General features: G+C 42.5%; 3 protein-coding genes across 5 annotated transcripts; 2 read left to right on the forward strand and 1 right to left on the reverse strand.

Annotated features, from left to right (window-relative positions):
• Window positions 1-18,614: 18,614 nt before the first annotated feature.
• Window positions 18,615-23,603, forward strand: rpl14 (ribosomal protein L14). Its single transcript, XM_080442886.1, has 6 exons — window positions 18,615-18,666; window positions 19,799-19,900; window positions 20,316-20,410; window positions 22,012-22,111; window positions 23,132-23,185; window positions 23,496-23,603. Exons 1-6 carry the CDS (start codon window positions 18,664-18,666, stop codon window positions 23,556-23,558), a joined length of 417 nt encoding a protein of 138 aa, XP_080299012.1. The 5' UTR covers window positions 18,615-18,663; the 3' UTR covers window positions 23,559-23,603.
• Window positions 23,604-25,656: 2,053 nt separating this feature from the next.
• Window positions 25,657-47,968, forward strand: LOC308095933 (SNF-related serine/threonine-protein kinase-like). 2 transcript variants are annotated; one of them, XR_013934092.1, is made up of 9 exons: window positions 25,657-25,917; window positions 30,265-30,585; window positions 32,688-32,906; window positions 33,750-33,996; window positions 39,933-40,074; window positions 41,592-41,804; window positions 42,708-42,842; window positions 44,766-47,191; window positions 47,265-47,968. XR_013934092.1 is itself a non-coding variant. In XM_080443105.1 (8 exons), exons 2-8 carry the CDS (start codon window positions 30,463-30,465, stop codon window positions 46,069-46,071), a joined length of 2,385 nt encoding a protein of 794 aa, XP_080299231.1. In that variant the 5' UTR covers window positions 25,657-25,917; window positions 30,265-30,462; the 3' UTR covers window positions 46,072-47,968. The 2 variants fall into 2 exon arrangements, 1 of the variants encoding a protein (XP_080299231.1); XM_080443105.1 differs by having other exon boundaries at window positions 44,766-47,968.
• Window positions 47,969-57,060: 9,092 nt separating this feature from the next.
• LOC308095266 (1-acylglycerol-3-phosphate O-acyltransferase ABHD5-like) lies at window positions 57,061-61,849 on the reverse strand. 2 transcript variants are annotated; one of them, XM_080442251.1, is made up of 8 exons: window positions 61,763-61,849; window positions 61,351-61,518; window positions 60,287-60,369; window positions 59,737-60,148; window positions 58,510-58,661; window positions 58,197-58,308; window positions 57,791-57,971; window positions 57,061-57,494 (listed from the first exon to the last, which is right to left on the reverse strand). In XM_080442251.1, exons 2-8 carry the CDS (start codon window positions 61,392-61,394, stop codon window positions 57,255-57,257), a joined length of 1,224 nt encoding a protein of 407 aa, XP_080298377.1. In that variant the 5' UTR covers window positions 61,395-61,518; window positions 61,763-61,849; the 3' UTR covers window positions 57,061-57,254. The 2 variants fall into 2 exon arrangements, with proteins under 2 accessions (XP_080298377.1, XP_080298376.1); XM_080442250.1 differs by lacking the exon at window positions 61,763-61,849 and having other exon boundaries at window positions 61,351-61,545.
• Window positions 61,850-72,089: the final 10,240 nt, after the last annotated feature.

Consider the following 72,089-nt stretch of genomic DNA (forward strand, 5'->3'; position numbering starts at 1 on the left):
TTCATGCCAAATATCGCCACAAGGTGGTGCTTCCATTTGTTTAGTTGGGTTATGTTAGAGTGCACACAGTACCCTCTGACCTTTCTGTATTATGGCAGAAAACGGCAAAGATGTGAGACCTTCCGCTCACAAGACGTTTCAAATTAATGTCTTTTTGTAAATTATGAGCAGTGACAAAGAAACCTTCCTTATTCTTGACAGTGCCAGACTCCATGCAACACCAAAGGGCTCCACTCAGCGTCAGGCTCCATGCAACCCCAAACAGGTACTATTATAAATGCTTGCACTCTGCCTTTATGTTGCTTTTAATTATTAATGTCATTATTGTTGTAGCATAGTACTTTGAGGACCTCACAAATGGGATTTAGCTTCTTGTACAGTACATGCATAAGTAGTGACAAATAAACCTTGATTTTTGACAGCTCCAGACTCCATGCAACTACAAACAGCTGCTGTCTCCAATCTCCATCCAGCTCCACACAGCTCAAGCCTCCATGCAACTCCAAACGGGTACTGTTATAATACACGTTTTCTCTTTGCCCTTATGTTATGCTGATGTGGATACTGCTGAAGGCTTATTTAGGCGATTACGATCCAACTCCACACAGCGCCATGCTCCATCCAACTCCACACAGCGCCAGTCTCATCCAACTCTACACGGCTCCTCTCTCCATCCAATTCCAAACAGCTACCGTCATTTAGATAAACCAGGCCATCATCATCCAGCACAGAAGGTTTTAACCCTAATGCCTATATCTTTAATCAAACAGAGATGGGCATAAAGAAGAAAGAAAACAGAGACAATGAAGAGAAAGAGATGACAAAACCAGAGAAGTCTTGGTTGATCCACAATGAAAACTTTGTTCTTTTTTAAACGGTTTTAGACCGCAAACCAGACACTTCAGAAGGAGGAGCCTTGCATTCAAACTCTACTTCAGACATTAGAGCTGCAGCTTCAAAAAGTTCTGCTCGCCTTCTGTAAACCTGAACATGTTTCCAGGATGATGGAAGAAGTAGGTCTGCAGGAGTCTGTAGTGCATTCTGTAAACAAACCAGAGAGTAAGAGAAGAAAATGTCCAAACTGGTTTTGAGAGGGTAGATTGAATCAATAGAACAACATGGATGTTCTCATTCACTGAATACCTATTCTGGGAAATGTTTGCTTTTGATTGCATTCATGATGTAATACATTGAATGCATTCAAAATGCAGTCAATGGGATTTTACTGTGTAGTTTGTGAAGCTGACTGAAATTATGGAAGATTTCAAACATTGTTAAAGGATGTAGATCTCCAAACTCTCCTATAGTATACTGCTAATCTTGATAGCTTGACTCTGCTCAAGCGGCTGGGAGCAGTTGAAGAGCAAGGTGACATTCTTCTTCAGCCGTCAAAGTGGAATCGCAAGACGGCAGGGTGTTATTGACCCCGAGTGTGCACACAGTGCATGGCTCATCAATGTGTCCGTAAACAGACAAATGTGTCCGTGGCAGGACTTGGCATTATCCGTAGCACATTTTAGATTTTGTTTTTTACTTATAACATTAGTCTATAATGTTATTTTGATCTTAAGACCCAATTACTGAATGTCAGTCTCCAGGTTTTCTTCAGAATATGTATGACACTGATTTACTATGGCACATTAGGACTGTATTGCACCTTTCATGACATCAAATGAAGCCCAAATTGCTTTACATAAAAAAAATGATCAAGAACAAATTAAAAGGAGGCAAGATCGAAATTAAAACAATACAAGAAAATAGCTAGAACAAAACATCACTTAAGGATTCCAGAACCACACTTCACCTAAATAGGTGACTGTCACCTATTTAGTTACACACTTCAATAAGGAACCACACAGACTACCTATTGAAGATGTAGTAAATCTACATTTACAGGGAACCACTAAAAGCAAGAGTAAAGTGGGTCTTGAGCTAGCTTTTAAAGCTATCTATGGTCGTTGTCAGTCTTATATGTAATGGGAGCTTGTTCCAGGCCGTTGGCCCATAAAAGCAGAAAGGTAGGAAGGTACTAAACAATTAAGTGCCTTAAATCCTAAAGGTTACCAGTAGCCAGTGTAAAGATGCTAAAACTGGAGTAATATGTTCTCATCTTGGTTTTTGTAAAAACTCTGGCTGCCGCATTCTGAACAAGTTGTCTGTCGGTGCTTTTCTTAGGAAGGCCAGAAAAAGGCGCATTACAGTATTCGAGCTGTGAGAAGACGAAAGCGCGGATTAGAGTTTTTGCATCGTCCACTGACAGACGGGCGACGTTTGAGATGAAAGAAGGCAACTTTAGTAACAATGTGCATACAATTTAACTCAGAATCGAGAATAACACCTAGGTCTTTCACTGTAGCATATTGTTTTGTATAGCTAGGTTACTGGATATAAACTCTGCTCACTGGAGCCAATTATGAGCACTTCTGTCTTATCTTCGTTGAGCTTGAACACAAGGATGTGAGAAAAGGGGCAGAGGGAGGGTACTCTGCTGGAACTCAGGTCACATTACCTGTAGGAAAGGGTTAAAGTTGAAGCATGTTGAAGTAACATGACGGGTGAAAGAAAAGTACACTTCTGTTCTTGTGCAAGAATGCAAGAAGATTACTTACTCCCTATGGGTTCCTGAACCATTCTTCTGTGGCTATGGGCGGACGGTTAATCTGGATGTGGATCGGTTTAAGGCATTTACCAACAGTTCTGTCCATATGAGGTCAGACTAGTCAGTCTTTACCAGGGATTTTGTTTGTTTCAAATGTAGATACCAATAGACCAATACATCCAGTTTATAAAGCCAGAATGTTTGATATATCAACACTTACTTTGAAAGGTGTAAAATAATTTGCAGCTTTGTTGGGAATCATATATATTTTTTAAACGAAACAATGCATCATGGTTAGCAAAGACATTTATTTATATCAAGCAGATGTTACAACTATACCATAACCATAAACAAAGAAAACATTGGACTTGTTTGTTGTCCAACTTGTTTGTTGAACTCTGACAAACTTTGAAAGACAAGACACGTGACACAACAACAACAACAATGTCTCATGGTTGGCAAAGAAAAACGAACTCATGAAACCAATAGTTGTTTGAAATTTATTATTTAGTTCCTAATTAAATCAAATTATTGGAATTAATCCATTTTCACCCTCTTGGGCGTAGAACCTGAAGACAAGGAAAATATCCACTTTAATACATTTATATGAACTAAATACATTCTTATTAATCATAGATTGGCATAGCCTGGTATTACTGATCAGATATATATATTATTCAATGAATACAAGAACACAAGATAATGACTTACTTAATCTTTTTTTTTTTTTTTCAAATCCACCCTCCACCAAATATGGCGCGGGCAAGGGCCACATCCACCAGTTGGTGACAGTTGGTGGTGGTGGGTCATCAGCCACATCGGGGGTGGTGGTGGATGGTGTTGGCAGCGGCCACGTTGGGGGTTGGTAGTGGTGGGTGGTGGTGGGTTGGGTGGGTCATCAGCCACATCGGGGGTGGTGTTGGCAGCGGCCACTTCGGGGGTTGGTAGTGGTGGGTGATGGTTGGTGGTGGTTCAGCCCTATATACACTTACTTTCGGGGGATCCATCCCCAGCTGCCAATCCTCCCACGGCTCCCATACAGTACAGGTAGATCCTGCGGGCGGGGGGGGGGGGGGTGTTTGGAAGGTGATCCTGAAGGAATGTTCAAAAAAGTTAAAATTTATGGTGTAGGTTTAAGTAAACAGAAATGTATTTTCAGGGTGGTTCAGGTTGTGATAATGCATGTAAGTGTCCAAACATACCGTGACCAAGGTCTCTCTTTCCTCTCCATTCTGATCTGTGTGATGCCAATTTACATAAACGTTAATAATGATGCGCAATACATTTACATGCCGTGTGTCTTTAAGAGTACAATATTTTCCTCTGAGATGTAGTGGAGTAAAAGTATAGACAATTGGAAATACTCCAGTAAAGTAAAAGTACCTCACTCAGTGGTGTAAAGTAACTAAGTACATTTACTCGAGTACTGTACTTATAAGTACAATTTTGAGGTAGGAAGGAAGCCAATATGTCCCACCAGCACCACTCCGGGTGGTGGGAGTGGTCCGGGAGCTGGTGGGGGCAGTGGCCCTGGTCCGGGTGCGGTGCAATCTACAAGCTCACAATGCGTCGTGAGCTTGTAGATCTGCTATTTTCAAATGGCCGAAATGCATATAGGGTTGAAGTGGTTAATGTATGTTTTGTAATAATACAAATCTTCCAAGTAACTAGTAACTAAAGTTTTCAAATAATTGTATTTGAGTAACAGTACCACATTTTCCTCTGAGATGTAGTGGAGTAGAAGTTTGTATTCGATTAATAAATTAACAGAGGAATTTACTGTATATATGAAGCAACAGATTGGAACTGAGCTCATATCATTATTTGTTCCAACACTTTTGGCATACAACTGTATGAACAGATCAAAGAATATTTCAGTCTACTGTAGTTTCTGCAAAGACAAACAGACTTTTACATTTTTTGTAGTAATTTTTATTACTAAATTAGTTAATAAAAAAAAAAACTTCTCCTTCCTCTTCTGGTGTCTGGAGGGTAAGGAGGCTTTGGGGGGGGCTGGAGGCTGTGCCCTCCCCACAAGCAAGGCCTGGATAAGATGTTTTTGCCAAATATTTTCTCCTTCCTTATCCTTCTCTTCTGGGATCTGGACTGGAGGCTTTGGGTTGGTAGTGGTGGGGGATGGTGGGTGGGTGGTGGTGGGTTGGGTGGGTCATCAGCCACATCGGGGGTGGTGGTGGGTGGTGTTGGCAGCGGCCACGTCGGGGGTTGGTAGTGGTGGGGGATGGTGGGTGGTGGCGGTGGGTTGATGTGGCCCACCGGCGGGCCGGTTGAGGTTGTGAAAAAAAATCATTCAATGTTAGTGTAGTGTCCAACTTACCCATAACAGAGGGGGGCCTGGAGGCTTTGCCCACCCGTTTACCTGCCTGGATAAGATAGATGGGTTAATCATAGATGATTATATAAGAACATGGCCTGGTGTTCCTGATCAGATATAAAATTGCAGATATATATTATTCAATGAATACAAGAACACAAGATAATGACTTACTTTTTTTTAAAGATTTTTTGCCAAGTAATTTTTATTTATCAATTAATAAATAAATAAACTTCTCCTTCCTCTTCTGGGGTCTGGAGGCTAAGGAGGCTTTGGGGGGGGGCTGGAGGCTGTGCCCTCCCCACAAGCAAGGCCTGGATAAGATGTTTTTGCCAAATATTTTCTCCTTCCTTATCCTTCTCTTCTGGGATCTGGACTGGAGGCTTTGGAGGCTTTGGGTTGGTAGTGGTGGGGGATGGTGGGTGGGTTGGGTGGGTCATCAGCCACATCGGGGGTGGTGGTGGGTGGTGTTGGCAGCGGCCACGTCGGGGGTTGGTAGTGGTGGGGGGTGGTGGGGGTGGGTTGATGTGGCCCACCGGCGGGCCGGTTGAGGTTGTGAAAAAAAATCATTCAATGTTAGTGTAGTGTCCAACTTACCCATAAGAGTCCCATATTCAGGGGGGTGGGGGCCATTCCAAAGCGGTCTGAGAGATAATTTAGACTTTTAGATTTGTATTTGTATAATACATGTATAAAAGCCCATTTTCTTCTGTCTTCATTCTCCCTAACAGAGGGGGGCCTGGAGGCTTTGCCCACCCGTTTACCTGCCTGGATAAGATAGATGGGTTAATCATAGATGAGTATATAAGAACATGGCCTGGTGTTCCTGATCAGATATAAAATTGCAGATATATATTATTCAATGAATACAAGAACACAAGATAATGACTTACTTTTTTACATCCTTTTTACATCATTATTGGGAGGTATCCTATCTGTCCCCATAGGACCGGTGGAGCTGGTCCGGGTTTACATTACTATTGGAAGGAAGCCAATACGTCCCACCAGCACCACTCCGGGTGGGGAGCGGGTGGGGGCGGTGGTCCGGGTGGTGGGGGTGGCCCTGGTGCACGTACGGCTGGTGGGGGTGGTCCTGGTGCACGTACGGCTGGTGACGTCATTCACTAGCCATCTCCTGTGAAGTTTTGACAGTTGAATATATTATTTGACATTGTGTCTCTATTAAAACAAAAGCCTATATATGGCGGGGCTTTAATTCTTAGAGACGCTATATATATTATTTGCCATATCGCCGCCTTCTGATTCAACTGTGAACCCATGCAGACCCCAGACTGTCTGGATATTACTGTTTTGTGTTTTCTCCCCGTCTCTCTAGCTCTAAAAGTGCGGAATTCCAATTTTACTTGAGTAAAAGTACAAAAGTATTGGCATCAAAACGAAATATGAACACACTTAAAACAAAGGAATATATATACCTTGTGCCCTTACTCAGCAGAGGGCTTGAACCTCAGTCAAGCAAACGTTTTATTTTTTCTGCTGCCTGCCAACAAACTTTGTCCCTCTGAGGTGACAGGTGAAATCAATGACTAATCAAAATCCCTTTCAAAATAAAAGACATACCACTGACACACAAATCCAATAGCAAAATAAAAGCACCTCAGATGAAACATAAAATCAGCATCAATGCAATACAACCTACAGGTGAATGCACACAAAATACAAAAATAAATTGGTGTTCTGGGGTCATTTACAAGGATTATTAAACAGTGCAAAAGCTATAACGACCTGATAAACGGGTGTACCACACCTTTCTCTATTCATTGCTTCCCAAACACTTTAGCGTTTGCGAGCTTGTGGAGCTGCTATTTTCACCACTACTTAAACGTTTTTTTAAATGTATCTATGGAAAAAACATTTTCAGAATGGTATAGCAAACGTTTACAAAATAATTGTTTATTCTAAAATATATATTTGCTCTTCACAAGAACAAATAAGTGCCAAGTATTAACAACGAACGAGACAATGACAAGTTCTGTTATAGCATGGTGTATTGAGGTTGAGGTTGTGAAAAAAAATCATTCAATGTTAGTGTAGTGTCCAACTTACCCATATGAGTGCCATGTTCAAGGGCGTCGGGGCCATGCCAAACTTTTAGATTTTTATTTGTATTTGTATAATACATGTATAAAAGCCCATTTTCTTCTGTCTTCATTCTCCATAACAGAGGGGGGCCTGGAGGCTTTGCCCACCCGTTTACCTGCCTGGATAAGATAGATGGGTTAATCATAGATGATTATATAAGAACATGGCCTGGTGTTCCTGATCAGATATAAAATTGCAGATATATATTATTCAATGAATACAAGAACACAAGATAATGACTTACTTTTTTTACATTATTATTGGAAGGAAGCCAATACATCCCACCAGCACCACTCCGGGTGCTGGTGGGAGTGGTCCGGGAGCTGGTGGGGGCGGTCCAGGTAGTGGTGATGGGGGTGGCCCTGGTCCGGGTGGTGGGGGTGGCCCTGGTGCAGGTACCGCTGGTGGGGGTGGTGCAGGTACGGCTGGTGGGGGGGGGGGGGGGTCCGGGTTCTTATCTTCTTCCTCCTTATCTTCCTACTCCATCACACCATCATCACACTCACAGATAAGGGGGGCATGGAGGCTTTGCCCACCCGTTTACCTGCCTGGATAAGATGGATAGATGGGTTAATCATAGATGATTTCTTTTTTTAATCACTTGGGGAGGGTCATCGATTTTTTTTAGTCAAAGGGAGGGTCATGGCATTTTAGATCAGGGCACATAGATTTTCTCCAGGGGTGGGTACCCTTCTTTAAAAATCGACCTGTCCCTTATAAATACACAACATGGCAACCCGCCTCTCTCTCTCCCGCTCTTTAACTTAAACATCAATAGTTTGAAAAAAAGCTGAAAATAGCAGATTTTCAAGCACAAACAATGCGTCAACCCAAAATTGTTTATAAATATCAAATATCAACAATAATATTTACTTCTGGGGTTGCCGTTGCCCAACCGTCTTCCTGACATCTTCGTCTTCCTGACAGTCACTGTTCACTGTTTCTGAAAGTTAGAACACAAAAATAACACAAATATGATTTTTTTTTTTTTTTTTTTAGTTTGTTTTATTCAGTATAAGTATTGGTATAATAGTTTTAAACTTTTAATTAAGCTATTAATTCAATTACAATTATATTAACTTACAGTTATTGACTTGACGAAATGCGACAACAAACTTTTACAGCACTCCAGACGGAATGACATCCAGGCTATGGGATGCAGAGTACGCAGTTCCTGTCTTATCCACACGTTTCATAGGGCGTTGGGATCACTTCCTGTCGATTTGATCCAATCAAATCCAATGACATCCAATGAAATCGACAGGAAGTGATGCCCACACGGCCCTAGGAAACTTGTGGATAGGCTAGACGTTTGATTGGTTGGCGCCGGCATTCACTAGCTATCTCCTGTGTAGTTTTAACAGTTGAATATATAATTTGACTATTAAAACAAAATATGACTGCGGGGCTTTAATTTTCAGAAGCCTATATATGGCGGGGCTTTAATTCTTAGAGCCGCTATATATATTATTCGTCATATCGCCGCCTTCTGATTCAACTGTGAACCCATGCAGACCCCAGACTGTCTGGATATTACTGTGTTTCGTGTTTTCTCCCTGTCTCTCTAGCTCTAAAAGTGCGGAATTCCAATTTTACTTGAGTAAAAGTACAAAAGTATTGGCATCAAACGAAATATGAACACACTTAAAACAAAGGAATATATACCTTGTGCCCTTTACTCAGCAGACGGCTTGAACCTCTGTCAAGCAAACGTTTTATTTTTTCTGCTGCCTGCCAACAAACTTTGTCCCTCTGAGGTGACAGGTGAAATCAATGACTAATCAAAATCCCTTTCAAAATAAAAGACATACCACTGACACACAAATCCAATAGCAAAATAAAAGCACCTCAGATGAAACATAAAATCAGCATCAATGCAATACAACCTACAGATGAATGCACACAAAATACAAAAATAAATTGGTGTGAACTTCTGGGGTCATTTACAAGGATTATTAAACAGTGCAAAGGCTATAACAACCTGATAAACGGGTGTACCACACCTTTCTCTATTCATTGCTTCCCAAACACTTTAGCTCAAGACGTTTGCGAGCTTGTGGAGCTGCTATTTTCACCACTACTTAAACGTTTTTTAAATGTATCTATGGAGTTTATTTTATTTTATTTAAGAAATACTTTTGAAAAATGTTGGAATTGTTTTTAATTGATAAAGTTGTGACTTTGTTTAAACTTTTTTTAAATCTTGTCTAGTTGATCCTTGGTCATTTTTGACAATCCATTTCTGCCTGTGACATTTTTGTATTGTACGTATTTGATATCATTTGTATAACAAAATAATGGGTAGAAGTCATCCAACTTGTGTTTGGTGGTTTTCTGGTAAGATAATTAACATTTGATCTCATTCAGGTGTGTGGATATTTGCAGTGTAACCATTGGGTATGTTTATGGTAGTTATTTATATATTTTTTTCTCTTTTCTACTCTGCACTGTAACTATACATTTTTACTTTTATGCATCCTAATTTTATTTAATAATTGTATTGTGTTTCCTTTGCTTGGTGTTTTGTGTAAAGCACATTGAATTGCCTTGTTGTTGAAATGTGCTCTACAAATAAAATTGCCTTTATGCATAACAATGACTCAAGCAAAAGCATGGTAATTTTCTCAGCAAGTGCATGCCCTTATACTCCCTGTGACCAAGGGGACCAATCACATCTGTACATCACAATTCGAGGCTAAGTGCAATGCAATACAACACAATACAATAATTGGCCACATGTGAACATTTACATTGCAATATACAGCCTACACAAATCTTGGTCACTATATGAAATAAGGGCAGATGAGGCGATACACAACATAAGTGGAGTTACTGATGAATTGTTTACATTTATAAGTTTCCATGATCTTGAGATCTTTGAATTATTTTTCTTGTGACACACAGTGCAATCGTTACAGGTGGTTTGCAGACATTAGGTGCCTATGGGTCTATTCAACCATTGGCCCTCTCTCTTAACTGGTAGATAACTCTGGGCAATAGATGCAAAAGCCATACGTCAGCACACATGGACAAAGTCAAATTGGAAGTACGACACACAGAAATGGGCAGACAAAATTGGAATTGTAACAATAAAAATAAATAACCTTTTAACAAAAAAACTTTAGAAACCGCTGCATCATAGGTGACAACACAACAACATGGTGAGGGACTTGGTGATGTGGAGTGAGGTGAACTGCCTCCGGCTCAACATGTAGTGTCCAAACTTTAAGTAGCCTACTTACATTTCCTAGAAGACTCAACCCCAGGCCAAAATTCAGGCGTGTTGGTCTTTCTCCTTGGTAAGTGATGACAATTTACAAAAAAGGTTAATAACTAGAAAAATATGTTACTGAAGAAACTGCATGGGTTCGCTTTAAAGGACAACTTGTTTTTTTTACAAGTGTTCTTTTATTAGTTTGTAATGATAATTAAAAGATGAGTGTTCAAATGTATTAATTTATTGCTTTCTATCGTTACTGCGATTTTTAATTAGGGGGCGGGGGCATTCAGGTAATTGGTAAATATGTAATCTTTTTACACAATGAGCCGGCTATTTTTGTCTATGCGAGACCGAAGGCATGGAGGCAATTTTTTTTCATTGGCCTGTTATAGCGCCACCAGGAGGCCGATGTTTGCAAAACAAATTTCTTTTATATTACTCCTGATTTTGCCCTCGTATTTCCGGCGTGATCACAACCCTGCTGCTGCTACAGGAGGAGGAGGAAGACACTGGTGCAGGAAGACACTGGTTTATTGGATCTTGTTTAGTCGATACACTTATTTGTTTCAGCTCATGCTCATTTGATTTAGCTATTTTGTCTCATCTGTTTAAGGAAATAGGTAGCTGATATATTGCACTTTTACCTTAGCGCTAGGTATACTCTTGGTTGCTTGTTTTTGCAGAAAATGCACTAAAGACTTCTGGTGATTAGTAGTTTTCGTTCCCTACCTATGTTGAATACACTTATTGTAAGTCGCTTTGGATAAAAGCGTCTGCTAAATGACTGTAATGTAATGTAATGTGCAGCTGGTGATCCTGGGATACTAGTGGGATAGGCCTGGAAGATGTGCAGCCTCTGAGCCATGCTGATGCCCTGGAACGTGTCCTGCAGATCATTCCCATGCAGAGCACCACCAACCTCACTGACAGCCTCAGTGCTGCCATGCTCAAGGTCTGTCATTGGGAGATTATATTCTACCGCTAATTACATTACATTACATTACAGTCATTTAGCAGATGCTTTTATCTAAAGCGACTTACAATAAGTGCATTCAACATAGGTAGGGAACGAAACTACTAATCACCAGAAGTCTTAAGTGCATTTTGTGCTAAAACAAGCAACCAAGAGTATACCTAGCGCTAAGGTAAAAGTGCAATATATCAGCTACCTACTTTCTCAAACAGATGAGACAAATGGCTAAATCAAATGAGCAAGAGATAAAACAAATAAGTGTATCGACTAAACAAGATCCAATAAAACAATACAACAATAAAACAAGAGTTTGAACAACTAGTTAACAAGTAGGCAAGGCGAAGAGGAAGGGTAGTGTTTCCTGAAGAGGTGGGTTTTCAGCCTGCGGCGAAAGATGGGCAGTGACTCTGACTCAGTGACCGTGTAGATCGTCCAGAAGGACCCTTGAGTGACGAGGCAATCAGTCGCCCGAGGTGGCAGACCGAAGTGGTCGGGCAGGGGTGTGAGCATCGACCATAGCCGGAGGTAAGAAGGAGCTGTTCCTTTCACTGCCCTATAGGCTAGCACCAGGGTTTTAAACTGGATGCGAGCCGCTACGGGGAGCCAGTGTAGAGAACGGAGAAGGATAGTTGTAACTTGTGTGGGAGAACTTGGGGCGGTTGAACACCAGACGAGACGCAGCTTTCTGAACAAGCTCCAGAGGTCTGATGGCAGATGCCGGAGCACCAGCAAGGATAATTAGTTTTATTGTTTACGCTTCGTATTAACAGTTCATCATTAGACTATTGATTATTACAAAGGGCTCCTAGATGTATGTACTGTTCAGTCAGCCTTTTGTTACAGATGGAGATTGTAAGATATTTTTTTATCAAGCCCTGCCCCTGTTGCATGCTTTTGTGATGTTTTTGGATAATGACTATTTATTTTCCATATCCTTCCTCCTGCAGCTCAGTCCCTATAACTATGAGAGGATTGAAGTTGTGCTCAAGATCATACAGAAAGCTGATAAGAATGTCACCGTTAGTCAGATATGGATTTTTTTCAGAGATTAGTGCAGTTAACGTAATCATTTGATGTCTGCAAAAAAAATAAAAGCACCTTAAATGTACATCCATCAGCTGAGCTATAAGATCTAATCTGAGCATTTAATTTTGTGTCTTATGTTTCCTTCAAGGTGAGTCTTGACAAGCTGTACTTGTCTGCTGAGAACCACATGTTTGATAAGACAATGAAGCATCTGCTGTTGGATCAGAGCAAGAAGGGCCAGAGGCATGTTTTACACCACAAGGAGACTTTCAAAGTGGCCAAGACAATGATGAAGTATACACTGCATACAGAACCTAGAGTGGGCTGCTGCCGCGGCCCATAGGATAGCTCAGGAACTGCCCCCAGGTCTGATCTGTCTGTTCATAACAGACACTTGACATAGCATTAGCTTAGTCTGTTTATACACATGCATCATATTTTCTCACTTGTATTTTATTGATTTATAGGCCTTGAGAAGAATGTCACTTCGGTTCTGCTTATCTCTTGGTAATAAATGGCTAAAGGACCCAAACATTGAGTGGGACCCCAACATGCATGTTCACTGAAAAGCAATTTTCCAAAATGTTTGAAAATATTTACCGTTGTAGACCACACTGACACTTTATTGCAGGTCATGGCCTGAAGATAGAGCTATTTAGTTTGTTTCAATGCCTGGGTAGAATGTGTTGCATGTTCAATTAATAAAAAAGACTGTTTGGATACAACACTGTTGATGTGTCCAAGTTTGTGCATCAGTAGATGTTTTTGTTTACTGTAAAACTATGGGAGTGGGAGTACCAGTGACAACCAGGAACAGACGAAGGAGTCAACCCACAGTGCCTTGAGCCTCCTAGTGTCGCCAACACCTGCTGCTAACATCTCACCAGCCACCCTAACCCCCAATTAGCATTGTCTCTAACTTCCCTTCTAAGAGACCGTGGAGTAGCATGCCACTTGGACACAGGCCGGGGTCTGATCAGCCTCGGTCGGGTCGCCTGGAGGAGGGTGTCCTGTTGCAAGACCCGAAACACCCAGTGACTCCAGGAAAGAACACTGATGATGTGTCCAAGTTTGTGCATCAGATGTTTTTGTTTACTGGATATGTGTGTCAATTGTCTATAAAAATGCGTTTGAACGGTCAACTGAGATAACTTAAAGGTTTAATATTACAAGGGATAATTGAGCCGATCAATGTTGAGAAATAAAGCCCTTCAGGCTGATTATTCCAGGGAATAATAACCCTGTCTGTGTTTGTTTCTCAATAATAACTGGCCGTCAATTATCCCTTACATTTTATCCTTCACTTGACAAGGAAAGTGTTTATACATACATACCCTCAATTCAGTGTTCTCAGTGCCATAAGATGGATTGAAAACTTAGATCCAGTCCACCAGTTTGAGTAAATTCAGCTGATAAAATTAAAACCTATAAAGCTTTTTCTCATTTTAATTTAAATAGACAAATATTTATTCTGATCATAACGTTCTTCAGGCTGTCAATGCCAACATTAGTCAATAGGCGCTGAAAAAACTTTTAGTTTAACTGACAAATTGTCAATTCTAGACAGCTTTATTCCTAAATAAAGCAGGGGGGGATATGATCAAGATGGCTTGTATATTAATAAACATGACAGATTGTACTTTTAGAACAAAGTGCAATTGATAACACAACTGAAGAATATCACATCTGAAGAACAGATGAAAATCTGCCCATTTTTCATTTAACCAACTATCAGCTTATCGTGCCATTTAACAAGATGAACTGACCAGGTATCCACTTTGAAATTGAAAGAAACCGTGTATGATGAAATGGCGTTGTGGGTGTAAGGTATAATAAACAGCCTTTCAGTAACTAATGGTCATGATTTTTATCGTGATAGAAATATGATTATAACTCAAATTAACTTGTGGCTATGTATGTGAATATTAGTATGTGAATAAGTGTTTGAAATAGATAAGCTGCCTAAAATGTATGGTGCATTCATTTGGCATCTGGGTGTGTGATTATGTATTTAGCAAGATCTTGCACTCCCCCCTGTAGGCATATTAATAATATGATTATTTATTTAATATTATTTTCTATAAATTGTATCAATTGATATGGCTTCTCTTCATAATGGAAGAGTTTGTTGTCTGTTATACAAACTGGGTAATAGAAACGTAAGAGATGTAATGCCGTTTTTTTACATTCATTGCAATTCATTCTTTATTTATACAAAATAATTTAATTAATTAATTGAAAGTAAGAAAAATAGAAGATCTACAAGATCATGCTTCGCTACGTGACCTGCAAAAAAGTATTATATATTTATTTATATATTTTAGATTAGGTTTATATATATATATATATATATATATATATATATATATATATATATATATATATATATATCTTTATCTAATCAAGCAACAATGCACTATCTCTATCTTTTTATATTTATTACAATTAATTAATTATTTATAAAAACATAATTTAATTCATTCATTCATCACTTGAAAGTAAGAACTGGGGAAGAGACACGGGGAGAAAGATTGACAGTTGACAGTTTTCTCGTTTATTTGTTTTGCCAGAAAAAGGGTGAAACTTGGTAAGCAGGTTTGGCTCTATCTATGGTGTGACCTTTTGTGGCACTGATTGGTGGGGGTGGACTCTCTACTGTGGCTGGATGTGTTGTTGTGTCTATGTATTGGCATAAATCTTCCTCTGGCTGTCCACTATAGCCTGCCCAAACTTTGGGCAGGCTATAGTGGACAGCCAGAGGAAGAGAGCTGTTGGGGCCCTTCATGGAAGGGTGTAGTCTGTAAAAGTAGTTGCCTACTGTACTAGGTTGCTGATCTTTTAGCCTTTTGTCTGTGTTCTTTTCTTGCTAGTCTTATTTAGATGTTCCTATTCTTTGACAGTTGTCTAATTCTTGGAGCCTTGAGCCATCGGCCTAGCGATAATTCATGTAGACACGGAAGGCAGGAGGTTTATGCTACGTTCACTCTCCCCGGACCCCTCCCCCCCATTCATTTGTTAACAAGCTAATTCATACGTACCCCCACAATCAGTATGTTCAACCTCACGTCATTCTCATTCACTACAACCTAACTCACACACACTGAGGCTAAATACTTGACACCTGACAAACTTTCGAAGTTGCATGTTTCCATCAAAGTATTTTTTTTTCTGGATAGTAGGTCATCACTGCATCAGCAACATAACTGTCCCAGGTCTTAAGACAAGAGGCGCCAACCAATAGCTGTCCTGCTGGTCTCCCAAGTCGAGACATACCGTAGCATCTTGTTCTATTAGAGTGGTTCAAGTTCTGAGACACACAGATGGTAGAAGATACCAGACTCTCCGTACGTCTGTTATTTAATTGTTCCCCTAAGCGGGTTTTGAATTCTTGTCTTCTTCTCTTACTGTTACTTGTGTCTCGTTCTCTCGTCCTTCTATTCTGAGCTTTTGGACAATCTGAGGATTAAAAGACCTCCCAATATTAGGGCGGACACTTAATCTCTCCAAGTTATTTACCCAATATGAACCCAAGAATCAGACAAAATGCACCAAGCCAAACACCCTCTTGTTGGGTTCAGGCATGAATATCAAGTTTAACCAAAACTTTGAACATAGCGTAGGCTCCGAACGCCTCAGTAATTTTCTGGTGGCGTCGAGCTTCAACCTGCCTATTTAGAGATCACATTGAAATGTATTCACCCCCATGTTTTGTCTTTTGTTTTCAGAGGGGATGACATAATGACAATCCTAACCTGTGTCAATAAATACATTTACGGAATGGAGGCCAGAATGGGAAAATACTTTCGCTGCATGTGCACTCAGACAAAGCAGCTCTTCCTCCGACCCACCCCTATGACAGGCCTAACAGCAGTGGGATAGCTTGTATCTCAATGGGACTCACCTGTATAATTAAAGATCAAAACATAACCAACTACAGTACATTTGTAACATTGGTGTTTTGAGTTTTTTTGTTGTTGTTGTTTTTTTGTCTTATGTTAATCATATTGTAACGTGGTAAAAATGTAATAGAACCACATTTTGTCATGTCAATTTAGATATAATGCAAGGAAGATTTCATCTATTCTACACACAATGCTGGGCTAGATCCAAATACAAATATTGTAGCTGTTTCCAGTATAATTATTCTCGAAGAGCTATAGTGCCTGTCAGAAGAATGTATTATTATTTTAAGCACAGAGCGAGAGGTAGCTACTTTCCTCTAATACCAAACATAAGAAACGTTTCTACCATCCCAGATTTCAAACATCTCAGTCTGTTTTTTATCGGATATACAGTAGGCCTATGAGGCTCATTACTTGAATTACTTGAATTAAGCTCACAATGTGCTGCGAGGCGTTATGAGCTTGTAGATCGGCTATTTTCGTAGAGTTGGTGGAGAGGGAAAAGAGCAGACCAAGTAACAGAGCCAAGGTCAAGTTGACTAAATATTGAGGGTTAACTGTCTGAAAATACACATTAACAACATATTAATTAATAGAAAAGATCATTTATGTCAAACAAGTCTATGAAGGCATCTATGGAATCTATGGAAAAGTTTAATCTGCAACACAGTTTTATACAAGTAGTGGGGGGTCCCTGCTTCATCTCTCTTTGCTAAGGGGTCCTTGGCCTGAAAAACGTTGAAGACCCCTGCCCTGCATAAAGTAAACCAAAATTCAGTTCCACATTTTGAACACAGGATGGCAGTAGTTAACATTCTCTCACACAAAGACAGAAGAATAACCACCTCTATTAAATACGACAACTTCAAGTACTATTTCTGTTCAATGAACCATGTATCTGCCACCTCGGGGCGACTGATTGCCTCGTCACTCAAGGGTCCTTCTGGTCGATCGACACGGTCACGACTTTTTTCTGTTCTGGCCCCACAGTGGTGGAATGAACTTCCCACTGATGTCAGGACAGCAGAGTCACTGCCCATCTTTCGCCGCAGGCTGAAAACCCACCTCTTCAGAAAACACTACCCTTCCTCTTTGCCTGGCCTACTTGTTGTTAACTAGTTGTACGAACTCTTGTTTTATTTTTGTATTGTTTTATTGGATCTTGTTTAGTCGATACACTTATTTGTTTTAGCTCGTGCTCATTTGATTTTGCTATTTTGTCTCATCTGTTTAAGGAAATAGGTAGCTGATATATTGCACTTTTACCTTAGCGCTAGGTATACTCTTGGTTGCTTGTTTTTGCAGGAAATGCTCTTAAGACTTCTGGTGATTAGTAGTTTCGTTCCCTATGTTGAATGCACTTATTGTAAGTCGCTTTGGATAAAAGCGTCTGCTAAATGACTGTAATGTAAATGTAATGTATAAACCATTTGTATGTTTAATATTGTTCATGCCACTTAATTCAACAGGCCTAACATTGTAATTTGAACCTCATGTTCAACAGTTGGGAATTAATAACTAATTAAATAAATAAATAATTCCACAAATTACATATTATTTTATTGATTGAATATTATTAGTCAGAAATGTAAATAGCACATACAGTAAGACATTAAAGCTAAAAGGGTAACAGAACGTAACAAAAGTTACCCTTTTAGCTATGTCGATTAATACGATATGTCGATATTAATCGACATATCGTACAAAAACACAATAATAAATGTCATCAACAAATACAAACCCTATTATGTACAAAACAAAAGAGATGGGAAAATTGCAAATAACACTTACTGGAATCATAGCAACCGGCGTTGCCATGTCCGCTTATTATAAGCGACTTTGGGCTTGTTTTTCTGTAAAGTCGCATATAAATATTGGTTTGCGGGTTGCGGTTTTGCTGGGCTTGTTTCCAAAGTGTAGTTGATTTGGGGGCTTGTCTCTATGGGGCACTATTTTCACCGGTGCCCCATTTTTATTTATTTTTACTATTTTTAAAAACCTTTTCAAATATTTCAACACGTTGTGAACTTGTAGATTGGCTACTTGAACTATTTGAAAATGTTTTTAAAAATAGTAAAACATGCCAAAGAAGTTTAGGTATAATGGGCAAGGCACTGGCAAAAATAGGGCCCAAAGTGTAGTTGCGTATTTGGGCTTGTTAAATGTTTAAAACTTTAACCCAGGCAGTGGTTCTCAAACATTTTCATGATGTCAAGCCAAGGACCCCCACATTAATATGTATTTGTCCACGTAACGTCGTACGGTCGCACCCCCATCTAAAAGTATTTTGTGACCCCTGGCTTTGATTGATTTGATCTGATATTTTCAAATATCCGACGCTCATGTGTTACTGTTTTGGACTTGTTTTCATAAACCTAGTTGCTTATTTCTCTCATCAAAATCTGGCAACGCTGATGACAACCAAATGCGCCTGCGCGTTGGCCGGGCGGAAAGCGTAAGTGCGTCGGGCGGAAATGGTAACATCCTTTCTGCTCGCGGACAGCCATCATGGTGAGTTCGCCACGAAGTGTTAGCTTTTACAAAACCACTTTATTTCTGTTATTCCCCGCTATTGGCGTCTGCAAACGATAAGGACACGCACTTTTGTTACTTATACATTTGCTACATGCATTTGTGAGGTTCTTGAAGGTTATACAATAACATAAATACATAATAAAGTGAACACATAGCTGGGAAATGTCGGATGTCGCTTGCGCTACAACGTGGTCCCACCAGGGCCGACAGACGCGTCACAGTCTTATGTTTCTATTTGACTGATATTAAAAAATGTCAACGTTACTTGGTGATTAAAACACTTAAGACTCTTTTTTTTTTAAACCTGGAGCTAGATCCGTCCCCGTAATTCGTCTAAATGGCTAACGTTATTCGTTAGCATAGGCTATGCTAGGTTCTAACCCTGTTTATATACATGGTAGATGTTTAGCCTTGGCTCAAGACGGTCATAATGATGTATGACAGACAGTCTTGTATCAAGGCTAGGTAGAAGTTGAGATAATTACAATGCTGTTATTTCAAATTGCACCTTTGCATACGAGGTAATGTCTTACCTTGGATTTTTCTTTTATGTAAAGCGCTTTATAACCGTTTCAATGCATTGTCGTAAGCCAGTACTTTTTCGTGCCAAATGGATACATATATGGACGCGGACCCCCATCTGAAAATGTATTGTGCCAGGGACCCCCAGTAAAGAAGAGTTATGTTTTTAAAATAAAATAGTGTCCACACATTTTCCATATTTTTGAAAAACTTTTAAACTGTAGATTACAAGCTCGCAGCTACTACAGATCTTGAAGATCTGCTATTTTGTGATAGCTAAGTATAAATGGATAAAGTGGTTATAATGATTGTGATGTTACATGAACTACTTTGGCTGGGGACCCCCTGGAATCCCCAAGGACCCCTGGGGGTCCCTGGACCCAACTTTGATAACCATTGCTATAAGCGGCATAGTTTAAATGCATGCATTTGCTGTATCAGGTAATTTACACTGGAAAACCTTTTGAAAATATATATTTAACATTTAGCTGCAGGGCCCGTCTTGCCGAGCTCCACAAATGATAAATGCAAGTTGGAAAACTGTTCTTCTTGATGAAACCTAAGACTCTGTATTTTTATCCCTCAGGTGTTCAAGCGTTTCGTCGAGGTCGGCCGTGTCTGCTACATCTCCTTCGGGTCACATGCCGGCAAGCTGGTGGCCATCGTAGATGTCATTGACCAAAACAGGGTGAGACCTTTGTCCACTGAAAGCCACTTTAACCCATTTAGACAGGGAACTCTTACACTTAACTATACCTTTCAATCTGGGAACCCCTTTTGTAGTTGTTGCTAAGCACAGTATATAGCTACCTTTTTTTTTTGTACATGCAAGTTTTTCTGAAAACTTGGGTCAGGATTTAGAAGGCGTTTTTAGAATCGGCCTCATGTCTAAATGGGTTGAAGGATACTTTTTATGTAACGGAATGATAACTTTGGCAAGTAAACTGTAAAATCGTCAATTTAACTCTGCATGTACAAATGAACCCAAATACATCTGACGGTCCTTTTCCTGATGGTCCATTTGGCTACATTTGTGCACTCTTTGTGTAATAGATAAACACGTTTTTACTGCAAACATTTATATAAAACTCTCCTCTTTATAGGCTCTGGTAGATGGCCCCTGCACAGGTGTGAGAAGGCAAGCCATGCCTTTCAAGCGCATGCAGCTCACTGACTACGTGATCAAAGTACCACACAGGTAAGTGACAGCACTGGTGACATGATGTCCAGTAATCTGAGCATAACATTGTATCAATAGTCATGAGCATTATGTTGGCTATTTATGCTTGCTGAAGCACCAGTGTGAGGTATATAAGAAATTAGGGGGCGTGGGGTGGAATGTAATTGCGTTAAATTGGTATCGTTGTCATTCTAGACGTCTTAAGGGTATGGTAACACATGCGCGAATGCGTGGTAGTGGCCAACTTCTGCCGGGGTGAAATCTGTGTTGAAGTGCACCAAATGATGCAAATATGCTTCGCCACCAGAAGCTTCGTCCCTTCGCTCTAGCTCTGGTTTGCTATTGCTCATCTCACTAGTCTTAACAAGTATCTCACACTATAAGAGCATTTCAGATTTGGAGCTGGACATTTTTAGGGTATCTGAGATAGCTCGAAGACCCTCAAATGGACCCTCTGGTCCGTCCATTTTCCTGTTTTTTTTTTGTGTCTTGGGTAGGAAATGTAGTATGCGCTTAGTGTAAATATTTACGCATTGTTAGACATTGGAGGGAGACTCAAACAAACTCAAAATCCTACAAGTATACACAATCAAAGATTTCAAGAGATTGGAAGCTCCTTGCTTGCAAAAAGTGAAACTCTTGTTTGAGCTACAAAAGAACATAACTCAATATTGGTGCATAAAGAACAGGCGATCATTATAAAACACATAAATGGCTACTTACAGCATGCAGGTACGCAACAAATTTCTCAGGTAGCATAAAGGCAGAATCGTTAGGTGGACCCTAGAAATAAAACGGGAAGTGACATGAGCTCACCTGGGGCAGACAAATATAATCAAAACACTTGATAAAAACATACACAGCCAGATAGAAAAATACGTAAAATTATAATTAGATCTATCAGAAGCTTGGGTAGTGGACAGTTGTACAACATGCTCTCTCTCCTCATAAATTGCTATGTTACTGTACTGTCCCAAAGCAAAACTAGGCCAAAAATGATCTTGGTGACAAAAAAGGTTACCAATATAAGATTTTGCTTTGGCCATAGAAAAAAATTAACATGGATGTCTTACTGGCATGGTCAGCAGACGATCCATCCCTTCGCTTGCTTAGACTGGAAGTGAGCTGGATCGTAATATTTAATTTGCACATGTGTGACCATAACTTAATAAAAATACTAAAGACCTAAGACATCAGCTGCATGAATGCAATTGACTATGGCAGGATAGAAAACGGCATTAGCCTGTTATCTGCATATCACTCTGTTCGCTTTCTCTACCATCAGTTCTGTATGTGCAGTAAAAGTCTGCACAGCTATAGCTAGCAGAGAGATGACAGTGCATCCACCTTCCTACAAACTGACAATATAAAGCTATTGGGTTTGATCATTTATCTTGGACCAAATATACTGCCTGATGGGTTGAGCATTGGCATCGAACTTCAATCTTATGGAAAGGAAATTATTGAAGCAATTACTGGAATAACCACCACAGTTTGATTGTAAAACTTGATTCTGATATCATGAAATCATTTTACTACAGGTAATCTGTGAGTGACTGTAAAATGCATTATTTATTCCTGCTGTTATTACCAGTGGCTTATGTCTTGTTTCCACACAGTGCCCGTCAGAAGTTTGTGAGGAAAGCCTGGGAGAAGGCAGGAGTCAATGAGAAGTGGGCCGAAAGCAGCTGGGCAAAGAAAATCGAGGCCAGACAGAAGGTAATGCCAAGAGAAGACCGCACAACTTGCGCTCACATCACACATTGTTTTTTTTTTATTCTGTTCGCTCATTGACATGAGGTGTGCACACTACAGTCACATAGACAAGGTTGACAAGATTTTTCACCTGGAGATTCCCGACAGAACAATACATCTTTGTTAATTCCTGAGAGGCAATTGGATTTGACTTGGATATAATAAAAACAGAAACGCGTGCACAGAGATGTACAGTAACAAATAAACCAAAGCAACTAAAACGACAACATAAAATTGTAAGAGCCATGTGTGGGACTGGAAGTGTGATTTTGACTGCCAAATTGGACAGACAAGGACGAGCAGGTTGCCATTAAACTTGTGTGCATGCAGTATCTGGAAAGGTGATACACTTCAAACGGTTATATTTATAACATGTTTTAAATTGGAACTCCCCATTGGAAAGCATACCATTTCTGTTTAATCACAATAACCAACCAATTGTGCATGTTTCATGTTAATCGTTGGCAACCGTTTAATAAAAACAAACTTGAGCTGGGATTTTGTATTCACATCATGCAAACCCTGTTACCGTGATGTATAATCTCAGGCACATAAAGCTGTTATGGGGAGGTGGACCCGAGAAATAAAACGGGTTGTGACATGGTCACCGAGTCAGACAAATAGAACATAATTAAAACACAAAAAAATCAAATTATTAACTATATCAGAAGCTTGGGAAGTGGACAGTTGTACAACATGCTCTCTCTCCTCATAAATTGCTATGTTACTGAACTGTCCAAAAGCAAAACTAGGCCAAAATGATCTTGGTGACACAAAATGTTACCGATATAAGATTTCACTTTGGCCATAGAAAAAAAAAGAAGCTCCAGAAAACCAACAGGCAATGCTGGGTATTGTAGGGTATTGATATGGATTGCTTGTAGCTGAAATGTGTTATTTTGGGTATTTTTCTCAGTAAAAAAGGCTTTTCAGTGTATTTCTTTGCTGCTGATCTGTAACTTTGACTTGTCCTTGTCTTTGCAGAGGTCCAAAATGAGCGACTTCGACCGCTTCAAAGTAATGAAGGCCAAGAGGATGGTAAGTTTAAGAGAAACACCAAGGCACTGCAACCCTTTTCTAGCAGCTGCTTACAGCCTTTGTATTTGTAACCTTTTTTAATTCTTGACCCATATTTATACATTCTTCATCAGAAATTGCACCTTTTGCACTTCATTTTTTAAATATGAACCAGTGTGTACTAGCAAAAAAGCTTTGTCTTCTGTTGTAGCATTTCTTGTATTTTGAGATCCACCATTCTGAAGATAAAAGGCAAAATTCTACTTGTTAGATAATAAAGTTTCTTATTTAATTTTGATCTAAACCATGTCTTTCTGTGTTCACTCTGCAGAGGAACAAGATCATCAGGACTGAAGTGAAGAAACTGCAGAAGGAGGCTGCTGCAAAAAAGTGATCTCTTGTTTTGGTCTTGTTTCGAAATAAACAATGTTGACTTGTTCATTGTTATCCTGTCTCTTTTGTAAATATAACTTTACCTGATTAGTTAAAAGTAGGGTAAGTGATAATTCTTGATTACAATAAGTGTTAAATGGCTCTATAATACTGATGGTAATCATTGCTATAGAGTGTTTGCTCAGTAACGGGTCTCCTTGTCTCCAACGCTTTGATAAACAATGTATTTTCAGTATCGGTGTGTGTCGGTATTCCAATTTTATCCAATCAGGAGGGAGACTGGATACAAGACAAACTAGTCAAATTGGGAGAGGTGAGAGGTGAGACAGGAATGCACAGACAAAATTTAAAATGGAATATTATAAAATGGAAGCTGATAAATGGGTACACAATCATGATTTGCTGAAATTGGCAACCGATCTGAAAATGTATTTTCTGTTTATTAGAGAGACAGAGACCCCAACACTCAGTGATTACTACCAGACTATAGAGCTTTACATTTTTAATAAAACCTTTTTTGTTTAATGTAAAAAAATATATCACATGGCCTACTTAATTTACAAAAATGAATGACCTAAATGTTAATGAACATGTATGTGGTGCTTAAAAGGATTAAGCATGATATAGACTTGAATGACAGTGTTGTGACGAAAGGGCAGCAAATGTCTGAACATGTGTTCCGTTTTAGCTGCTTTCAGATGCCTTGTAGTGAACTTAGCAACATTCAGGCATGGTGTGAGGTCTCTTACAATAATAGAAATATTGTTGTTGGGTCAACTTTACTTACTTGGGGTACTGTGTTCTATGGAACTATGTGTTCATTTTTCAGCTGGTATTTTATGGGAGAAAATCGTTAATGTAATTGTATCCCTGTAAAACACTTTTGGAATAGAAATGGAGTGAGCTCTGATGGCCTCCCATTAAGCATTTTATGTCAAGTAATGTGAGATGACTGCTCTTGAGTTTTCAGTGTTGGGCAACTTGACCTGAAAATGGATAGATTCCACACAGGGCTTTTGGTTGCTTTGCTTTGTTTTGCAATTTACAGCCTTCTTTTGGCATGTTAAGATAGATAAATGAGTCGGATGATTTATTTTACATCCACTAGATGGCAGCAGAAGGTAATTGTATAATCTGACTTTGTAGGCCAAAACCAAGTATGAAAGTAACACTAGTGTTTTAAACTAAGTGAATACAGGCCTACACTGACTATATCCTAGAATAATAATTATTTAAATAATAAACTGTGGACTGGCATAATTAGACCTTGAGCACAGCATCTCAAGACATTAGAAAATAAAAAGTGGCTAAACATTCACATTTTATAGACAATTTTAAGCAGTGTTTAATCCCAATACAATATTTTTCTTCATTTTACTGATTGAGATCCCAGATTGAGCTGTGTTAAATTCTCGTTTCCTCTAGGGCAGTGCTTTTTCAGCTCTGGACCTATAGTTAATTGTATTTACCTGTTAGACCTGGAACAGCAGGGGGGTGCAATTAGGAAACTGCCAGTTGATAGCCTAGAATAAAATAAAAAACAGCAACAGAGGATTAAAGGGTTGAGAATCAACCACGTATGTGCCCGGTGGGGGAGTTTATCTTGGCCAAGCAGCTTCTGCTTCCACTCCAGATATAGCAGGTATAAGTGCTTACAAAACGTTACATAACAGCCGGCAGGGGCCAGCTTTCATTCCAATGTGATTTCACTAATTAGTCCTCCTGCGAGTTACCTGAACACTCGCGCCACAGCAGTCCACACTGAATGCGTAAACTATACATTATTCATTGGGTATTTAATCTAATAGCAGTCTGAAGAGGAGTCCGTTTAATTAGAAAATCTTTGGACATTTTTGATTTGCTTAATTATATGTTATATTCCTTTAACGCCCTCCGTGCTTTTTAATATCAAACTACGTGAGAGACGAATGGCCTTCATGTATGCAGAGTCCCTGCGATAAGAACTTGAATAGGCCCAATTTGTGTGTTATTATTATTATAGGCCATCCATGATGGTAAACATGCTTTCTTGAGTACGTAGTTGTGACGTCAGGGATGAATGGGAGCGATGCAACTATGCGCAGTGAAGGGACCAGGCAGACAGCGAAGAGGGAGAGTTGGCAATTTGACAGATTTACAAACGGACGCAGTGTGTGTGGGATAATAATCGCATGTCAGTTTGCTGTTATTCACCACAACCTATGCATCAACTGTAACATATTTCAATCAGACACAACCCACACAACAGAGTCTATAGTGGACCTGCGCGCCTCTGGATAGTGAAGCGGTCTTCAATAACATTATGCGATAGGACGTTTTGACGCTGCTCTCACCGCTGATTCATAAAGCGCTTCACTATGGTAAGTAGGCTATGATACTATCACACCTTATATTCACTGCAGGCATTTTGTAATACGCTTTAAGTTAGCTGCTTCCTCTCGGTGTGTTTTTTTTTAGCTACTGGACGAATCTCCATGAACGATCCGCATCCTCCAAGGCGCATTTTATTATGCTGCCCATGTTTTATTTTTAGTGTTGGCGTAGATAGTTCTATGCCGGCAGGTTATTCTGGATGTACAGAAGGCAGGCTGTGCGACAGTGGGCTGTCCGTCCTCCCTATACATACACCATATTCAATTCAAATGTATTTTGCTATATAAAAAAAAAGGCCAGTTACACTATACTCAGTCATGGAGTGTGTTTTTGTGCCATATGTCAAATATCAGGTGGATTTGAAGTGCCCCAATGAAAAGTAAAACAAAATGAGGTTGCAAATTAGTTAATTAATTGATTATGTGTGCTGTATGCATTGAGATCAATGCATACTGTATGAGCAGGCCTTGAGTGTATGTGTGTGTGTGTGTGTGTGTGTGTGTGTGTGTGTGTGTGTGTGTGTGTGTGTGTGTGTGTGTGTGTGTGTGTGTGTCTGTGTCTGTGTCAGATGTTGGACATGACATGAGACCAGTTGACTGGGGGGTCAGCAGGATGTCAAATTGGGTGTTCCTAATTCGATTTGACTGAAGTTTGATAATATTAGGGAGAGGTTTATGGTTATGGTATATGTAACAAATGTAATAAGTCAATGCAATGTCCCTATAAGTTTGCAAAACCAAGGTGTGTGCGTGTGTGTGTGTGTGTGTGTGTGTGTGTGTGTGTGTGTGTGTGTGTGTGTGTGTGTGTGTGTGCGTGCGTGTGTGTGTGTGTGTGTGCGCGCGCGTGCGTGCGTGCGTGTGTGTGAGAGAGAGAACAAGAGTGTGTATGCATGTGTATGTACATACTGTATCTATTCTATCATGTTGTAAACCTAATAGAACACCGGCTCCAAGTACAGTTATACAACCGACCTAAGTGCATTCATGGTATGTTTGGAATGTAACCACTTCACAAGACTCTCAAGGCTGGCTGGCTTTCGTACTTAGATTTTCAAACTGTAGTTTTTGTTTGTGCACTGGGATCACACTGAGCTTGAAAAAGCATGAAATAGACCAGGAACACACACACACACACACACACACACACACACACACACACACACACACACACACACACACACACACACACACACAGACTCACTGTTGTAATCAGTCGCCCATGGTTCAGATCTAAAGGTGATTGGATTTGGCATCATGCTGAGATGTATCTGGTCATTTATTCAGTGATATTTTAATGTTATTACCCTGCTCCCAGTTCCACAGACCTGACCTCACCTGACCTGACCACACAATCTCAGCTTACTTGGCCTGGACGGCTGATGAGTATACAATACAATAGCTGTGTATGTGTACCATAAAGCCAGATTTGTTGCGCACAGGTCACTCCCCGAAAATAGCAGATCGACAATTCAGTATACAACATCAAACCAAGTATAACTCACTTAACTGCACACATGTAAAAGAGAAGCCCAGAAGCCTCTAATATATTCTTTGGTCAGGGCTCTCACTCCCCTTTGGATGAGCCGTAGATATTTGGTTTGCCATTAAGGGAGACCCGGGGTTGAATCCAGGTGGTTACACATGAATATGTGCCCCTGTGTTTCTCGTCTTTGTGAGGAACAAAATGTACTTACAAATACTGATACAGTACATGAGGAAGATCTTGGAAAGTAATTGAGGACATTTTGCCAGGCCTCTGGGTCAGGGTTAGAAATAAGGTTAATGTTAGAGTTGGCATAAGGTAACCAACTTCAATCCCTATACAACCCCTTCGCCCAACCCCAACTTTTGTAGTGCCCTCAAGCAGGTAGATGCCCTATGGCACACTGGCCATCTGGTTAAGGCGTCAAACCATCCCAGGAAATAAATACTCACGCCAATAGTCTGGCTGCATTTTGCCATAAACACAGTGAACAAGGATGGTGTCACAGTCGCAGAGGTAGTGGCAAAAAACAACAACAGAAGTTAGGTAAGTTAAGTTATTATAAATAAGTGTTGCAGTTCAATTCACATATTTTATTCCAGTGACGTTAGTGTGTAGTAATTTTACAGCATAACTTCGGCAGACACAGAGTCTGTTAAGAAAAATAAATAAATCAAAAACTGCATTCAGTCTGTAACAGAATCCTGAGACACTGCTCAAGCTGTTACTTGCACTATGTACATAGACAAGTGAAACTGATGCATGTATGCATGCCTTCTGCCTTCTTTCAAATTCTCCATTGCTGCTAAAGATACAATACTTGCCATAACCATTACTATAACCCTACTTAGTTGACGGGATCCCGCAAGGGTCTATACTTGATACCCTCATTTTTTCCCTTTACATCAAATCTCTTTGCCGAAAATAGCCTACCTACAAGCACCGAGCTTGTAGATCAAACATTCAGCTGCCGAATGTTTGCCCCAGAATAGAGATGCTAGGGTTCAAGTGGTTTAGAGATTTCCCTTTGAGGGTTAAGCCTAGTCATGTAGCTATGAGCTTTGAGGTTAGGCCGAGGGGTTAAGGGAATGAGTTAGTGGAATTCAATGGACGGCCCTCTTAAGTTTAGTAATAAAAACCTGTGTTTACTGTGTGTACCGAAAAGTGTGTGTTTCTTCTATGATATCTTTAGTTATTTGACACATCAGAAATCTGCAAGGTGTCAGTACTTGGAGCTGAGGGTGTTATCTGTGCGTGTGTGCGTGTGTGTGTGTGTGTGTGTGTGTGTGTGTGTGTGTGTGTGTGTGTGTGTGTGTGTGTGTGTGTGTGTGTGTGTGTGTGTGTGTGTGTGTGTGTGTGTGTGTGTGTGTGTGCGCGCGCGCGTGTGTGCGTGTGTGTGTGCGGGGGGGGGGAATGGGTGAGAGAGGTTTAATATGAAAGACAGAGACATGGAAATGTCATTCTCCTATTATAAGCAATATGAGTCATTCGTTTCTCACAGTCTTAGTCCTTTGGCAGTGGAACACACACACACACACACACACACACACACACACACACACACACACACACACACACACACACACACACACACACACACACACACACACACACACACACACACACACACACACACACACACACACACACACACACACAGGCACGCACACACAAGCCCACAGCGGGTTTCATGCTTTGATACTTTCTGCATACATTTTATATAACTGCTCGTACGACACATCTTCGGGACATCTTTGCATTGGTTTGCCACGCAGTCACGTTGATGGGCGTGTTCCCTCCCTGACTACTGTGTTTGTCTGCCTGTGTATCTATGGTTCCTGACTGTGAATCCAACTGAACAGAACACACCCAGCCAGAGGGTCACCTGTCAGGAATGTGCTCGGCGTGTCATCTTGTGTCTGTGTTGTTCCATGCTCTTGGCGTGGTGGATTCCTGGAAAAGGATCAATGCCACACCTCCCTGCGTTACATAACGTACAGAGTTGTACATCGGTACTCACCTAGCTTACGTTGAACCGGTCTGCACATGATGGATGTTATTACCAGAGCACCTCATTATATATGGATTTGTATTCATAGTTTTTCATGCTTGCTTTGTACATTTCAGTCCCTGTGGGAATGTTGCTTACAATACACTGATGAATTGCAATGTCGTCTTGTTTGAATTGCTTGCCAACTTGTTAAATATTTAAAAAAAAACATTGTTACTAACCAGTATGTACTATGGATGAAAAGTACAAAAATATTCTACTCAAGTAGAACTAGTGTAACTTGACTTTAATATGAAGACTACTCTGTACACCAGTAACTTACATGGTCACCATGAAAGTGTCACTGTGTCATTCAGACCGTAACCAGTTCTACTGTATATGAATACACCCAACCCTACTTGACCAAACCCTCTCCAGTTCACTATGAATATACCCTACTAAACCAACCCCTCTGGTTCAGTGGAGAGGGATTTTTCATCTTTTCTTTATTAGAAAGCTTTCTCAAAGATTGGCTCATGCAGGAAAAGAAGTTCAAAGAAAACTTAAATGGAAAATCTTCTTGATTGTACCATAACAGCAGGCTAATCTGTAATTCGTGCCTTTCCAAAAGTAGTTGAATACAATACAATATTAAGACATAAGTGAAGGTAGAAATACTGACTACTTAGAATGTAGACTACTAAAGAAAGCTGCTAAATTACCGAGAGTACTTGTAATTAGTTACAAACTATTCAGGATTCACTCTCAGTAATTGTCAGTTCCTTGTGAATTTATTTTCTACTTTCTTTTATCAGAACGTGTGAGTCCTTCTCACTCCCTGTTTTCCCCTTTTCTCCCACAGAAGACAGAAATCCAGTGTGTCCTGTTACCATCATATCCTTAGAGGGCCCTCACATTCACCTGGGCTGGAAGCCTCACGTTGGTGCATTATCTGATCCCCCCTCCACCCAGCCAAGTCCTATTCGCTGACATTTGTGGAAGCATGGAAAACTGACCAGCCGCGAGTTGACAGACGCCAGGCTCCTTCCGGTCCGCAGCCATGGCAGGGTTCAAACGTGGACATGACGGGAAAATAGCTGGACTGTATGACTTGGACAAGACACTGGGCCGTGGACACTTTGCCGTGGTAAAACTCGCCAGGCATGTCTTCACCGGGGAAAAGGTACACCTTCTCTAAATGTTTGTTTAAATGTACTTATGGGTGTAAGCCCAGTGGGGGTCAAAGGGTGCAGATGGCCTGGGCCCAAGGTCAACAGGTGGCCCGTGCAAAGGTCTCTGTGGTTGACCCTTAGCCACATGAACCCTAGTGTCCCTATTCTGGGCATGATATAGTAGGCGAATATTTGTCGAAAATAGGCGAACATTCTGCAAAAATAGCAGATCTACAAGCTAGATCGTCCATTTTTGGCAAAGACATTTGATGTAGAGGGAAGAACCCCGGTGAACGAAGTATATATAGGGTTTAAGTGAAATGCGTTAATTAAAACACATTTCAATTTGTCATCTGATACCCCACACCCTGCTGTTATTGTGAAAATGATGCAGTCCAAAGCACTTGGCCAGTCAGATGTTAAGAACACACACACACATATTCCGCTTTTGTAAAGCAAAGTAGCCTGATTAGATAAGTAAAATATATCACCAAAAATCAAGGGCTCCAAAAAGAAAATCCAAGCTACAGAGAGAACAAGAAAATGAAAGTAGCAGAGAGGTAATTGCCAATTGTTTAGCCAAATAAATTGTGTGATGAAGCTCCAGGCGAAGCTGAATGTGGCAAAGGTCAGAGTAGCAAATGAAGCATTAGATAGCTCACAGGGTTTTCTAAGTGGGGGCTGCCTGCCAGGGAGCGGGAAAGGAGAGGAAATTGAAAAAATGAAATTAGAATATGAAGAAAAATGATTTCAGTTCATAAGATTTTTTTTTTTATTTTAAGCCGTTTCACAATAGGGGGGCTGTAGCCAGAGGCTATGGCTATTTTTATATTAAAAAATCATTTTCCCGATTTTTCAAAAATAGCAGATATACAAGCGAGTGCCGCGCTATGAGCTTGTAGATCTGCTATTTTTGAAAAATCGGGAAAATGATTTTTTAATATTATTTTCAGAAAAACTGTTAGGATTTAGAACATTTTTAGAAGCGGCCTCAGGTCTTAATGGGTTAAACTCTATACTTCATTGACGGGAGTCTCGCAGGAGTCTATACTAGGCCCCCTCCTTTTTTCCCTCTACACCAAATCTCTTGGCTGTAAATAGCTGGGAGTGTGATCGCTGCATTAACGACTCCTACAGGTTGGTTCAGGGTGCCTGTTCAGTGGGTTGTGGAACTGAAAGGAATTAGCGTGTTCCTCCACATGCGTCACGTCCTCCCAGTGAAATTTCTCAATGTGGATTGGAACAGGCACATGGTTGTCGATACCCTCCCACATGACCATCTGTAGTGGTTGGCAGTGACAGGGACTACGTGTGAGGGGGAAAACTGTGAAATGGCATAATGGCTAAATTGAGAGAAAAAGAGAAAACATTATTTGTTGGAAAAGATTGAAAACCGATAGATGAAGAGTAAATGTATTAGTGCACTTAGGATTTAATGTTTTGCAGAAACTTCTTCAATCGATGATTTTACTTGTCTTTAATCACTGTACAGTCATCCTTGTTTTGTTCTAAGTTAAAAAGAGGAATATATCTGTCACAGGCTAATTTTAAAAGGCATTTCTTCTCTGTGTTTTGAATTAACTGGCTTGACCTTTTGTGCTTTATAATCATATTGAGTATATGTGTGTAAAAAAGGTCTTAGTCTATAACATTTTGAAAATGATTCTTAGAGAATCCTTCTGTGTTACTAGTCACTACAAGGCTAATAGCCAAGAACTTATTTGAAAATGCGTGTGTTAGTTGTATTAAGGGTGGGTGTGTGGTGTTAGTGCAGGAATGGTTAGAATGAGGGGCCCGGTTTGGAAAGTCTTGTCCCCCTGTCCATAATTCGTAATGGCTGCCCTGGCCCCAGGGTTAGTTACAATAGTTGTTCTTAGTTCATTCATTAGCTATTATCGTATTACATTTGTTATATTATGTGAACGGTGGGTTGAATTTACCCATTAGAAGGGAATAAAATGCAGAGATACAGAAGTTTTGAGTACTTTTGAAATACAATGCTTTACTACGTCGCTCTTTATAGAAAACGGGCGTTCTTTTTGTCTGACAATTTGTGTTGAAGAGAAAGGTATGGATTACACAGCATGACTGACGTGACACTATGCACTTGCAGGTGGCGGTGAAGGTAATAGATAAGACCAAGTTGGACCCGGTGGCACGTGGTCACCTGTTTCAGGAGGTGCGCTGCATGAAGCTGGTGCAGCACCCTAACGTGGTGCGCCTCTATGAGGTCATCGACACGGCCAACAAACTCTACCTCATCCTGGAGCTGGCCGATGGAGGAGACATGTACGACTGCATCATGAAGCACGAGGGAGGCCTTGCTGAAGAGGTGAGTGTCGCAGTGGTGGAAAGTAACTAAGTACATTTACTTAAGTACTGTACTTAAGTACAATGTTGAGGTATTTGTACTTTACTTGAGTATTTCCAATTTCCAATACTTTCACTTCTACTCCACTACATTTCAGAGGCAAATATTGTACTTTTACTCCACTACATTTATTTGAAAACTTTAGTTACTAGTTACTTTTGAGATATAAATTATGATATAATGAAACATACCTTAATCACTTTAACCCTATTTTATACATAGGCTATTTGAAAATAGCCGATCTACAAGCTCACAACGCGTCGCATCGCGACGCGTTGTGAGCTTGTAGATCTGCTATTTTCAAATATTTAGTACTTTTACTTTTGGTACTTTGAGTACATTTTGATGCCAATACTTTTGTACTTTTACTCAAGTACATTTTTAATTCTGGACTTTTACTTGTAACAGAGTATTTTTATTTTGCAGTATTGGTACTTTTACTTAAGTAAAGAATTTGAGTACTTTTTCCACCACTGTGAGTGTGGTAACTGGGAGTAGTGTGCAGAGGTTCCCAAACCTTTCCAGGCCAAGGACCCCCAAATAGCCATAGCCACAGAAAGAAGAAAAACAGAAATAGCCGACAAACTCAGCTTGTAGGTCAGCTAGTTTGAAAGAGTTTGGAAATAACATACCCAAAATAGGGACCTTAATTTAGCACAATAATCTTATGAATTGGATTTGAATTTGAATTGAATATTAAATTAGAGTAGTGTATATTGTATGTATGCACATACTAGTTTGAGCCTGAGAGAGTTACATCACTCCCCTAATTCTCGGTGTGCCCCATCATTCTTCCCCCCCCAGGAGGCTAAGTGTTACTTTGCCCAGATCGTCCACGCCATCTCCTACTGTCACCGGCTGCACGTGGTGCACAGAGACCTGAAGCCAGAGAATGTGGTGTTCTTTGAGAAGCAAGGGCTCGTCAAGCTCACCGACTTTGGCTTCAGCAACAGGTTCCAGCCGGGGACGGCCCTCAGCACCTCCTGCGGCTCCCTGGCTTACTCTGCCCCCGAGATACTGCTGGGGGACGAGTATGACGCTCCCGCCGTGGGTGAGTGTGTGTGAGATGGAGAGAGAGAGAGTACAGCAGTGGTTCTCAAACTTTCTCAGTCAAGTACCCCCAAAATGATATGTATTTGGCTGCGTGTGTGTGTGTGTGTGTGTGTGTGTGTGTGTGTGTGTGTGTGTGCGTGTTTCCTCTCTATGCTGTGCCTGTTTTCAACACTCTTTGACGTCACTTGGGTCCATAGTCCAGTGTGTGTTCCCAGTAGATGAGAACGGAACGCAGCGTCCTCTGATAGCCCTGCGCACAGACTATGTAACAGATATGACCCCATTGTACATCTTGGCAGAGAGACGGACAACTTGACACACTATCAGCCAGCTGATAGGGTGCAAGGACATGTTGCAAGGGGTCAAGTATGCCAATGTGTTTATAAACTAGATTTGATCCATGCAATAGAATACCTCCTTAGCACTTTAGATGTGCTTGTAGGACACCACACAGTTTATCCCCATCAAGATACAAGATTTAATACTTACATCCCCTATACTGTACAGGTACAAGAGAGAAACTTTCTTTCGGTTTCGGTTTGTGCGTGTGTTGTGCGCTTGTCGGTGGGATTTTTTTTACTTTTTCCCCCCTTTTTCTCGCCAATTTAGTCATTATGCCAACTATTTCCTCCCTGCACACATTTCTGTGTTGTCACTAGGCCTGACCTCGACTAAGTCGACTGGTTAGTCGCGGGGGGTCCGAGTCGACTGCGTGTCTCTTAGTCGACTCTAGTCGAAAAAAAAAAAAAAAAAAAAATTATTATTATTATTATTTTTTTTAATGGCCAAAAATGTTTTAAATTGTTTTTTGGCCAAGTCTACACCTGCAACCACACGTAACTTCCACTTTTTTCTTCTTATTCCTCGTCTTTGTATTGGTATTGTTTGTGTTGGAGCGCCTCAGTGCGGCTGCAGAGTTCATGTGCAACCTCTTCCAGAGAGAGATAGAGACACTAGAAACTCTGCTGGAGACACAAAACAAACTGTGTAGACTTGGCCCTTTGAAATAAAATGTATTTTGGCCCAAAAAAAAAAAAAAAAAAGAAAACGGTTTTTTTATTATTATTATTTTTTTTATTAGTCGACTGCCAGTCGACTATTGGCAATTAGTCGCCAATTAGATTCGACTAAACAAATCCTTAGTCGGGGACAGGCCTAGTTGTCACTGCTGTTAGGGTTAGGGTATCATACTGACTCACCTCACCTGCCAGTGAGGAGCCCCCACCGGGAGGACGTAAGAGCCTCCGTCCTACTCCTCCCACCTAGCCCGTATAGGATTACATGTGGTATCAATTATCACCGCCCTTGCCTCGGCTTCCCAACCCCCGAACACGGGCCAATTGTGTTCGTATAGACGCTCGACAAAGCCGGATGCACCACAGTGGATTCTAACCCCCAGACTCCGTGGTGGTGGGCGGCTACGTTTACTACTGCGCCACCCGAGGGCCTGTGCGTGGGATGTTTTTAAAATGATATTATAGTGTGTGTGTAGGTCCTGCCTTAATAAATGTGCGTACATGTGTGGTTTGTGCGTGTTATTAATAAAGTAAACGCTGATGGCATGTCAGCGTGAGGTTGGTTTTCTAAACCCTCTATACTTAGTATACTAAATACTTAGTAATAGTTGACCAGGGTCAGTTCAGCTCTGTATTTGGTGTGCTCCCCCCCCCCCCCCCCCTCTGCACCAAATCTCTTCCCCCAAATTAGCCGATCTATTAGTAGATCGGCTATTGTCGGGGCAAATATTCCCCCCAGAATAGGGACGCTAAGGTTCATGTTAAGTGATTGTCTTCTGCACTGTGTGATCCTTAATCCCCCCCTACCCTGTGCTCCTTCTCTCTCCCTCTGACAGCGGTGCTGATCCTAGCTCAGCCACAGTTGAGATATTGAAATGCAACAGAAAAGAAATAAAACAAACAGAAGCGTGGAGATCGTACTGACGTTCAGAGCGGGGGAGAGAGATCATTCTTCCCTAGCCAGAGGCCTTTGCATTACAGCGAAAATAAATAAATAAATAAAATGAGAGCATGAGGAGCAAGAGCACAGCAGCAGAAGCGCTTTCCATTTTTTTCTGACTGAGTGGATAAGCTGTGGCTATTTTCTCCTGTCTTTATCTGCCACCTCAGGTTTTTTTGTGTGCAGAGCAGATGAGCTGAGCAATGGCTGCAAATGGTGTTTGTGTGTGTGTGTGTGTTTGCGTGTGTGCATGCGTGCGTGCGTGCGTGCGTGCTTGCGTGCGTGCGTGCGTGCGTGCGAGCTACAAATAGCTTGCAGGCATTGGCCGGCACTGAATATCTAAAGTCAGCTGTCCATTTAAAAGCCCAGCCTGAGCCCTTGACCCAGATTACAAATTATTGCATATATACTGTACATTTGTGTCTAATACATGGCAATATCCTGAGTGTTAATCTAACTGATAGCATGAAAATCGACTACTTACTACGCTTTATACCCTTAATTCTCTGGAATTGATTGAGTGTATGCACGTTCACATGTCTGACTCTTTGCTCTATTGCTCAGTCAGTTGAGAAGATTGTAAGGATTTTCCATTCATCCTGGATGTTACATTTGTGCGATTGTTGCTTTCAGTAGAATAAAATAGATTCATATGGAATCAGCAGAACCTCAGCCGGGTGTTCAGCACAATACTGAAGTCTTTAGAGGCCTCAGAGTCACCGGGCAGAGTGTGATCGCTTCCATTATAATTCCTGGGTGGCTGTCAGCTGTTGGGGTGTGCCAGTTCGTTGCCAGGTAGCACTATTCCCGAAATACTGCTAGATTTTACAGAAACACGTCCTGTCCTTTCAGAGCTCCCTGTGAGATGTGCTTGGTTGATAAAGAGGAGTGGTAAACAAATCCAGTTTGGCCTCTTTGAGCTTCTGCCGCATTCCTGTGCGGTACAAGGAGAAGACTTGTTATTTAGTTCCTACCGGCAGTGAAAGATGGTGAATGCAGATCTTGGCCTGCGGTTAGATGTGTCAGACAAAAGGAAGGAGTGTTGATTAACTGTGAATAATGCCCTATCTCTAAGAGACGGTGAAAGGGGTAGTTTATGCTTAACAGCCATGTGCAGCAGTCAACGACAGCAATATCAAATGTCGAGAGAGAGCAGTGTTATTCAGAGATGTCTGAACCATCTGGCTTATAAATGAAGTTATCAAGGAAGTGACTGGACCTCTGACGTAGTAATGAAGGACTACGGTCATGGTTGCTAGGATACATTCGATAGGAGATGATGGTGGTGGTGGTGGGGGCTTGTGAAGGCAATTTAAAGGACTCCTTCACAGCTACGTTGGAATAAATACCCACCGCCTACAATAAACCTGTTGGTTTACTTAAAGGATGAAAATCTAAATACTCTGATGTGAAGCTATAACAATACATGTGAAAGTCCCATATCTAGGGGGGGGAGCAGTGGCTGAGGAGAAAGGGAAATGCTCCCAGTTTGCTCCCAGTTTGTTCCCAGATCCTCCCGGCATGGTGTCAAAGTGTTCTTGATCAGAACACTGAATCCCTAACAACTGCTTCCCGGGCAGCTGCTCACTGCTCTCAATAGTTATAGGATGGGTTAAATGCAGAGGATATATCATTGCTGTCGCGTGGAAACCTCATATGTCCGAAAACTTTTACTTTTCAGGATTCAAATTCAAAATGAACAAAAAAATGCAGATCTACTAGCTCCAAACGCGTCACCATACGACGTGTTTTGAGCCTGTAGATCTGCCATTTTTGCTACTTTTTTTTTGTGACACTGTAGTATGACAAAGTAGGGCATCTTCTCTTTAAAAGTTTGTGGCCAAGTGGACGGCATTTGACCCAGAATTAGCCTAAAGTGAATTGCTATAGACCGCCGAAGTCTGACGTCATTTACACATCCTTTGTTTGTCTACCTGGTTCGCAGTTTTCCACCCCCGTTCTGAATCCCATAGACGTATTTAATATCGCGTCAAATAAGAACTGTGTTCCAAAAATAAACAAATGACCCCGGCGTGTTGACTCTTATGGATATGAAGCATCAACTGACGGTGAAAAAACGCTAATGTTACTTCCGCCAAATTAGTTACATTTTCGCCAGAAACAGACTGTATCAAATATAAGTGACTGACTATCATAAACGATACAGAACCCCCTCCCTGACAATAACGCCGACACGCGGTGTTTATTTTTGGACCACAATTCTTATATGAGACGATTCTAAGATGACCCAATGTTATTCTCCATAGAGAAATTACTTCCGCAAACCTGGGGATGAACGAGTCACGTCAGGACTTCGGTGCTCTATAGCGATTGGTGGTGGTGGTTCAGTGCTACTGCTAATGTAGTCTATTGGATACATGCTATTTGCCATTGTCTCTAACATGCAAACAGAATATGTGTCAGTGGACCATGTCAGTGACACAAGGTCACATGGTCAAATGTCTTGAGGACACATTTTCTCTTTGAAACGCCCATTCGGACAGAGGCGACTGTTCTATAAAATGTGCATGACGCTGCTGAAGGACAAGCACATTAACCCACTTTCAGTGTGTGTGTGCGTGTGCGTGCGTGCGTGCGTGCGTGCGGAGCCAGCAGCAGGCAGCAATGCAAAAGCCCCAGGCAGATGCATCCTAGGCTAGTGTATATTTACGGAAATGGCTCCAATCAAATATGATTCATGCTTCATTTGAATGTGGGAGGATGGATTTTTATATTTAATATCTAGGTCACCTTTATCATACATGGTTCACCAACATATCCAGCTCACCAGGCTTACTCCACTTATCTACTGCTCTCTCTCTGATTCTGTTGGCTGTGTCTATGTTTGTTTCTTTTTCTGTCACCTTTGTCGTTGTGTTGCATATTATGTGCACATCGTGGTTTTTGACTGGGATACCAGTCCTACAGTACATTCAGACGTCCTGAGATTGACGTCACTGTGGGCAGTTTCCCGCGACCTTTTGATGATTGGACCGATTGACAGCCAATGACATGCTTGCAAATTCGTTCCCATGCTCTGGGCAGGCGGAACACAAATCGATAATATAGCCAAACGCAGGCATTTCAGAAGCACAGGGAATGAACAGCAACAGACGAACACACACACATACACACGCGGTACATAGATTTCTGTCCCCAGCCATGCACCGGCCAGCGAGCTATGAGCCTGGCCAGAGGGGCTCGTCTTCACCGTCAGGAGACCCAGAGCGCAAAATGACAACAGCGATTTTTCTCTTTCCAATAAATAAGCATTATCAAACTGCTTCACATGAACAATGTTGGTGTAATTAAGAGATTCGATAGGGGATATATGTTTTATTATATACACAATACACATATTTACAAATAAAAAAGCATCGAAAAGGGTTCATGCATTAAATTACAACCCAGTATCCCAGTCATATTGACATTACTTGTGTAATTTGTTCTTATCTTGTTGAAATGATAAATAAGCCCATGCTTATATTCTCTCTCTCTCTCGCTCTCTCTCTCTCTCTCCCTCTCTCTCTCTCTCTCTCTCTCTCTCTCTGTCCCTGTTAGGGCTCAGCCATTATTAGAATTTTTGATGACATCGGTATCAGCAACTATGCAGCTGATGGGGCATGATTTTTAACCTTTAACATTCTTTCAAAAACAAGAGTTCTACAAGCTCATAACGCTGTGCATTGCAAACGTGTAGATATTTTTGAAAATCTTTGAATATGGGGTTAAATAAAATGTTGAAAGTTCTGTTTGTGTGTTTTCTTTAACTTGTTTGCTTGTTCAATACTTTTACTTATTTAAGTTTAACATACTCTAACATTTTTACATATCAAAACGTTTTTTTTTTTCTGTTCTTTTTTTGTTTATAAGTTCAATGTTCTCAAAAAGCTGTGGCTCGAGTCCCTATCTATTCTCTATCTCTTTCTCTCTCTGTCTATCTTTGTTTCACGTGTTTGTCTCTCTGGTTGTGTGCAGACATCTGGAGTCTGGGTGTGATCCTGTTCATGTTGGTGTGTGGCCAGCCTCCCTTCCAGGAGACCAATGACAGTGAGACACTCACTATGATCATGGACTGCAAATACACAGTGCCCCCACACATCTCCTCTGAATGTAGAGAGTGAGTAACACACACACACACACACACACACACACACACACACACACACACACACACACACACACACACACACACACACACACACACACACACACACACACACACACACACACACACACACGTGCGCACGCGTTGGTATTACGATACATGGACCTTTTATGAATGACATTTGACCTTCTTTTTATGCCGTTTGTAACCATAACCCTAAAGCACCGAACCACCGAAAATAGCCAATCTACAAGCTCAAAATGTAGTTGTGAGCTTGTAGATCTGCTATTTTCAGTGGCACACTATTTACTGCTATCTGCTATTTACACCAGCACCCAACTATGTACAAATCAGGCTCAACTCTAATCATAACCCCTAACCCTAACCTCTAAATGCCTAATCTTAATCATAACCCCAAACTGAATCCTTCCCTAATGGTAAGCCTAAAGGCGGTTATACACCGGCGAATATGCGAATATACGCAAAATTCGGACTCGTTCCGAATAATTAAAAGACGCCTTTTCGCTTCGCTTTTTTGCTTTTTCGCTCCATTTAAAAAAAAACGTATTATTCGCATGAAAAAAATCGCCCCGGTGTGTAAGGACCTTTACTCTCCAAATCTTAAAAAACAAGCTTTTCTCTTGGCAAGGACCAGGAAAATTGTCCTCACTGTCTATTTCTCAAATTCTACTGTCTATTTCTCTAAAATCTACTAAACTTGTGTGGAAATTTGGCCCGCACAAGTATAGTGATACAAGCACACACACACACACACACACACACACACACACACACACACACACACACACACACACACACACACACACACACACACACACACACACACACACACACACACACACACACACACACACACACACACACACACACACACACACACACACTCAGTGCAGGTGCTGCATATTTCATGTTTATAGATGTGTGAAGAGATGGAGATGAGAGAAACAGTGGAGAGTGCATTTCTTTTGTCCTCCTTGTCCTCTCTCCATCTCCCTCCCTCCCTACCTCTCTCTCTCTCTCTCTCTCTCTCTCTCTCTCTCTCTCTCTCTCTCTCTCTCTCTCTCTCTCTGCCCCCCCTCCTGTCCTGCTTCACTCTGTACTGCAGTCAGCTGCTGTAGCAGAGATGCAGTGCTGTTAAGTATGTCTAATGCATCCATTAAAATCCGCTCTCTATTTTTAACATTGTGATGTTTGCACAGTGTTTTGAAGCCGTCCAGGGCGGATTAGCGTGAATTAATTTTGTATATGTATACTGGTGAATTGCTTTAGATGATTCTATCTCGGTGTAGTTTGTGGGGTTTGTTTATATGTGTAAGTGTAGAATTAAATCAAGCATACCTCAAGTATTTAAAACATTTAAAGCTACTTTGCAAACATGGAGCCTGATACACACATGCACATGTTATTCATTGATTATGAATGTGTATAGCAAACAATATGGCAGCATAAATTCCAATGAGGGTCCCTCTTACATCAACTGACCACTAAATCACTGTGACTCTCTCCAGTCTTATAGGGCAAATGCTGCAGAGGGACCCCAAGAAGAGGGCTTCTCTGGAGCTGATCGAGGGACACGATTGGCTGCAGGGCGTTGACCCGTCCCCTGCCACCAAGATGTCCACCCCCTTGGTGTCCCACCGCAGCCTGTCTGAAGAGGAGCACGGTGGCATCATCCAGCGCATGGTGCTGGGCGGCATTGCAGACCGAGACACTATAACTGAGTATGACACACACACACACACACACACACACACACACACACACACACACACACACACACACACACACACACACACACACACACACACACACACACACACACACACACGCACACAATGCATACAGTATGTGTTTAACATGTGTGTGTGTGTGGGGGGGGGGGGGGGCAGGCATCAAAAGCAGAGACAAGGATTTTCCCTCCACCGCCCCGATTGAATCCTGCATACATGCAATGTGACCACTATTTCCTCTTTTGATTTTGGGATATTTGCAGTCATGCACTAGTCCAGCTGGTGCCAGGTCCATCTGAAGGTTGTCATCAGTTTAACTGCCTACTAGCAACCTGCTGGCAGTCATCAGTCCTCTGCTGTGGCCAAATCTGATTCGTTTTCCAACCCCGTCACCTCGTTTTCACTCGCAGTCAGCATCACTTTCTGGATGCCGAGCAGCTGTGTGTGTGTGTGTGTGTGTGTGTGTGTGTGTGTGTGTGTGTGTGTGTGTGTGTGTGTGTGTGTGTGTGTGTGTGTGTGTGTGTGTGTGTGTGTGTGTGTGTGTGTGTGTGTGTGTGTGTGTGTGTGTGTGTGTGTGTGCGTGCGTGCCCACGTGTGAATACAAATTAATCTTTCTCCCTGTCCCTCTCTCTCAATTTCACCTTAATGCAATACCTGCTCCTTTTCTTCGGAAAGGAAGGTGATATAACTACAAATTGACGTCATTCTGAGCTTTGTGGATGCACGGTCTCAGAACGGTTTCTCAGAAACCGTGCACCCCCAGATTGCACCCCCGACTCTCCAAAATAGTTTGGAAAGCCTGTCCGAACCAGAAGTTTTTTCCGATGTCAGAAGGAGCATGTATTGGCCTTAACTCGCTCTTTCTCTCCGCCCCTCTCCCTCTGCTCGGTCAAGGGCCCTGGAGTCAGACAAGTACAACCACATCACAGCCACCTACTTCCTGTTGGCTGAACGGATCCTGAGGGAGAGACAGGAGAGAGAGCAACATAGCCAGATGAGATCAGCCAGCCCCAGCAAGGCCCAATTCAGGTACAGTATATACAGTATAAAACACTGTCAGGTGGAAACCTTGTAGGCCCTCATTTATCAATTTTGGACGTACAAACCAGCTTAAATTTGAGCCCAGGAATCAGCTTACGCCCACTTCCATGTGAGATTTATCAAGCAATCCTATACATTCAATCCTAGTGTACATTTGGTCTGAGCTTTGCTAAATCTCACGGCTAAAACCGACCGTCATTTAAATAACACGCCCTTAAATATTCTCGAAACGCCAACAACGTATAGAAAGCCAATAAGAAAGAGTTTCCCCCGCCCGCCTCGCTGCCTGTCATGTCCGCGTCCGACTACACACACACACACACACACACACACACACACACACACACACACACACACACACACACACACACACACACACACACACACACATGCACCTACTTACTGTGGAAACAGCAGTCTTTCATGTATTCCGTAACGGTACAATCTTTGTCAAGTGGGTTAGCAGCCTACATGTATGACACCAATCACATCGTCATGAATGGAATAAGTTTTCGTTTTAATTTAACCCCCGAGAATAAGCAGTGTGCAGCTGAGTGGAGACACGCACACTCTGCTGTTTTGCAAAATAAAGGAGCGCGTCCTCCCGTGGTCCGTGGCCGGCCTGTGACACCACGTTTATGAGAGATCAATCTGGGAACCCAGAACCAAATAAGAATGAAAAACAGCGCCCTCTGCTGTTTGTACTATCTTACTTGGCTCTGGGACAATGGCGACGTAGCACCCGTGCGCAAAGGAAACCGGGGTTTTGGTCTGCCTTCAGCTTTCACTTCCGGTGGTGCCACTATGTTTTCATTCCCACTAACAATATTTCTACACGGAACACTAACACCACTTCTCCCAGAGAACGTGGATCGTTTTGGTTATAAGCCCACTTGTTTCTATGATGAAAGAGTAAGTTAAAATGTGAATATCTTTCCGTGGTTTTGTCTGCTCCGCGGACGCTATTGTTAAATTAGTTTGGGTTTGTTTCGAGGGGGAAAGATCGACGGACACGTGAATCCCGCCCACAACATTTGATTGGGTAAAGCGCGGCCTGCTTCCTGATCTGAAGGCACGCCCACTTGTAGCCCAGTGCGTACATGTTATGACGAGCCTTCACGACATATTCCAACGCAGAGCAGAATCTGTTCTTGAGAGATTAATGAGAGATAGATAGCCTGGGGCTCATCATATGAACGTGGAGTGACTGATGAATGAGTAACCATTAATGGATGAAGGCTGGTGTGTGGTGGGCTGGTTACCTCCGAACTCCCGCTGTGGTCCTGTGGCCAAAATCCACCAAGAAGATCACTTGCGCTGGGCAGAGCACTCAGTGCAGATGAAAGGCGAAAGATTTCAAACAATTGTCAAAAATAGTGGAAATATTCGCTATTCGCTATTCTTGCGTGACACTGTCATACAACAAAAATGTAAATTAGCACATTAGTTTACAGTGACAAATAATATCAAAACAATGTCACAAAAAAAACACAGGAAAAAAATGAAAAGAAAATCAGCAAACAATAAAAACATGTTATTACTTTTTGAGCTTGTAGATCGGCTATTTTCGGCAAATAAATTTGGCGTGGACGGAAAATGCAGTTGTAACTCAGGTCAGTTTCACTAAGACTAGAGGTTAAAAGTATTGATTTAGCAAACCTGAGCTTCCCAGGAAGGTTGTTCCAGAGCAGAGGCCTAATGCATATTGTGGTTTCTTGATGAAAAAGTTTCCCTGCTGCAAACAAAGTGCCTTTAAACCTGTCTTCTCCGCCAGGTTTAAAGGCAGCTGCAGGGGAAAAGAAACTTTCATTTGGCAGAGAAATAAACACAAAATTGTCAGGGGGTTTGTGGAAGATAATATTTCCCCCAACCTACCCTAACCTGTGTTGTTGTTTTTTTACCTCTTCACAGGCAGTCCTGGCCCACCAGAGTCGACGTGCACCAGGATGTGAGTGACGGGCTGGGGGGTCCCGGCATCTCCCACCCAGGGGGCCCCCAGTCTCCTGCGCGCAGCGCCGAGAGCCTCCACAGTGACCCCCGCCCCAAAACCGCCCTGCTGGACCTCAACCAGCTGCAGGAAAACCAGAAGCCTGGCCGACAGAACCAGGAGAGGGGGGTCAGGCCTCTGGTCAAGCCCCACCTCAACCCCCTTAGGCTGGGCCCTCTGGCCCCCGCGGCGCCCTGTAAGACGCGCAGCCCCAGTCTGTTCAGTGTGGAGGAGGATGAGGAGGAAGAGGGAGAGGAAGAAGAGGGGCGTTTGTCTCCGTCTGCGCTGCCCATGCAGGTGGTGCTTCGTTGCAAGCCGGCCTCCTCCTCCTCGTCTGCGTCGTCCGCTTCCAATCGCCTGACATCTCGCATGAGCGCCCCGGTCCTCAACCAGATCCATGAAGAGGAGCGCGAGGAGGAAGAGGAGGAGGTCAAGGGGCTGTGTGGACTCGGCCTGCCAAAACCTAGCCTCAGCCTCAGCCTGACCCCTAGGATACCATCACCGCCACCAGCCTCGCCCTCGCCCTCGCCCACCGCTCCGTCGCCGGTCACCTCGGTGACACCCGGCTCCCCAGTGACTAGCGACGACGACCCTCTAGAGGGTCGTCGTCAACGGCAGACACACCGGGGTAGGGGCGAGAGCGACGCGAAACGCCAGGCTAAGGAGGGAGAGAGGCGGGGGACGGGGCAGTGCAGCCCGTCCAACTGCACCAGCCCGGGGTCAGGCCAAGGCAAGGGCCCGGCCAAAGCGGCCAGCGGGCTGGTGGAGAGCCTGAAGCTGATGAGCCTGTGTCTCAGCACCCAGTTCCACAGCCTGACGGGGGGAGGAGGAGGAGGTGGGGGAGGAGGAGGAGGAGGAGGCAGCGTGGGGCCCAACGATCCCCAGGACCGACCCATGTGGAGGATGTGCATGGGCGGCTCCACGGGTAGCCTGGACAAGGTCTCGCTCCTGGGCGGCCCGTCACCCAGGGGGAACCAACAACACCATCGCCAGCAGCCTCCGCTGGGCGGGGACCCGTTTTTGGGAGATCCCTTGCTTGAAGGAGGCCCCTGCTCGGGCACGCTGAGGCTGGGAGAGCTGGACCTGGCCAGGGAGAACCACAGGAACCTGAAGAACCGGGTGCTGCAGCTGCCCCTGTCCGACAAGACTTTGTCCGTCAACATCCACCGGAGCCCCAAGGAGGGCCTGCTCTGCACGCCCACCCCACACAGCTGCTGTCAGGTCATCTAGGGCAGTGGTTCTCAAAGTGATGTCCGGGGACCCCCAGGTGTCCTTGAGGGGGTTCCAGGGGGTCCCCAGCTAACTTGTTGATAGTAAAGAACCATATGGACCCTTACAGGTCTGTAACTCTGAGAGTGCACAAATCTGTGCACACATTTGTGCACTCTTCGAGTTATGGGGGTCTGTGGCCTAATACCTACTAAACTGGTGGTCCTTGAAATTAAAAGGTTTGAGAACCACTGATCGAGGGATCAAGACCACCCCGCATAGCTGTTGTCAGGTCATCAAGGCCTTCGGACGTATGACCTGCTGCATGTCTGCTACACGTCACGACACTGGCCTGTCTCTGCGCCACACCACCTGACGACCCTTGATCATCCTGCACAGTAAAATCCTCAACGTTACAATTGTAACTCTGAGAGTTTTTGTACACTCGAAAAACTGAGGATTGTTCTGTGAGGATTGTTCTGTGTATGGGAGGAGAGGTATGCTGTTGGGGTTTACTTCTCTTACCGCTGACTTGTGGTCAGAGAAGTATTTCGGTTGTGATGTTGCTGTTTCTTTGATTTTTCAAGCTAGCAAAGTTTTGCTTTGTGTTGCTAGCTTGAAAATCTTGAAAATTTCCGAAGAGCGACACCATCGGGCAAGTATAATTTAGGCTTAACAACACACAGCATTCTCAGTCGTCAAATCGGACATTAAGGGGAAAAACATAACGCTTGGACAGCTTGGACAGAAAGACCTACAGTATATATCACAGGGGATACAGCAGTTTTACTTGACGTTGCACAGTGACAATCTTTTGTTCTTCACTTCCTTCGTTACACATACACATAACTTGTACACGCACAAAGACACCTGCGCACACACACACTCATTACACTCTGCTCAGCTGGTCGAGCCGATGAGTTTAAATATCACATTACCACGTCAGGCATTGTGTGTTTGTTTGTGCTTTCACTGTGTTTTTCATATATTTGTTTTAATTGCCAAGTCGAACTATTTTTAAACATGTTTTCTTTTTTTAAGCCTGACTGAAATTCGGACTATGGTTTTTAATGAATGGCGTAACAATGATATGGTACAAACATAAAAGGGAAAGTGGCACTTTTAAGCGTAATCATACTCCGTTGTCGAGCGCTGAAAATAGCCGATCTACAAGCTGACAGCACGTTGCATTGTGCGCCGCCACGCGTGGTCAGCTTGTAGATCTGCTATTTTCGGCGAGTGACTGTAATGGTGGCACATAGTGTTTAGTGGTCTTATCACTGTTTTATTTTTATATCTCAGACAACGCTCTGCAGTCTCAGACGGGAAATGCACACTTACTCATGAAGTCTCTGCATGCCTACTATACACGGCAGAGTTTGTACATAATTATGTGAATACCGTAGGACTTTTAAGCAGTGCTCCTTTTAGTATTGACAGTAGAGTTGTATTGCAGTAGAAAGTTGACCATTAGATCCTTTTAGAGACCAGTGTTCCTCTCTAGAGATCTGCCGGATGTACAGGGTTTGGGTTAAGTGAGTGGTTCACTGAAACCACAGAGTCCTACAGTACACAGTGAAATCCTCAGTGTTCATTTTACTCTGGGAATGTACAAAAATGGTTAGTACTAGTTGTGCAACAGTTAATCGAACTAACCGATTTAATCAATTATAAAAAGTAATCAAATGCAATAACAAATAATATAGCAGATCTACAAGCTCACAACACATTGCGATGCCTTGTTAGGTTGCACATCGGCTATTTTCACTATTTCTGTGCGACTGCCATCGCTTACAAATAGTGGAAGTATAAAATAAGGTAGAAGTATAAAATAGAGTTTACGTGGTTAATCAGACTAATTGATTTAGTTTAGCATAAATAATCAATACGAATTTTTCATATCAATTTGTTGATATATTTTAAAAATAAATAAAAAAACAATGCTGCTCAATTATTCGACTAATCAAACAGGTTTAGATAGAATAATTGATCGTTGCAGTTGTAGTTTTGTACCCCTAGTGGTTACACTGTCAATGGGACCTAACCTTTAGAGGTCAGGGGTCCCCTCTCCCCTAAGCCGTAAGTCCTTGAGTCCTGCTTACAGAGTTTGTTCTCTGTAGCAACATGGGGAAGATTGGATTGGTCAATGTTCTAGGACTAAGTAATGGGGCCATATCAGTCATCAGGTGTTGTCTGATATGTTTTCAATTGGGTTGTGATCATTGCAGACCCAGGTCCTTAAATTAGACCAGGCAGGTCTAACTGCATGGTTACGCACTTTACGCTGGTTACATTGGTTACAAAGGTATAAATGAACACTGAGGATTGTAGAGTGTGTAGCTTCTTTTAGGTGTGGTTGCAGTTCTGTAGGCAGGGTTGAAGCCAAGCTTGAAGACCATCATTTGTCATGAATATTAATGCTGAGATGCTAAGCTGGAACCAAACCAGGTGCATTCTTGTAGCGTCTCTGAATCATGGTAGCCACTGTTGTAGAGTGTTCCAAGATATGAACAACATAGGGGGTAAAAAAAAAAAAAAAAAAACACTGCTCCCTGCTCCAATATTGGTCTGTGTAAATGGATGTTTGATGCACCCCAGCCCAGTGGAATATATAACTGACAGTGCATGTGTTTTTTTGCTGTAGCAACCTTAAAATCGTGCCCATCGAGGACTATCCACCTAGTATATCTATCTAAACAATGGATCTGAAACTGTCACTTTACTCTACTGTACAGGTAGCCTCACAGCAATACCAATGACTGCAAAATGTACAACAAAAATGGATGTGCCATAAGGTCTGTCTTGAGCATATTGTACTGTATGTATATGATAGAGGTTTATGACAATAAAACAATGTGAATGAAGTATTAAGTCACTGCTTTCCTTTTTCTAAACCCATGGCTTTTCCCACTTCGTTATTTCATTGCAAAAGCTGACAGATACAGTGTCAGTAGTAGAATGTAACTCATTGTACCCGACAGGCAAGTACAAAGTCCAGTCCCACATAGACATTTGACACAGATCCTGATTAGATGTCATTTCTTATCACTCACCAACAGCTGTTATGATTTTTGCTCCACTAACTAGATGACTGCTCTGCTCCACCACCAGGTAGCCTACCCAGGATTTGTTGAACTTGGTAGAGCAGCGTTGTCCTGTTTTGCACCCTGGTCATGGAATAACCTCCAGAACACTACAGCTAAACCAATTTAACCCACACATTACCTGCCAAACACGGGTATAACCGTTGTTTAAAAATACACCCGTTTACCGCCAACAACGGTTATATAAAAAAAAATAAAAAAAAATCGCGATCCAAATATTTCTAGCTCCATTCACTCATTGGTAAACGTATTACTTTAAAATCCTGTATCTGGGCTCCTGTGTACTTTTTTTTTTTTACCATGTTATTTTGGGTGAAACATTTTCAACTGGCTGCAATTATGGAACGGATTACCGCAATCAGATAATTTTTTTCCACGATTCTACGAGACTCCTGTGTGTGTGTAATGAGGGGATCACCGTGAGGACGGTGATCACGGAAAATATTTTGTGACTACTTGACCTGAGGCGATTCTTATTATTTTTTTCAATATAAGTTTTTCAAAAATAAATAAATAATAATAATCACTAATAAATAGCAGATCTACAAGCTCATAGCGCGGCACTCTGCGGCACTCTGCTCATAGCACTCCGCGCTATGAGCTCGTATATCTGCTATTTTTGAATAGCCAAAGAAGTCACAGATGCGTTCCAGGTCTTAAAGGGTTAAAACAGGCGTCATTATTTTGGGCACACCTTTATGGGCGAATTTCTTTATTTTTATTAAAACAATTTAAATAAAAAATAACGTCACAATTAAAAAACTAAAATAGCATATCTACAAGCTCACATCACACACGTATTGTGAGCTTGTAGAACAGCTATTTTCGTGTGTTTTAAGGATTGTCACCCTGGGATAGTTCAAAGCTGTGTAGCTGATTGGTGCAATTGCTATTTCTAAACTGTATTTAGTGTATCTGTTGTCCCTTGTCTATTTATAACGTCCTCTATTTTCCTTCCTTGTTTTATTTAGTTTTTGACATGCTCTATTCCAGTGGTTCTCAAACTTTTTCGTGTCAAGGACCCCCAAATTGATATGTATTTGGCCGTGTTCGTGGACCCCCATCTGAAAAAGTTTTGTGCCAGGGAACCCCAGAAAAGAAGATTTGTGTTAAAAGAATTCAAACATTTTCGATATTTTTCAAAATAATTCAAAAATGTACAAGCTCACAGCGCCACTTTGAGCCAGCACTGTTTTTGATTTGAATAGCCAAAGTATAAAATATGGATAAAGGGATTAAAATGACTGTGTATTAACACATTTTTACATGCTCTATTCTATAATTTGTGTAACCTTGTAATGGTGTGCCACCTGCAGGTCTCTCTTGAAAATGTTTTAATCTCAAGGGGCTTCCTGGTGTCAACTGTGTCTATAGTCATAACAGCATCAAAAGTTTAAAAAAGAGTATACCCTTGAGAGTGCAAAAATGGACCCATCCCTAAGAGAAGATTAAAATAAGAGACAGACCAGTGAGAGAATTGAGTGTGAAATATGCCGCAGCGCCCCTATATGCTGTAGCGTAGAGATAGTTGTAATCCCTGGAACATCTGTGCTACTGTTCCACATCAGCCAGAGCAGCCACACACTGTGCATTGGACACACAAGTCATATAGAATAACATGTACACATGCTAAGTTGAGCCGGTGACAAGGCTGTCACGTGGGTTTTAAAACTGAATGGACCATTGAGGATAGTGTTGCATTCAAGCAGTGTCATGGGCTGACACGTGCAGGAATTAGATCCCTCCATCCTTTCTAGCTAATCCTCTGTGTATATCTCCCCCTTTATGGATCTCTGTCTCTCTCTCCGGTAGTCTAAAGACACGAGGGATTAATGTCATGTTAATTCCATGCATGCTACCTATGAATTATACGCTCAGTATATACGTATGTTTGCCACGGTGGGTTTTAACCACATGAACCTTAGCATCCCTATTCAGGGTCAAACATTTCGGCGAAAGCATCCGAGCTTTGAGATCGAATATTTCAAGAGATTTGCTGTAGAGGGAAAGAATTAGGAGCCTAGTATAGGCCTATACTGTTCGACAAAACCAAGGTGCAGTATCTGTATTTTTTTAGACATCGACTTATTCATTTGTCTCAGAGGTCATGTCAGCCTTCATGATTTTGGGGTATAAACAATTACCTCATGAACAGATATGGTGCCAAAAGCACCTACTGTATAAAGTATATATCAATAACCCATTTGGCTGGCCAACTGAAACACTTTAAAGCCTTTTTTTCAGTTTGGTTTCTTTGCGTATTTTACTGCACTTTGGCTTTATAGGGCAGTATATGCCCCTGGGGGACTCCGATCAACAAAGAATATAGGGTCTAAGTGGGTTAATTTGTTCGGCCTGGATTGCTCTTGGCTGCGGATTGGTAGATGTCTGTCAGCAGGCAGTCTAATCGGACCATGAGAGAATCCGGATAATACAACCTGACCTCTTGCAACCCAGCTGTCAGTGAAGCCAGTGATGCTGATCTTAAAATAAAACTGCCTCTGCAAACAACCCCCCCCCCCCTTCCCCATGCTGTCAGCGAGTCAGACAGACCGCAAACACAGACAACAAAACTTTTATTTTGGTCAAAGTCAGTGACTTTGTTTGTCATTACATAATACATGCATTCCCAGTAGGCCTACACATCTCAGTAGACTCCTTTAATTAGCACCCTGTTTCACTGTGTAGATGCTGTTTAGCCATCTGATGGATTTACTGAAAACTGGGTATTTGTACGTGTGTATGCGTGCGTGCAAGTGCGTGTGTCCGTGGACTGTGCGTGATGCATTGTGAGCTTGTAGATAGGATATTTTCTGTGTGCAACCAAGTCAAACTCAGGCTTCTCTTGTTGCATTATGACAGACATAGGCTATATCCACACATCAGGCAAATGGCTTGATGTGTGGCTGTAAGGGTGGCTGACTTAAGTGAACATTTAAAAGGAACTCCATAATACAGGGGGCATGACGTCTTGTCAAACAAACCTTTAACACAATGTGTACACCATGGATCGGACAGAATAACGACATTAACAAATAGCTGTACGGCAAGCAACAGCCAGACATCAGAAAGAAGCCAACAAACATTACATGCACAATGTGAGTGCTGAGAGACCCTGTGATATGCAGCTATGACAGTCAAGACTTACTTCAAAACTGTCAAATATCAAAAGGAGCTCACAGAGAGAAGACTGTTTGATGGTTTCGTCTGAAAAACATTTGGAAGAATGTGGAATAATTTCGTAGGCAACTGATAGTAGGCAACTTTGAACACAGTGACAGAATTGTCCCCTTTTAAGGTATGTTGCAGGTCTTGGAGTCACAGAATGTAACAAACTGAAAACCAATGCTGCTCTAAGTACAGAGAGTTGGAGCATGGCCTTGGTTTTGGGCAGAGAGGCCAAGAGAGACTATAGATTACTGTCTTCTGTCAGATCAATATAAAACCAGCTCAATTCATGTTTGAAGACCGGTGCTCTATAATCCTTTCAGTTACGATGGAATAATGAATGGCATGAAAGTAGCTTGAAATAATCACTGAAGATGCAGAAGAACATTAGGTTCGTCGTCAAGGGTATAGGGACCTCACTTAGGACCTTCAGAAATGAGTCACGCAATCAATATCTCTTCCCTTTTTTCTCCTTATGAGGCAAAAAGAGAAAGCATCATCATTAGTTTTACTTTGCCTGTGGAGAATAACTTTCCTCTACAACTCAGCTCTGTCTCTGCCCTATTGCTTTGTCAGACTGCATCTGGCAGATGCTACCAACCAGAGTTCAAATGCTGTGATAATTATAGCCTGCCACTCTCAGCATATACCGTAAGAACCGTGACATGCTGGGAAGTGTTTTGTTCACATAAAGGGTAGGAATTATTTAAGCTTTTGTAAAATTACCTTTTTGACATTCTGAAAGGCAGTTAATAGCTTTTTGCCATTACCAATATGAAACCAAGCCTATACAAAGTCCTCATCATAGACTTATTCACAAACACCTGGGGCCAATCAAAAATATGTCATGCTTACACATGGGTTACGATTTAAAACCTGCATGACAGCACATTATTCTATAAACTGAACACAGTTTATTACGAAATGTTGCCTCTTGAATTGGCCAGCAACAATAGCCAGATGTGTGTATGATATTATTATGATTTACCATTGTGCCAATGGTGACATTATAACAGTTGTCCAGTGTACAGTTTGATGTCCGGTGACATAATAATGCGTCTCCATATTAGCCAGATATCATGATAATGCGTCTCCATATTAGCCAGATATCTTTGTGACATCGTAATGTTTGTTTCCCCAGAATAACAAACACAACTTGGAGGTGTTGTCTATATTATACACCCACTGCAGACTGTTTGTGTTGCACGGTATAACCTCACCAAGAAATATTGTCGTTATTATTGTTGTTAAATAATACAGTACGTCAAAGCATCTAATGTGTAAAGTAAAACATTTACACGTCTTTGGACTGTAAATGTGATCAATCTCTCATACAGGGATTTTACTTGCTTTGCCCAAATTGATTCACTCGTCTCCTGTAATGCAGTTCAGTGGGCCTTCTTGTTTCATTGAGCTTGACTTCATGTTTAGGTGTGTGGGGTGGAGGGTTTGTTCACCAGAGAGCACTGCCCTGCCATATTGATCTGATATCAAAACTTGGCAATAATGAGTCCCCATGGCACCATTATCCTGTGTCCCTAACCCTGTGTCAGAGCATGCCGTATACACGTCAGAAAATCAGGGCTTTAAATCATATTTATAGGTTCAGATCCCAGGCCTTGTTTTGGTGCATCCCCATCCTTCCATCCATCCATCAATTTTGTGGAATTTCACTTTTTGTGGAAACATTATTTTTTCCACAAATCACATCACTCCTTTAGAATATTTACAATGGCTGCCAGTTTGTTTTGGAATTGATATAGGAAAATATGTTATTTATTCACTTTTAAGGCTTGTTTGGGGCTGGCCAATCAAGTAATTATCTATCTAATTCCCTACAATCCTAATCACAAGCTTGAGCTCCTCAGACTGACATATGGCCCTCTACTCATTCCTGTGTCTAGATTAAAGAAGCTAGGGCCCCTAAGCTTTGGGACGATCTCCCAGAGGGATTCAGACTTGTGACCTTAGTGCCTTCTTTTAAAGTCTTATGTCTTAAAACTGCACTTTTATTGAATTGCTCGGCACTTCCTTGGGTCGGCGAGTTTGAAGTTGGTTGTCGTCAGATGCACGCACGCACAGACAGACATTTTGCACATTTATGGTATATACTCTATGTTATGTCTTAGTACCATGGCAAGAGACTAAATTAGACTATTAATAAGAATGAGAAGGTTTTTCAAATGCCGCAGTAGAGGCTAGGGAGCAATACTAATTGCTAATAGGGAGCCAGAAGAATCAACACTAACATTCTGTTTCGAACTTTCTGTGCAAATCAGGGAGGAAAGTTAGTGTCAGCTTATTAAACTTTAAATCCTGCCTGGCTTTGTGAAGCTGTAGGCAACGCAGTGGTGGTGACTACTGATAAACTTGGGTCCGACACCTGATAGCAGGAGAGTAGCATGCAAGTATGCAGCTTTCTGTGGCGCATGAGTGTGTATGGTTGCACATGTGTTTTGCATGCAGATCATTTCAAACTTTTAATTATATCCAAATCCAGTGTGAAAGCTCCTGCCACTGTGTTTCATTTTTCTAATATATGATCTTGTGTAAGCGTGACTGAGGGGATTAGAGAGAGAGAGCGAGCGAGTGGGGGTGAGCAAGAGAGAAAAATATGTTTACTTGCTTATTAAATAAGTTTAAGGCATCATGCACATTATGCACGTTTACAAGGCCGTGATGAGGCTGTCCCCACATATAGCTTCTGGTAAATGTCCCTACTGCTGCATCCACATCTACCAGCCGGCCTCTGTGAGAAAACAAACAACCCGTAATTTCCTTAACGGAACACAGCATCAATTCCTTTGGGCCCTTGATCCAAAAGCCGTCGTTCTCTGTCTCCGTGGCTACTCTGTTGCCAGGAAACAGCTCTGGGGGCCGGGCTGAAGTCACAGATGTGACAGCGATGGGTAGAGGTGACAGAGAGGTTGGACTGTTAAATACCAGGGTGCTGAACATCGGGAAAGGATGTGTTTCTTTATGTAATACCATGATATCCAGCCTGACTTTCAGCTTGGCAAATGTCATTGTACCTCTAAACCCTATATCCTTCATTACACCCGTGATCCCCAGGGGTCTACACTTTGTCCCCTCCTTTTCTCCCTCTACACCAAATCTCTTGACATGCCTGAATAGGGACGCTAGGGTTAATGAACACAAATCACCCATCTGAAAATAAACAAGAAGGTTATGAATATGAACGTTTATACATTTGAACACTGTAAGACTCCTGTATTGAACTGTAACATCATCCTTTGACCTGATCACATTTTCTAGATTCTTACACCAGTTTCCTATGTTCAGCTTTGTTGTTAGGCAGATTCACACAATAAACAAAAGTCCAGGACAGCATTCCCAGTAATATTTTTTTAATATCACACAAATATAGCCTGAAACACTGGCAATAATGTTATTATTGGGAGTGCTCTCCTAGACTTTATTTACTCAGTACCCTGGCTAAAACTTGATTTATACTTTGTCGTACAGTGTTGTTGACAAAATGCCTGACATAGCTGAGGACAACACACACACCCTCCACCTCTATGGTCCTCATGCCCTCAGGTCACGATACAGCTCCACTCCCTACCCCTCACAACCAAAAGGGCAACATCTACCTAGCTCTATATTTCTTACTTACTTACTTACTTAAGCCTATAGCCAAACTTTGGGCATAGGCCACAAACATGTGCTCTCCAGGCATCCCGGTCCTGGCCCAGTTTCTCCAGCTGTCCCCATGTGTGGGCAGATCTCTTCACATCTGTCTTTCACATCTTTCTACTGAACTCTTACATTTCCACCCCCCACCTGGAAGTGCCTCCCCAATTCAGGGACAATGGACTGATTAATACAATTTTGTGAAATTGAGATGATATGGAGTATATCACATACGTATTTTAGATTCACACAGCCAGAAAATAAATGTCTATGTGCATCAAAGAAGCTTGTAATGATGACCCAGGAGAGAGCAGGCCTATTTTTACTCACCCACGCACGCACGCATGCACACACGCATGTATGCACGCACACACACTCGCGCATGCACACACACACACAGACACACACACACACACACACACACACACACACACACACACACACACACACACACACACACACACACACACACACACACACACACACACACACACACACACACACACACACACACACACACACACACACACACACACACACCTCTGACCCTGATCTGTCATAGCAATTGTGACATAGCAGAGATTGCCGAGTGTTGTACTGCTCTGAAAACATCACTGCTCAGGTCTTCTGAGTAGGTCAGTCAGCTTCATATGTATGCGAGAGCTGCTCTGTGCAGGATGTGACACTAGCCAGCTGCTAAACAGTGGGGTGATGCTGCTCACAGTGTCACTGTAGTGCCATCTGCAGGCCACTCTCGGTCATCGGCCCTTCAGGCGGTAATTTAGATTTTTCCTGAAAAACACACAAGTCCTTTGCCCTACTTACTCCTCCCTTAAAAGCTCTCAGAGAGAGTAGGTCAGAGTTAAAAAAAAGTAACATCCTGCGAAATGTTGCCCCGAACTCTGCCCAGACAAAAAGCTAGTCCTTTTGGGAAATGCCTTTGCTGTTCAACAGCTAGAGAAGTTGAGCAACAGTTTTCCTTGAATTTGCATTTCCAGATAAGAGCGTGAGCTTTCTATTTGCAAGGACATGACAAACAGGCTATGTGGGAGGGTGGAAATAATAAATAACAAAAGGAGCAACATGAGTGAATTTCACATTTATTAACAAATCTTATTTACACAAGTCTTATCCCATTTGCAGGCTCACGGAACTGCTGTAAAACCCTGTGACAACATCTAACCCTTGACCTGAGCCTTACAAAATGTCAGACCCAAAAAACAAGAAACATGTCCTCATTTATGTGTGTCTTATCATGGTATGGTGACATGAAGCAGTTCATCTGTGGGTAATAATCTCTGTACCCTCCTCTCCGTCTCCAGACTGAGCGAACTCGTCCTGACTACCTGTAAATCCCTCCTTTGCAAATGCTTCCTCTGTCCCGTTAAACTCCTCTCTGTCCAATCTCTCTTCTTTTTCTCCTCTTTTGCTCTCCATCCTGGCCAGAATGTGAAGGACAGTCTGGTTGAAGTCGTCTGGCTGGTCGGCAAACACATAATGACCTGCTCCTCTGATCACCTGAGACACAGACAGACACAGAATGAGACATAATGATAGTGAGACAGACAGACAGACAGACAGACAGACAGACAGACAGACAGACAGACAGACAGACAGACAGACAGACAGACAGACAGACAGACAGACAGACAGACAGACAGACAGACAGACAGACAGGGTCATCTGTTGGAGATATTGGTGTTAAAGTTTACATCATTGCTGTCCTATGCCTGCTGACACCACGATAAACACTGCTTCTCCTTCAGTAAACGCGAACAATAAATCCTTTGCTGAAAAGAAAAGGAAGAACTGACCTTGATTTCCACGTCCGGACGGGTTTTCTTGATGGAGTATCCCGAGTGGCTGTCAATGCTGGAGCGGGATCCGTAGATGAAGGAGATGGGGATGTCTGCGCTGACCTGTCCAATCCTCTCCAACATAGGCCTCTTAGCCCAGCCATACGGGATGGTCATGTTCTTAAATGCTGTTTCTCCGCTGTTAAAGAAATGTGACAATATAATAAACCTAAACACATTTTCATCCACCTTTCTTCTCAGTGAATTGTGCCGTCTGTCCATTACTGCCATCTTATTGCATGTTAATGGTGAAACATGTGATGTACAGTAAACAAAGATTGAGCTCAAATGATAATGTCTGAGGGATCGATTAAGTTGCAGTCAAGGGAGATAAAGTATAACGTCACGTGTCAGTATTGGTCACCTTGGTGTCTGTGCATTCAAATGGTAGATGTAGTCGGACGCGGTGTTGTCGTCAAATACAGAGGAGTACTTCTGCTTGAAGTCAGACCTGATGGTCTGTACCAGCATCGGGCCTGTGAGGAGAGGAGAGATTGCATGAATCAACAAGTAAACAAACCCAACAGGTTATCTTGTATCTAGGAAGCAACTGAAACATTACTGTGTGTGTGTGTGTGTGTGTGTGTGTGTGTGTGTGTGTGTGTGTGTGTGTGTGTGTGTGTGTGTGTGTGTGTGTGTGTGTGTGTGTGTGTGTGTGTGTGTGTGTGTGTTCTAACCAAGGGGCCCAGCCAGTCTGAGTCCAGCCATAGGATTAAAGGGAGTCATCGCTGCCCCCATGGCTCTGATCCACATTGGCATGGTGCTATGGTTGGGGTTCTCCGGACGCGCTGGAAAACCCCACGGCTCCACCAGGAACAGGTGTTTCACCCTGCAAGCTCACGCGTGCATACACACGCGCACGCACGCACACACACACACACACACACACACACACACACACACACACACACACACACACACACACACACACACACACACACACACACACACACACACACAAAATGTTAAAGCAATGAAGACATTTTTACAGCGTGGGTGTCTGTAAAAATGTCGAGCCATCTAGAAGAGCATCTATTTGTTTATCTGTGTATGTCCGTGGCTAATCAACCTGCTGGACCGATCAGCGCCAAAATTCCTGTGCATGCTGTCAGTAGGCCAAGGAAGAAAGTCCCAGAATATTTTTCACATAAATGTAAAAAATATTCACAATATCACAATATATATCACAATATATCACAATATATTTTTTACTTACATTTTATAGTAGAAGTCAAAGAATGTCGGATCAAGTTGACACTTTACCCAAATATGGAGACGACATATACTGGCCACACAATGTCTGCTTTTGTTCCACTTTTACTGTAAAATTCTAATTCACACTTACTATAAAAATAAGTAAGTATCTTAAGTATCTTAAAATAACCTGATGAAGGTTAGTAGTCTGAAGTAGTCTGTTTGGTGGAGAACCACCTTAACAGACCAAAACGTTGTTATTCCGATTAAATATTTTTGAATGCATTTGATGACAGTGCGCGGGAGTTCTTTCTTTCATTAAATTCACACTTTGTCTCACTATTTTTGTGGGACATCAAAAACATTTCTTTTTTTAACTTAACCTACTGGCCCAGCCTAACCTTAATCTAACCACAACCACAACCTTGACCTCAAAATTCATATCCCTAAAAACGACCCTAACCCCTCACCCTAAACACCTAATCTTACCCCCAACCTGAATCTTTTCATATTTTTGTAACCATAGAAATTACCCTTTTCCTCATGAGGACCAGGACCAGGGACTTTTGTTTCCCACAAAGCTAGTATAACATGGTGTACTCAAACACACACACACACACACACGCGCACGCGCACACGCACACGCACACACACACACACACACACACACACACACACACACACACACACACACACACACACACACACACCTGTGTGGATACTTTATGGTGTAAGAAGTGGCGATGTAGCCTCCCAGGTTGTGCCCAAGCAGCACCATGTCCGTCAGCCCCACCCTGGACCTCCAGTCCTCCAGTGCCGCCACGAACTGATCCTCGGCCGCCTCTGGGTCTGTGCTGAACTGGGGGCGGCTGCTCCGGCCAAAGCCCAGCAGGTCAAGGGCGTAGACCGGCCCGCAGGCGGAGAGACGGTCCAGGTTCTGGGTCCAGAGAGCCACTCCGCCTCCAACGCCATGCAGGAGAACCAGAGGAGTCCTGCGCTGCGCCGGCTGGGACTGTGGCTCGGCAGAGGAGGGGGATGATGGCTGAGCGGAGAAAGCTAGGGTCCACAGATAGTTGCTGTTGGATATTCGCACGTGCTGCCTAGAGCATGAGCACTTCACACCTGCAGAGGAAGAGAAACGTTGTGTGGGCTCCTGGGAGGGAAATGTATGGGACACACAAGCTAAATGGAACATAGAGGTGAGTGTGTGTACACACATGTGAGTGTGCAATGCGTATTGCGCACACGCACAAAACTCACACTTGAGCATCTTTTCCTCCGCATCTTTCAGCTGAGAGAGAGACGTGGGACACCACGATGGAAGCCAGCTTGATATCCAGGAGCTGTCAAGACACATGCACGCATGTTGCACACGCAGCACCCTCAGTCAGGGAGACATGTTCAAACAAGTCATACATACAGTGACAGGTAATGCACTTTGAACCCTATATAATATACCAGCCATGTTATCAGTGAGGTTTGGCTTAATCTATAAGGAAAACATGCCTCAGTAGAGATAGGCCTATAGATTTTCGTTTCCCCATTTCTACAGCCAAATGATTAATAAATAGAAAATAATGGCTGCTAGACAGTAGATATAATATGAGCTGTTGGATGCTGGGCGTTACATTCACAAGTTAACTTCCTTTAAAACATTATATCCAGACGTACGACGGTAGCACGCTGAAAATAGCCGATCTACAAGCTCACAGTGCAATTAAGTTTAAGTTTACAGATCCAATAGGTTTGATGTCCCTGCACTTCCAGCCAAGTTTTAGGATTACACTAACTAGCTACCAATCCGTGTCCATTAAGATTTTCATGACAACATTGTTAGTTGTCATATTTGTAATATTCCACAGTGGTGGAAAGTAACTAAGTACATTTAGTCAAGTACTGTACTTTTACTTCTACTCCACTACATCTCAGAGGCAAATATTGTACTTTGACTAAACTACAAGTAATTGAAAACTTTAGTTACTAGTTAGTTTGTAGATTTGGATTATTATTACAAAAATACAGTAACCACTTCAGTCTTATATACATATTATTATATATTATATTCGGCCATTTGAAAATAGCCCATGCAAGGCATTGTGAGGTTGTATATCTGCTATTTTCAAAATATTTTTATACAATTGAAAACTTGTGAAATGGGCCATTCTGCATAATGAGTACTTTCTACTTTTGGTACTTTAAGTACATTTTGATACCAATCCTTTTACTTGTAACAGAGTATTTCTACATTGCAGTATTGATACTTTTACTTTAGCTGAGACAGATATACCACTGTGTGCTGTTATATCTGTAATATTTCAACTCACCCCTGCTCATTGATGGGCTGTACTTCATCCGCCATCCTCCGCATGACTGACGATCACTCGTCCATTTGGGACAGGCTACAGTGTAGCTGCAACAAATGGTGTGGGAGGATTGTGAAGTCTAGTCGGAGTGGTGAGAGATTGAACACTGCAGAGGGACCTCCACCTCCCCTAGGACGCGACAGAGAAACAAAAGGACATTTCACTTCGTACCTGGAACGCATCTGTGTCACTTTAGATGTCTTTGGCTATTCAAAAATAGCAGATATACAAGCTCATAGCGCGGCACCAGTGCCGCGCTATGAGCTTGTAGATCTGCTATTTTTGAAAAAAATCTTGAAAAAAAAATCTTGAAAGAAAATGTTTTAGATTTTTTTCCCCAAAATGTTTCAAAATTTCAAAACTTTCAAAAAACCTCAGGTCTTAGGCAGGTAGAGATAGCGGGCCGTCCCAGTGTCCTAGCGTGAGTAGCGTCTTAGTGTAGCGGTTGGAGCGCACGCCTGTGGGGTCGACGTCAGCAAGGGTATATGCGGTCGCAACAGGTTCCTAACGCTACCTCAAATGGGTTCAGATCTGAAGCCAGTCCTGACGTAAGAACAAACACACACGGACACAGGTATGTATGTACCAGCCTGATCTCCAAGAATTTAGCAGTGGTAACTATGTACACAGAGTAGCTGCTATTACATAGACAGTCAAAACGCATTGATCACATTTGTATCCTGCAAGAGTCCGATTGCTAGAGGAACTGTGGAACTTTAAGCCCACCCACAACCCACTATCTGTAGCCTGAACGCGAACCCACGTGTTAAGATAAAAAATTCTCCCCACCTCCCCGCTGTCGGGCCAATCGATGAAGTTCTCCTCTTCAGTGTGATGGATTGGCCTTATTCACAGACGCCTGTTGAAAAGTGGGGATTGATATTATTACGTACAATCGTCTTTTGATAGGCGACCAGCTGGTATAGCCTATACTGCCTGCCGTTTAAAACGACTTAATTGAAAATGCATAGACTGATCTATTATTATTCGAATCTGTGAGGCAAAGAAGCCTAGTTTAGGCCCTAACCCAGCCAGCACGCCCACGTGGGTCCCATATGGGTTCAAGGTGGGCTACACCATATGGGCCCCATGTCGGCATGTCAGCGGGATCCACTTGGGTCCCATCTGGGATGCCCATGTGGGCCTTACGTGGGTACTACCTGGGCCCCATGTGGGCTTTTAGGTGGGTTCTACCTGGGCCCCACGTGGGCCCCATGTGGGCTTTAGGTGGGTACTACCTGGGCCCCACATGGGCCCCATGTGGGCTTTAGGTGGGTTCTACCTGGGCCCCACGTGGGCTTTAGGTGGGTACTACCTGGGCCCCACATGGGCCCCATGTGGGCTTTAGGTGGGTTCTACCTGGGCCCCACATGGGCCCCATGTGGGCTTTAGGTGGGTACTACCTGGGCCCCATGTGGGCTTTAGGTGGGTACTACCTGGGCCCCACATGGGCCCCATGTGGGCTTTAGGTGGGTTCCACCGGGGCCCTAGGTGGGTCCCATATGGTTTCAAGGTGGGCTAAACCATATGGGCCCCATGTCGGCATGTCAGCGGGGTCCACTTGGGTCCCATCTGGGATGCCCATGTGGGCCTTACGTGGGTACTACCTGGGCCCCACGTGGGCTCCATGTGGGCTTTTAGGTGGGTTCTACCTGGGCCCCACATGGGCCCCATGTGGGCTTTAGGTGGGTTCTACCTGGGCCCCAGGTGGGCGCCAACTAGGCAAGTCTATGTGGGACCGAGGTGGGTCCCAACTGGGATGCCCATGTGGGCTTTAGGTGGGTTCTACCTGGGCCCCAGGTGGGCCCCAACTAGGCAAGTCTATATGGGACAGAGGTGGGTCCTAACTGGGTTTGTTTGTGCAATGGTTCCTTTGATTTCCAACGTGGGTCCTAATAAGATTTAAATATAAATAAAATAGATTAAGCAGCAAACATGAACCGTGTTAATTCTTGTAAACACACCTAAAATAAAAATTGGGTATAACATTTTACACGTCTTCAGTTTTACCAGGATGAAAATAGACAATATATATTTTGACAAATTTATTAAAAACAATATTACAAGATAATGAAAATACAATGAAAATACAAATGGAAATAAATATAGCAGTAGTGTAAAGGTGCAGGAAGAGAAGGCACACACATTACACGTGCAAGTGTACATACAGTATATACATAAAATCACAAAAATGCAACATAATATTCTGACAATGCTCCACAGAGACTATTAACAGAAACAAAATATAAGAATAAAAATTGTGTATAAGAGGTGCATCAAAAACTTCAATTGTCCATGTAACAGGGCAGAGGGATTCTGAGATCCAGTTTCATGTTGCAGATGAATCTGGGCCCTATGTGTACGTGGGTGTCTCTTGAGCCTTTCTGTTTAAATCCCCAGTGACAGAACCAACCAAGTATTGTGCTGCTAAGGGGAGAGAAAGAGAGACAGAGATTTTGTCTACTGGGGTGGTGCATCATCCAGTTGTGGAAGCTGTCTCTGAGCTCAAACTCTGTTTCCACCTCTATCACGAGCCCCAGTGAACCACTTGGAGAGAGCCTTCTTCTGCATCCTTGTGTTCTTCAGTCCTCCTAATAGAAATGACAAGAAGCCAACTGTTAGAAATTATAGAATTATGAAACTTTCCATTACTGTATATACTGGTATACATCAAATGTGTTGCCAAATTACATTTAAAGTTAGACAGATAAAGGAAAATTAATCACACACACACACACACACACACACACACACACACACACACACACACACACACACACACACACACACACACACACACACACACACACACACACACACACACACACACACACACACACACACACACACACACACACACAATGATTCACCAAGACGAGCAGGAAGAATGCCCAAACTGAGCAGCATAAAACAGCATGAAAATAAAGTTTAGCTTGAGAACAGAGTAATGCACAATCTACTACTTAAAGAGATCAGTACTGCATTTAAATATTTACTTACTTAGTTATGAAAGCAGAAATCCATCACAAGGCAATCCTCCTCTCTGCTTTGCTCCTTGAGTCCTTTGTCAGTTTAAATTTGAATTTAGTGGACAAACAGAGGGGGCCTTTAGGACCCAAAGCAAGCAGGACCTTTAGCTGTCCTTAGAAATGCCTGAGCAAATAAACAATAAATAAATAACAATAAAATACTAACTGAAAACTAAATACAATGGCCTTGCCTGTCTTAAGTAAAGTGTGTAATACTGCATTAAAGCAAACATCACCAGCCTTTATAAACATAACCTGTGCGGATGTAAACATTCGGCTTTCTAAATGAACACCCGAGCTCTCTCTCTCTCTCTCTCTCTCTCTCACACACACACACACACACACACACACACACACACACACACACACACACACACACACACACACACACACACACACACACACACACACACACACACACACACACACACACACACACACACACACACACACCTCTGTTTAACACAATGCTGTACCCCCTCCAACTGCACTTCTTGTTTTCATTATGTTTTAAAAAAAGACTCTCTGTCTTTCTAAAAGGAAGATATGTGTGTCCCCACTGCTGCCTAAGCCAAGAAACAAGGCTTTACAAAAAATATAACTAACTGAAACAGGATTGTGTATTTTCAAAGTTAACTAAAACAATCTATCTGAAAAAAGAGCTTGTAGATCGGCTATTTTAAAAAAAACGTTTCTGACTAATCCATATTACAATAAAAAATTAAAACTAAACTTTAAAGAAAGAAATAAACTAAACCACCCACCCCTCCAAACCCAGACTAGTCTGGCATGCCTTGAAGTGATAATTTGAATACCCATTGTTCCATTGTTGCTATCTGTGTGTGACCCCCACAGGGTCACACTCAGATAGGGCCATTAACAGGCAGTCAGGGGGAGGGGATTTAGTCTGGACTTGAACTGGAGAATACAAATGTAGTTTGACTTGAAGCAGCACATGTAACTGAAATAAAGCAGAAAGCTCTGAATCTACAAGCTTATGAACAAATTGTATTATCATTGCTCCCTATCACAAACGACACATTTATACTTGCTAAAATCTAAGAAAAAGTGAGTTGGGCTTTAACCACTTAAACCCTTAGTAAACTTGCACTTGGTCTGCTCTTTTTCCCCTCTCTACACCAAACCTCTTTGCCAAAAATAGCCGATCTACAAGCTTGAGCTTGTAGATTGGTTTATTAGCCAGGGATCCTTTAAATGGTTACCAGTTAAACGGTTAACAGTTAAACAGTTAACCTGCCATGGCCATCTCTAATAAATAAAAACAAATACTTAAATACTTAAAAATACAATGTAATGTCCAATCTGTATGTAGAGTATGTATACAATTTATACTATATATATAATTGGGGTGGTTGCATTTAGTGTCCCTGCTCTTCTATTGAGACATTTCGATTGTGTCAGAGGTCATGTCTCACCTAGACACAGGATCTGACACAAATTCTGACCTGATGGTCAAGATTGAAATCATCCCCTGAGCAGACAAGCTCTATCTTAATGGTAAAATATGTCAGCATTTGTGCAGGAAACTGGGTTAAAATCTGGGGTAAAAGAGGAAGATATAGTACAACTTAAAATGGGGTTGAATAGTTTGTCCGTCTTTGTGAGCTTGTAGATTGGCTGTTTTTGGCATTAGTGTTTAGTTTGGCAGTGGTAAAACAAAAAACAAAAACAAATCTGTTTACACATTATACGATTTATAGTGAGTGATTGAGTGCGCGTGTGTGTTTGTGTGTGTGTGTTCAACCCATGCCCAGTTAGCCCATATGTACATGTCAGTTAGCCAGCAGTTAACCAGTCACACCACGTGGGAATCACATGGGCTTCCCCGCTTCCAACCCATACCGGTTAGCCCACATGCAGACCACGCGGGAACCACGTGGGCTTGCCCGCTTCCAACCCATGCCGGTTAGCCCACATGCAGCCCACGCGGGAACCACGTGGGCTTGCCCTCTTCCAACCCATGCCGGTTAGCCCACATGCAGCCCACGCAGGAACCACGTGGGCTTGCCCGCTTCCAACCCATGCCGGTTAGCCCACATGCAGCCCACGCGGGAACCACGTGGGCTTGCCCGCTTCCAACCCACGCCCAGTTAGCCCACATGCAGCCCACGCGGGAACCACGTGGGCTTGCCCGCTTCCAACCCACGCCGGTTAGCCCACATGCAGCCCACGCGGGAACCACGTGGGCTTGCCCGCTTCCAACCCATGCCGGTTAGCCCACATGCAGCCCACGCGGGAACCACGTGGGCTTGCCCGCTTCCAACCCATGCCGGTTAGCCCACATGCAGCCCATGCGGGAACCACGTGGGCTTGCCCGCTTCCAACCCACGCCCAGTTAGCCCACATGCAGCCCACGCGGGAACCACGTGGGCTTGCCCGCTTCCAACCCATGCCAGTTAGCCCACATGCAGACCACGCGGGAACCACGTGGGCTTGCCCGCTTCCAACCCATGCCGGTTAGCCCACATGCAGCCCACGCGGGAACCACGTGGGCTTGCCCGCTTCCAACCCACGCCCAGTTAGCCCACATGCAGCCCACACGGGAACCACGTGGGCTTGCCCGCTTCCAACCCATGCCCAGTTAGCCCACATGCAGCCCACGCGGGAACCACGTGGGCTTGCCCGCTTCCAACCCATGCCCAGTTAGCCCACATGCAGCCCACGCGGGAACCACGTGGGCTTGCCCGCTTCCAACCCATGCCCAGTTAGCCCATATGCAGCCCACGCGGGAACCACGTGTGCTTGCCCGCTTCCAACCCACGCCCAGTTAGCCCACATGCAGCCCACCTGGGACCCTCATAATTTGCCTAGTTCAAGCCCATGCCCACTTGGTACCCAAGTAGCCCGCATTGGGCCCATATGGGTCCCACGTGGGCGTGCTGGCTGGGAACCTACAGAATCACGAGTTGGAGAAATTAAACACGAAAAATACGAGGTAAGAGCAAAAGTAGAAACATGCCTTCAGATTCCCCTGTTTGTGTGAATTAATACATTGATTGCCAAGATCGAGTTAACTCGTTTTTCAGAAAAGAAAAAAAAAATCAAAAAAAATAAATAATTGTTTTTATTTTTTATTTTTTTATTTGACCCAAAGACCAAGGAGATATGATTAGTCGAAGATCTAGACTCCTATCCACTTCCTTGTTAACTTAAAACTTTAAAAGTTTGTATCTCAGCTCCTGAGTACTTTCTTTTTTTTTTTCAATGAAAAATCTCTGGCAATAAATTGCAAAAAATCTGAAATAACTCTGGCAATCAATGTGTTGTTAAGCAGCAATGGAAAATAGATTAAGGTTCATCATGATTCATGCTGCCTTGTGCAATGGTAGGCCAGGCCTAGTTGTTTTGGTATCACAGAAGAAGAAGAAAATATGTAGACCTTTAGCCTGTAAAATTGCACAGCTTCTTTGTATGATTTAAAATAAGGGTGTATAGAGAATGAGAAACTTAATTCACATATCCTCAAGGACTTAAACATAATCACCCACCACCTGCTTAGACAATGAGTAATAGCCTAGTCATAGAACCGCAAGGGGGTATGCCTATTATTATAGATTAGAAGGTCCTTGTAGAGCTATATTGATTTACCAAAGACATTCAAATTCTTTCCTTGAAAAGCTTTAGTATGCCTACACAAGAGTGTTAACAATTTCACCGAGAGTGTACAAATCATAGGTACAAATCATAGAGTTAAGGTACAAATACAAATGGAACCAAATGGACACTTATGGGTCCTTTTGTGTTATAGTATCTAGAGCTTGCCTGATACATTGGTCTAACTTTAGTTTCCCCAAACCTGAAATATTATTATTTTTATTTGTATTATTGTAATTATTATTATTATTATTATTATTATTATTATTATTATTATCATTATCATTATCATTATCATTATTATTATTATTATTATTATTATTATTATTATTATTATTATTATTATTATTACCCTTATTATTATTATTATTTTAGTACCTTCAAACTACATCTCTAGTAATTGTATATATTTTGAAGGAGAGTTTGTTATGGGACATACAGTGTATTGCTATTGGCCTCAGTCCCAACAAACCCCACATCTGTTGGCTAATTTGAGAAGAAATATAAATTCTCTGGATTTAAAGTTTTAAGGCTTCTGAGGCTCAGCTTATGACTCTAAATTCATAACTAAAGAAAAATAAATCTGATGGATAATTTGAATGGGTGTTGTGTTGTTTTCACACTCTACAGGTGGTGGACACCTAAAGGTCAGTGTGGTGGACAGGTGATGAAAGCGAGGACAACATCCCCATCTATGCTGGTCCACAAGGTGGCGCACTTGCATCCACTTTGAAGTATTGACTATAAAAACAGGTTCGAACACACACACACACACACACACACACACACACACACACACACACACACACACACACACACACACACACACACACACACACACACACACACACACTACTTTGCTACTTTGTTATGTCTCAAACACATACCACCCACTTTTAGTGGCTCTCACACTGGCTGAGTGAGTGGTTCCAAATGGATTCAAACCACTCTGACTCTTATCACACACACACACACACACACACACACACACACACACACACACACACACACACACGCACGCACGCGCGCACACACACACACACACACACGCACACACGCACACACGCACACACTTGTTTCCTCTTCTCCCCTCCCTCCCTCTCATAGATGTATGTCATCCTCTTGTTCTCCTTCATCTCCGCTGCCATCTGCTCACTTATGCCTAATTTATGCTCCGTCGTATGACGTGTCGCGCGCCGAAAATAGGCGATCTACAAGCTCACGGCGCGTTGCTGCGTGATGCGCCGTCAGCTTGTAGATCGGCTATTTTCTGTGTGCGACACGCGGCGCACGACTAAGTATAAATCAGGCACTTATGCTGTGCTGAGTGCTCTCTCTCAGTTTCATAAGCCAACAGACAGCGAGGCTGTGTCTGCGGCCTATAGAGTGGTAGCAGCAGTATAAAGGGTGGTGACTGTCTGGAGACCACTAACTGGCCTGGGCTTTTAGGGAGGGGATGGTGAAGAAACTACAGGCTGGAGCCAACCTGCTGAGCCCTGCTATTCTTTGTGCGTCTCTCAGACCTTCATTAGTGGCCGCATGCAGGTCTGTAGGTTGGCAGTTAGTTTTGTGTGTGAGTGTGAGAGAGAGAGAGACAGAGCGATGGAGATGGAGTGAGACAGATTGAGACGGAGAGACAGAGAGAGAGACAGACCGATCGAATCGGAGAGAGAGGCAGATTGAGACGGAGAGACAGAGACAGATTGAGACGAAGAGACAGAGAGAGACAGACAGCTTGAGACTGACAGACAGAGAGACGGACGGATTGAGATGGACAGACAGAGACAGAGAGCCACAGAGAGAAAGGGAGAGACAGGAAGAGAGAGAGAGTCGAGACAAAGACGGAGAGAGAGGGTGAGACATGGAAAAGATACAGATAAACAGAAAGAAAAGACAAAGAGTCATTTTTGTAAATTTCTTGTTGTAAAATATAGTCAATTATGTGTGTGCCACTGCGTTTACATGTGTATGTGTACAAAAATGCCAATTTCTGGCAATTCATGAACTATATATTTGTCTCAGTTGTGTGAGTGTGTGCGTGATCGCCCACAAAATCACACAGTATTATGTGCATATGTCCTACAACGTTGCAGCTATCGTTCAAGAAGAAAAAACGACGCCAGATCGGTCGTCACTCACTCCCAAGCATGGAATGCACACTGTTGTCTGTTTCTGGAGGTTTTTGCACATTGCAGCGTTGCAGCGTGGGTAATAAGAATGACCAGGCTCTTACTGGAAGAGAGAGAGAAGGGATGGAGTGGGGGCGGGGGCTGTCTGGTTGCTAGGCTACGAGGCTGGCGCCAACAGCGGATATGATTTATAATGACCAGTCTCACCGTCTCGCTTTCTCCGTTACTTCTTCCTCTCCTCCCTCTCACTTTTCCACCGCCTTGCTCCTTCCTCTGCCTCTCTCAACCCCTCCACCCCCCCCCCCCCCTCCCCGCCCCCATTAGGTGCATCTGTCACTCGGCCAGTGGACAGAGTGAGAGTGTAATGCCTGATTTATACTTGGTTGCACCGTGAGAATAGCCGATCTACAAGCTCACAATGCGTCACGTTGTGAGCTTGTAGAGCTGTTATTTCTCGCCTGTGACACTGGCACTAAGGATAAATCTCGCTTCTATTACATGTGTATGGGATTCACTGCGTCTTTATGTGTCTGTGTATGTATGTGTGTGTGTATGTGTGTGTGTGTGTGTGTGTGTGTGTGTGTGTGTGTGTGTGTGTGTGTGTGTGTGTGTGTGTGTGTGTGTGTGTGTGTGTGTGTGTGTGCATGCTTTCCTGCGTGCCTGCCTGTTCAACCTCGTGCCGTGCTGCGAGCTTGTTCTGCTATTTTTGATCATTTTTGAAGAATCTTGAAAGAACTATCGGGCCTCAGGTTTTAATGGGTTAAAGAAAAAGGCGTGGGAGAGAAAGGGTTAACGACGAGGTCGTAGTGCCCGGATGTTAGTGTAGGCTTTCACTCCTCACTACCTTTTTTTCCCCTATTTTTCAGATGCAGCACTTGGTGCTAGAATGCTAGTCGTACAACTGCTGAAGCCTCTTTTGGCAAGTAAATGGTAAATGGTGCATTTCTATAGCGCCTTTCTCCCAAAATACTTTACAATGTGCATTATAATCACACACGGTGGAAGAAACCTAGCCCCATCTTACCCTTACCTTACCTTACCTTACCCTTCCATGAAGCTCGGGACTCAGCCACGGATGGCGGATAGCGGTATTTATCTGTATTCTTTTCCAACATTGTATCACAAATTTGAAGCTATTGACGGTAGTGCGTTCCTAATCTGCTGATCTTCCATGTTAAATTCTGAACTGGCTGTCAAAAAAAAAACAGTTTCAAACAGTTATTTCACGGTAGAAGACATCTATGAACATGTCAATATAGCACTGAAGTCCTGATGTCAAACCCATGATCCCTGGGTCAGGCTTAGAAATGACCTAACTACTACGTCTCCCACTTGTAGTGGGAGACGTAGTAGTTAGGTCATTTCTAAGCCTGACAATTGTAGTCATTTTTAATAGGTGGCCTTTTATTTTATTTTGGATAAATTAGTACTTTTTCACCGTCAGTTCATGCTTCAAAACCATTATGAGTAAAACACAGAACACAGTTATTATATTACGTGATTTTAAAAGTCTATGGGATTTTGAATGGGAAAAAAATATTCTCGTGATTTTTGACGTCAGACTTTGGTACACCTTCAAATTTACAATACGATTTTGGAAACTATGTAAAAAATGCCTCTATTCACCCAGCATCCGCAATTGTGGATGCTATGTGCCTGAGTCCTGAGCTATACTGGTTCCAGACCACAAATGGGCAACATAAGGGCCAAGGGTGAGACCCGGAGTTCCGAACCCTAGACCATCTCAACGTCCTGAAATGACAACAAAATGACCCCCCCAAAAAAATCTAAATGATAAAAGGCAGCACATTTTTATTTAATTTAATCCAACTCGATTCCAAATATTGGAGACGGAGTCCATACCGGACATCATTGACATCCATCTCTGTATTTAAAGAGTATATAAATGGAACCAAATGCCTGTGTA

The sequence above is a fragment of the Gymnoscopelus braueri genome (assembly GCF_963280865.1).
Source record: "Gymnoscopelus braueri genome assembly, chromosome: 11".
Taxonomy (NCBI): Eukaryota; Metazoa; Chordata; class Actinopteri; order Myctophiformes; family Myctophidae; genus Gymnoscopelus; species Gymnoscopelus braueri.

Bases quoted from the DNA above. Each gene is read 5' to 3' on its own strand.
- rpl14 (XM_080442886.1), top strand. The intron at 19,901-20,315 runs GTGAGACCTTTG...TCCTCTTTATAG, and splicing joins ATGTCATTGACCAAAACAGG to GCTCTGGTAGATGGCCCCTG. The intron at 23,186-23,495 runs GTAAGTTTAAGA...TTCACTCTGCAG, and splicing joins TAATGAAGGCCAAGAGGATG to AGGAACAAGATCATCAGGAC.
- LOC308095933 (XM_080443105.1), top strand. From the start codon at position 30,463: ATGGCAGGGTTCAAACGTGGACATGACGGGAAAATAGCTGGACTGTAT. The intron at 32,907-33,749 runs GTGAGTGTCGCA...TTCCCCCCCCAG, and splicing joins AGGGAGGCCTTGCTGAAGAG to GAGGCTAAGTGTTACTTTGC. The intron at 41,805-42,707 runs GTATGACACACA...TGCTCGGTCAAG, and splicing joins GACCGAGACACTATAACTGA to GGCCCTGGAGTCAGACAAGT.
- LOC308095266 (XM_080442251.1), bottom strand. From the start codon at position 61,394: ATGCGGAGGATGGCGGATGAAGTACAGCCCATCAATGAGCAGGG. The intron at 60,370-61,350 runs GTGAGTTGAAAT...GTGTCTTGACAG, and splicing joins CAGCCCATCAATGAGCAGGG to CTCCTGGATATCAAGCTGGC. The intron at 58,662-59,736 runs GTGTGTGTGTGT...GTGAGCTTGCAG, and splicing joins ACCATAAAGTATCCACACAG to GGTGAAACACCTGTTCCTGG.